Source organism: Lampris incognitus, chromosome 7 (assembly GCF_029633865.1).
Source record: "Lampris incognitus isolate fLamInc1 chromosome 7, fLamInc1.hap2, whole genome shotgun sequence".
In the NCBI taxonomy this organism is placed as follows: domain Eukaryota; kingdom Metazoa; phylum Chordata; class Actinopteri; order Lampriformes; family Lampridae; genus Lampris; species Lampris incognitus.
The window spans coordinates 5,553,645-5,625,733 of NC_079217.1; the positions used below are offsets into that span (position 1 = coordinate 5,553,645).

Sequence of the window (72,089 nt, forward strand, 5' to 3'; positions counted from 1 at the left end):
CAGCACTGGCGTCTGGGCAGGCGGGCTTAAGTAATCTGGGAACACAGTTTTATATATATACTAGAAGAACCCCCGCTACAATGTAGCGGTTTGGTGATCCACCCGTCTAAATCTCGCTCCTCTTCATCCTGCCAGCTAACCGCCTTCCCCCTGCCCCTAAACCTCCCCCCCCCCACTCCAACTCCCTCCCCCCAAATGCTCAGAATCATCTGAAATGCCGAGAAAAGTGGTTTTTAGCCATTTTTAGAAAAATGCATATTTATGCATAATTATGCATAATTTTGTCTGGGATTTTCCCCGTACTCTCTGAGACAATACCTACCACCTCCAACAAGAATTAGGATCATAAATGCTTTAGTTTTCGGTCCCGCTATCTACACTAACACCACACACACACACACACATTACGAAAATATATGAGTATATATATATATATATATATATATATATATATATAAAAAACTTTGTATAAAGAAACACTCAACGGTAGGGAAAGTGCTCAACAAATAAGGAGCAAAATAATCCAGTGAGTCAAGTAAATTCTTTATGAGACAGTACCAGCCTGTTTCATGCCATAAGCAATCACTAGCTGTCAATAAACACACACACACCATATACACAGTGTATGGTGTGTGTGTGTGTGTGTGCGTGTGCACGTGTATCAGCACTTATTGTGCCCTCTGTGTTGGTTTCCTTTGCTGTCATTGTTGTTTGCCGTCAGCCGCAGGTGGACTTCCTTAACAAATACATCCAGTGCGTCACTTCGCCGACATCCTGCATGCCCTCCTGAGTCACGTGTCGCCGTCTCTCCCTGGCTGCACCTCTAAGCCACCACTGGCCACCGAGCCTGAGAAACTCCCCCGCTTAGAGGGCCCTGCCGTTCATTGCCCACATATGTTTCGTCCAGTGCGGCAGGGCTGAAATCAAATATGAAGCTCGAACACGCGGACCGGTGTCATTCACCGCAAACAGGATCAGATGGCCGCAACGAATGAAAGGGATACATATGGTGAACCCATTACCATCTAGCTTATTTTACAACTCCCACCCAGCAAATGACCTACTTGGTCAACATAGGGGCCATGTGCGCCACTTCTCAGTCACGCGACTACCTGGAGAACTGAACTTACTCTGGGAGGAACAGACATGTGGCGTGTGTGTGTGTGTTTATTTGGTGCTTGATAACAGTTTTTCATGGTCAACGTCTATCGCACCATGTGTTGTCTTGACTCAGAAGATTTATACTCTCCGTCGGTTACCCGTGGATTTTACAGTCAGGAAAAAAAAAAATAATGCGAAGAGTGTTTATGAAGCCCAGTCCTGTTCATACAATCTTTTTTCACTTTCAATTTCTAGCAAGTACAATTCTTCCCTTTCCTCTTACCTTGTATTTCTTGAACTCTCTGTTAATGTCCCATGCACGTCAATATTTCAGATGCAGAAGCCGGTAGAAAAGTTCCACATTTTTCAATTAAACATTGTCCCCCACCCCCCCTAACTGCTACACTGTCATACAAATCAATGCAATTAATCTCTGTTACTCATGACAACGTTCATTCCCCCCATGACGGCCATCTTCGGAGCGTTATGGAAAACCGGTCCCTGTCGGCTGTGCGCTTAGGGGCCTTTAAACAGCTCTGGCCAGCTGCCACAGGTTAGATAGGCCTGATTAAAACATCTCTATCTGATCAGGCTGAAACATCCAGACCCAACAAGCAGACAACTAAATCAGATAATCTGTGCAGCATCGCCGGACCCGTGAGAGTTGGGGCGTAATTTGAAGCGCCGGTTGCCAACAACGCAGACGGCAAAGCGGAGCCCTCGTCAGAGGCTCAGCTGGGACGTGATCCTGACCGAGTAATGTTTTCAAAAGCCATAAGCCTCCTTTTTTATTTTGTTTTTGCTCCACTCCCTAAGAGCGCCCACAATCGGGCGAATTACTGAATATCGAGGTGAAACATACGCAGGACCGTGTGTTTGTACTGTTTGTATTAATTAGTGCTCTGAAGATTTTAGTCAGGAACATTTCATTTCAGTGGGAGCACATCAGCAAGCATGTGCAACACTGCTGGGCTGCTCGACCTGGAAGACTTCTGCAGAAGTCTTTGAGAAGGTCTTTTGTTGAGACAAAAGCCCTGGAAAAAATTCCCAGCTGAGATGGGGAAACGACAGGACGACTCTTCGTTTATGTCTGTAACCAAATCCTCATATATATATATATATATATATATATATATATATATATATATATATATATATATATATATATATATATATATATATAGTGGTGTGAAAAAGTGTTTGCCCCCTTCCTGATTTCTTATTTTTTTTTGCATGTTTGTCACACTTAAATGTTTCAGATCATCAAACAAATTGAAATATTAGACAAAGATAACACAAGTAAACACAAAATGCAGTTTTTTAATGAAGGTTTTTATTATTCAGGGAAAAGAAAAATCCAAACCCACATGGCCCTGTGTGAAAAAGTGATTGCCTCCCCCCCCCCCCCGTTAAAACATAAATTAAGTGTGGTTTATCACATCTTTGGAAAGCTGAGTTCAATTTCTCTCGCCGTACCCAGGCCTTATTACTGCCACACCTCTTCTCAATCAAGAAATCACTTAAATAGGACCTGCCTGACAAAGTGAAGTAGACCAAAAGAGCCTCAAAAGCTAGACCTCATGCTGCGATCCAAAGAAATTCAGGAACAAAGTAATTGAGCTCTATCAGTCTGGGAAAAGGTTATAAAGCCATTTCTAAAGCTTTGGGACTCCAGCGAACCACAGTGAGAGCCATTATCCACAAATGGCGAAAACATCGAACAGTGGTGAACCTACCCAGGAGTGGTCGGCCGACCAATTTACCCCAAGAGCGCAGCGACGACTCATCCAAGAGGTCACAAAAGACCCCACAACAACATCCAAAGACCTGCAGGCCTCACTTGCCTTAGTTAAGGTCAGTGTCCATGACTCCACCATACATAAGAAAGAGACTGGGCAAAAATGGCCTGCATGGCAGAGTTCCAAGACGAAAACCACTGCTGAGCAACAAGAACATAAAGGCTCGTCTCAGTTTTACCAGAAAACACCTTGATCATTCCCAAGACTTTTGGGAAAATACTCTGTGGACCGACGAGACAAAAGCTGAACTTTTTGGAAGGTGTGTGTCCCATTACATCTGGCGTAAAAGTAACACAACATTTCAGAAAAGCAACGTCATACCAACAGTAAAATATGGTGGTGGTAGTGTGATGGTCTGGGGCTGTTTTGCTGCTTCTGGACCTGGAAGACTTGCTGTGGTAAATGGAACCATGAATTCTGCTGTCTACCAAAAAATCCTGAAGGAGAATGTCCGGCCATCTGTTCGTGACCTCAAGCTGAAGCGCACTCGGGTTCTGCAGCAGGACAATGATCCAAAACACACCAGCAAGTCCACCTCTGAATGGCTTAAGAAGAACAAAATGAAGACTTTGGAGTGGCCTAGTCAAAGTCCTGACCTGAATCTGATTGAGATGCCGTGGCATGACCTTAAAAAGGCGGTTCATGCTCAAAAACCCTCCAATGTGGCTGAATTACAACAATTCTGCAAAGATGAGTGGGCCAAAATTCCTCCAAAGTGCTGTAAAAGACTCATTGCCAGTTATCGCAAACGCTTGATTGCAGTTATTGCTGCTAAGGGTGGCCCAAGCAGTTATTAGGTTTAGGGGGCAATCACTTTTTCACACAGGACCATGTAGCTTTGGATTTTTTTCCCCCTTAATAATAAAAACCTTCATTTAAAAACTGCATTTTGTGTTTACTTGTGTTATCTTTGTCTAATATTTAAATTTGTTTGATGATCTGAAACATTTAAGTGTGACAAACATGCAAAAAAATAAGAAATCAGGAAGGGGGCAAACACTTTTTCATACCGCTGTGTGTATATATATATATATATATATATATATATATATATATATATTGGGTTTTTTTCTGAAACCGTCAATGGTGTTGTGAGTGCTCAACTAATGAGGAGCGGAATATCAACATGGATACAGGAAAAAAGACTTTAATACATTGCAGTACAGGCCTGTTTCATGCGTCTTGCGTTCTTTGTTGAAACACATTAGCAGCTAATGAGTGTGAGATGCAAGACACAGGCCTGTACTGCAATGTATTAAAATCTTTTTTCCTGTATCCGTGTTGATATATATATATATATATATATATATATATATATATATATATATATATAATCCAGTGAGTCAAATAAATTCTTTATGAGACAGTACAAGCCTGTTTCATGTCTCATAAAGAATTTACTTGACTCACTGGATTATTTTGCTCCTTATTTGTTGAGCACTTTCCCTACTGTTGAGTGTTTCTTTTAACAAAGGTGTATTTATATATATAGATAACAGATTTCAAACACAAAATAAGCACTCATTTATCACCATGACCTTGTCAAGGATATCAACTCTAAACAAATAGTGCCTATTTTTTACTTTCATTAACACTCTTCCTGTATCGGCATTTCTCCTTGGCTGCGTATGAATGAAACACCAAGGATAGATAACGAATAATGGAACACCTATTGTGCAGAGATATGATAAAAACCTTGTTAATTAATATGATAGTCCATGAGTCTAAAAGAATAGAAGATATAGTGTTGACAGGTAATGCTTGGAATTGATAGAAAAAAGCAACAATTCAAAAAAAAAATTTTTTTTTAAATAGGTTTAAAAGTGATCATGTGTACAGTAAACTTGTGATGTGAAAATACAGTAACAGAAAACAGCCTTTGACACCATTGATCACTGTGTACTATGAGACAGAATAAATTGTAATTTTGGTGTCCCTGGCTTAGCTCTGACTTAAGTCCTACTTTTCTGGAAGAACACATTGTGTCTGCTATAATATTACATCAAAATTGTCTGATGTTAAATATGGTGTACCTCGTGGCTCAGTTCTAGGCCCTCTACTTTTCTCTCTTTATATTTCACCTCTTGGCCAAACTATATGCAGTCATTGAATAATTTTCCATTGCTATGCAGATGATACTCAGCTGTATGTGCATATACACTCACTGGCCACTTTATTAGGTACACCTTGCTAGTACCGGGTTGGACCCCCTTTTGCCTTCAGAACTGCCTTAATCCTTCGTGGAATAGATTCAACAAGGTACTGGAAACATTCCTCAGAGAGTTTGGTCCATATTGACATGATAGCATCACGCAGTTGCTGCAGATTTGTCAGCTGCACATCCATGATGCGAATCTCCCGGTCCACCACATCCCAAAGGTCCTCTATTGGATTGAGATCTGGTGACTGTGGAGGCCATTTGAGTACAGTGAACTCATTGTCATGTTCAAGAAACCAGTCTGAGATGATTCGAGCTTTATGACATGGCGCGTTATCCTGCTGGAAGTAGCCATCAGAAGATGGGAACACTGTGGTCATAAAGGGATGGACATGGTCAGCAACAATACTCAGGTAGGCTGTGGTGTTGACACGATGCTCAATTGGTACTAAGGGGCCCAAAGTGTGCCAAGAAAATATCCCCCACACCATTACACCACCACCACCAGCCTGAACCGTTGATACAAGGCAGGATGGATCCATGCTTTCATGTTGTTGACGCCAAATTCTGACCCTACCATCCGAATGTCGCAGCAGAAATCGAGACTCATCAGACCCGGCAACGTTTTTCCAATCTTCTATTGTCCAATTTTGGTGAGCCTGTGCAAATTGCAGCCTCAGTTTCCTGTTCTTAGCTGACAGGAGTGGCACCCGGTGTGGTTTTCTGCTGCTGTAGCCCATCTGCCTCAAGGTTCGACGTGTTGTGCGTTCAAAGATGCTCTTCTGCATACCTCGGTTGTAATGAGTGGTTATTTGAGTTACTGTTGCCTTTCTATCAGCTCGAACCAGTCTGGCCATTCTCCTCTGACCTCTGGCATCAAAAAGGCATTTTCGCCCACAGAACTGCCACTCACTGGATATTTTCTCTTTTTCGGACCATTCTCTGTAAACCCTAGAGATGGTTGTGCATGAAAATCCCAGTAGATCAGCAGTTTCTGAAATACTCAGACCAGCCCGTCTGGCACCAACAACCATGCCACGTTCAAAGTCACTTAAATCACCTTTCTTCCCCATTCTGATGCTCGGTTTGAACTGCAGCAGATCGTCTTGACCAAGTCTACATGCCTAAATGCATTGAGTTGCTGCCATGTGATTGGCTGATTAGAAATTTGCGTTAACGAGCAGTTGGACGGGTGTGCCTAATAAAGTGGCTGGTGAGTGTAAGTGCTGATGATCATACTCAAATGATTAATTTAGAGATCTGCTTGGCTGCTGTGAAAATTTTGATGTCACTAAATTTCCTGCTTTTAAATTCAGGTAAAACCAAGATGCTGGTCGCTGACCCCGCTAGACACAGACACCAATTTCATCAAGTAACAGTAACACTTGAGAACTCTGTGATTTCACCAAGTGTGGCAGCCAAAAATCTTGTCGTTATGTTTGAGCCCAGCCTTTCCTTTGATAAGCACATTGAAGAAATCACCAAGACTGCTTTTTTTTCCACTTACGTAAGCTGGGTAAATTCGGTCTTTCCTCTCCATGGCTGACACAAAGACTCTAATACATGCATTTGTTTCATCCAGACTTGATTATTGTAATGTTGTGTTTTCACGTCTGCCACATGCTAGTACTAAAAGCCTTCAGATGGTTCAAAATGCTGCAGCTAGAATCCCAACTAAATCTAGGAAATTTGACCATATTACACCAATTCTTTCCTCCCTTCATTGGCTTCCTATCCACATTACAGCCGACTTCAAGGTGCTTCTGCTGACTTATAAAATCCTAAATGGGCTTGCCCCATCATACCTGTCTGATCTCCTTAAACCCGAAATTCTATCTCGAGCGCTCCGCTCTCAAAACACAGGGCGCCAGTGTGTACCTAAAGTCAGCTGGTGGCAGGGCCTTTTCCTATCGGGCCCTGTTCTTGTGGAATAACCTGCCTGCTGCCGTCAGGCAATTAGATTCTGCTGAGTCCTTTAAATCCAAACTTAAAACTCGTCTTTTTGCCTTAACCTACAATTAGTTGCCTTTAAATTGAGTACTTCACAACCTGTTTCAAGGAATTTACCAAGCACTGTTCTGCCGACAAGATTATAAATTATTGACTATTGCAGACGGTTCTGTTCTCCCTCACATGTCTTTTCGCTCTCTCTGGATGATGTCTTTCTCTTCTCCTGTGTGTATATGAATGGTGGTATCTGAGTCTCCCCCTTGTGCGTGTGTAGTCTATCCTCCTCCCAGGTCTCCATGGTGATGGTCACCACCTGGACATTGCTTGGCATCCTCCCCATCCCATGTTTTATATATCTTATGAATCCATATAATTTTGTTATCTTGTTTCAATGTTGTATCCTTCTCTCACTCCGATGTGTGACTAACCTTTTCTCCTTGTCTCTCCTGTGTATGTGAATGGTGTGATGCGAGTCTCGCCGGTGTGCTCGTGTAGGCCTGTCGGGTCTACATGATGATAGTGGTCAAGTGGCTCAGGTCCTAGGCTGTTCTGGTTGCATCTGGACACTGCTTGGCATCCTCCTCATCATATTCTTCATATATCTTATAATTCCATTATAATTCTGTTATCCCGTTTCAATGTTGTAGTCTGTAAAATGTCTTTTATTCTGTACACACGACATCCATTGCACGTCTGTCCATCTTGGGAGGGTGATCCCTCCTCTGTTGCTCTCCCTGAGGTTTCTTCCCGTCTTTTCTCCCTGTTAAAGGCTTATTCTTAGGAAGTTGTCCCTCATCCGATGCGAGGGTCTAAGGACAGGATGTTGTATTGTTGTGAAGCCCACCGAGGCAAATTTGTAATTTGTGATACAAATGAAACTGACTTGCCTTGACAACAGTAGACCTTTAAAGAAAAGAGGTGGGAGGGGCGTCCGAGTAGCGTGGTGGTCTACTCCAGTTGCCCACCAACTCCGGCTTGGTCGGGCGTCCCTACAGACACAATCGACTCTGCGCATGACTGTAGTCCTCGGACTTCCGGTTTCTACTGCAGCGGTCATACCAGTTTCCTGTTTGTTGGCGCGTGCTATTGACAATGGCATATTTTTCGCGACGCCTGCAGAATCTACCATGGATAAATGTCAACGACACGCACAGACAAACTGTCACCTGCACCCACCAGCAAACCGGTGAAAAGTTTCAAGTTGTGAACTTAAGAAACAATATTTCACGTTTAAAGTTCAAAACACCGCATAGAATTCCCTGATTTGGACAACAACAACAAAAAAAAAGTCTAAAATATTGATTTATCACTGAAAATCTCCTTGAAGTCGAAAGAAAAACCCATCGTTTATTGACAGAAGACACTGCGGGTTGGTCCCTACCATGATTTTTTTTTAATTGTCAAATTTTCCATTTTAGCACCGACAAACACAGGACCGGGAGAGGCCTTCTGGGCCAAAGTAAAGCATGTTCTGCAAAATGTTACCTTTGGCCGCTGGTTTATAGAATAAAACTGTTAAGAAACTGTCAAAGTTTCCATGTCAGCAATGGCGAACATGATACCGGGAGATGCGTTCTAAGCCGAAGGGCGTGTCCCCAGAAGGGGGCGTGTCCCCAGACACCCTCGTTTTCATACCGCCCCCCCCCCCCCCACTAAATTACCCTGGCCACGCCGCTGGGGAGGGGGGTAGCGTGATCCTCCCACGCGCTACGTCCCCCTGGTGAAACTCCTCACTGTCAGGTGAAAAGAAGCGGCTGGGGACTCCACATGTATGGGAGGAGGCATGTGGTAGTCTGCAGCCCTCCCCGGATCGGCAGAGGGGGTGGAGCAGCGACCGGGACGGCTCGGAAGAGTGGGATAATTGGCCAAGTGCAATTGGGGAGAAAAAGGGGGGGAAAGAAACTGCTAAAAAGGAGTACACAGACTATTCACGAATTCCACAGTCAGATTAAACTGGATTTCTACAAGAGGCGTTTCGCCAAAGCTGAGGTTGACGCTTCTGAATGAGTGGTACGTCACAGGAAGGTTTCATGTCAACATATTGGCTCTGTGCTGCCCCCTTGTGCTGTCTATGCCTTAACACACCGCAATGTATTTGTGCAGAGAGTGACTGTTTCCAATGGAACTCACTGCACATTAAAGGCAACGCGTTTAAACATTCATCCGTCAAGTCGACAACGCCTGAAAGCCTCGCAGCTCGGGTAGTTAGAAAAAAAGAGGGGAATGGCCCTTTAGAGCAACACTTGTCCTAATACGTCACCCGTGGTGTCTCGTTTGGTTTCACTTACTTTAATTGGAGGTTGGATCTATTCAGTAAAGTTTTTTTTCATCTTACCTTGAAGACTTGCCTTGGGGCTAAACCTGCAGGCTAGCATACAGGTGCATCCATTAATTGATTGATTCATTTTTCATTTCAAATGAAAGAAAAATTAGTAGAAAGCTGGAATAATTCTCTCTCTCTCTGCAGAAAAAAAAGTGCAATAAATTGTCAAGTATTTATAGAGGAATGAGAGCAGGATAAGCGGTTCGGATAATGACTGGACGAATTGGATGATCATTTTATGTTGCACTATTTTTTTCATTTTATTTTATTTTTATTTTTTTTGCGTTAAGACTGAGAAACCTCATATTAGGCCTAACTGAGGCAGCTTTTCACTTTTTCCACTGGGGAAAAGGACGTTGGTAAACTGCAGATCGGTAGTAGCCTTCTTAAGGGCATAGTACAGGTGCTAAACTTTAGCATAGACTCACGGTCTTCAGCATATACTCCACACCCTCCTGGTGAGGGCCACGTTCCACTTAGAGAACATGTGCAATTTCACATTTTCATTGTACAAGACGTTTTCCTATTTCAATCAAATCCAGTATTTTGACATGTTTGGACACTAGCTAGATAGACAAAAGCAAAATATTTTCCCAGAAAAATAACACACCTACTTTACTATGACGCCTACACTTAATGTGTATGTGTGTGTATGTGTGTGTGTGTGGGGGGGGCAGAAGTAAAACAATTACAAACAATGTACAAACGGCCATGTTCCACTTAGAGAACATGTACAAGTTCACATTTTCATTGTACAAGACATTTTCCTATTTCAATCAAATCGAGTATTTTGACATGTTTGGACACTAGCTAGATAGACAAAAGCAAAATATTTTTTCCAGAAAAATAACACACCTACTTTACTATGACGCCTACACCTAATGTGTATGTGTGTCTGTATGTGTGTGTGTGTGGGGGGGGGTGCAGAAGTAAAACAATTACAATGTACAAACAGTGCAACCCGCCTACTTGTCTAGGCAGGTTAATTAACCCGAGTTTAATTGTCACCTTCATCGCATTAATACACGCTATTGTCTTTTTGGTTCTGTTCTTCCAAACCATCACGGCTTTCACCAGCCGGCCGGTGGTCAGCTGTACACACCCGCGCGCCGCAGCGCCGCGGAGAGTCGACGCCGTCAAATCCGATCCCTGATCTGCGTGAGGGCGCGTGACGTCACGCCGCACTCCCGAAACGCTTCCGGTGGGGGCGGGGCTTATGTGGTGGGCGGTGCTTGTGTTTGTGTGGGGGGGGGGCGAGCGCAGGCAGGCCCGCCATTTCCCTGACGCGCCTGTAGTCCTTTAAAGCCAGCAGGAGCGGCGCCCGGCGAGACGGACGGACGGACAGACCCGGACCCGGAGCGCCAGAACCGGGCTGAGAGATTCGCGGAGAGGCGGGTTGAAATGAGTCAGCTCAGTGGACGTTCGCGCCGCGCGCCTTGACGTCACGTCTTTGTGACATTTCGCTGTAATTCCGGGCGGACTCCCGAGTTAAGCGTCCGCGGCGAGGCCGGCCGAGATTAGCGACAACAGGAGCCGCTGTCTGTTGTTTGTTTTGGGGGGGTTCTCTTGGTTACATTTCGGGGCTCTCCGCGGCGCCGTTCTCCGCTCTGGTTTCCGCGGAAGGGGAGAAAGTCGGGGGAAGGGGAGCTCCGGCTCGCGCGGCGTCGTTACACCCTCGCCTCGTTTGGGGGGTGGAGGAGGTGGAGGAGGAGATCGGCTGAAGAGAAAACGTCCCGAATTTCTTTTGTTACTCCGATACAGAGGAGAAGATGTCGGGGCAGAGCATCACGGACAGGATAACGGCAGCCCAGCACAGCGTGACCGGGTCCGCCGTGTCCAAAACCGTATGCAAGGCCACCACGCACGAAATCATGGGCCCGAAAAAGAAACACTTGGATTGTGAGTATCTCTTATGTCGTCATGACCCACCCGCCCACCGACCCACCGCCCGTCGGAGGTGTCGGCGACGCCGTCGCCGCGTACTCGCCGAGTCGGGGCGACGGTTGTCGCAAGGCCTCGAAGCCTCGGGATATGCTAGGCTATGCTAAGCTATGCTAGGCTAGGCTACGGTACCCAGTGGTACTCAACCTTTTTGGGGTCCTGGACCCCCCTGCGTATTTTTGATCTACCCTGAGGACCCCTCCACCTGATCTTGGGGGAGGGGGGTTGCAGTTTGATAGAAACAGTAGAAACCGCATTTTAAATTGCATTATAGCATTTATTCACTCTTTGGGGCAAAAATAAGACCTTTCAGTTGTAACTTAGATATAGTTAAGAAAACAGAATTCTTATGCAGTAACTTTCAGATATATGTAACAAAACAGAATATGTATTCAGTAACTTTCAGATATATGTAACAAAACAGAATATGTATTCAGTAACTTTCAGATATATGTAACAACAGAATTTCTGTGCACTAACTTTTAACAATGCAAACGGGAGCGAGATCTCTTATTAAAATACAATAAATTACACTTGTGCAACAGATGTAATTAGAGGAAAAAGTCCCGTTACCCTTTATAGTTTAGGTAGATAAAGGTCTCAGTCACATGTGAGTAAAATAATCCTATTTCTATAAATGTCACAGGATCTTTTTTTTTAAGATATTTTATTTTCACGGACCCCTTGCAATTACACCACGGACCACTAGGGGTCCGCGGACCCCCGCCGGTTGAGAAACACTGCGCTATGCTAGGCTAGGCTAGGCTACGACAGGGTCCTCTCAAATAAACCCCGTTTCGCTCAGTGGCGGGCGGGCGGGCGCTTGTGGTAAAATGGCAGGGACGGGATCAGAGATGGGGAAAGACGGGCAAATATAACGCCACAGCGTAGCTTCCCCGCGGTTTATCCACTCGGCGTTAGCTTTCACCGCCTTCTCAAACACTGATCTATTGATTGGCTTCCTTTTGTTTATAATAATGACTCGTGTGTCTGTCCTCCATCGCCGCCTGTGAGCCGTTAGCTGCTGGAGTGTTTACCCAGCATAAATGGGGGACGGCTCTTGACAGCGTGGAGCTCAACAAGCAGGGTTAGCTGCTGGGGGACCCCCCCCCGGGACCTCCCCCCCTTTTATAGGCCTCGATTAAAAGTTTCGAGACGCTTGCAGCCCTTCTGTTTGGGTTTCTAAATGCGCCTCTTAACGGGCGTCATTGATTCAGTGACCCCCCCCCCCCCCCCGTGCCAGGAGCTTTTAAACCCAGATGTGAAACGTGATATGCCCACAGCTCGCCCACTTCCATGATGCCCTGAGACGATACAGCGGTGTAGCCGGGGGGCGACACAATGAGCTGTGCAGAACATACGGTGTATTTGGACATGCAAGAGGTCGTTAAGGTAGCTTGGCCATTTCCGGTGGAGTAAGACGCCTTGGGTTGGAAGTTTCTTCCTCTACGGACGTCAAGTAGGCTCCTATGTATACCTTGACTGTAGGGCCGAGCAGGCATTTGGTATTATCGTTTATCGCCCTTCGGTGGTGTTGTGTCACGGTTTGAACACTGTCGTATCATGATACACAGGTTTGCCATCCAAATTGACGTTGATAATTTGGAATCTGTGATCTAAATTTCCCACAAAAGGAGGCCTGAAATATTTGGGGGAGTATTATTTGAATAGTTTTGAATGGCTAAGCAGCTGAGTGTGAATGACCACAGCTGGATTCCTAAACATGGTATTTTTGCATATAGAAGCAGCTATACCGTGATGTCTACCATGTGATATTATTCCCCATGATTGCTGTAGGGATATTGTAGCAGTATTTTCCATATCACCCAGAACTTCCTTTATTTATGCATAAAACTTTTTTTTTTTTACTCGTGCGGTCATAGTAAGATGCTTTCGTAATGGAAACAAGTCTGGTCACTCTACTTAAATTGTACCCAGTTTCCCCTCAGGGATGTATAAAGTATTCTGATTCTGATTACACTTGTGCAACAGTAAATTTCCAACTGGGTAGCCTAAATTAGTCAACATTTATTTCTTAATGAGGACCAAACATCAGAGCTTCTTAGTTGTAATAGTAGCACTGCAAAATGGCCATAGTGTTGCTCCAAAGAATCAAGATGGTTATTGGCTACTATTTTACGTGTCAGACCCACAGCAGTGGCCTCTGGGCCTTTGTGCTTTCCAGATATTAATATTGAAAGAGAAATATTGCAGTAAATGGATTTCTTTGTTGACAGTCTTATTACATGAGGTGAATGTTTTGGTCTACATGAAGATTGGCCCTTTCTTAATCCACACCTGTTGTGCTGCCCAGGTGTACCCTCCTGAGACGAGATGAGTGCGCCATGAGTGAGATTCACCCCCTCTCATCTCTCGCAGTAAAGAAAGTCATGATGAAATATTATCCCCTTGTTCTTGCTTAAGTATGAAGTAGGCTTTTTGATGTCAACATCATGTGGGTGTAGGCCATGGAAGTGAGTTGGTGAAGTTTAGGTGGATCCTTTTTTTCTTTCTTTTTTCCACTCAACATTTTTGAACAGATTTCCTCTGACAAATTCAACAGGCTAGAAAGAATTATTGGTATACTGTTAACAAAATACTTTGTACTCCTTTTTGGTGGAAGAAGTGTGGAAAACAGAGCAGGCCCAGTTCTTGACACTGCTCTAATTCTGAACCGTGTTATTGCAAAATATCAACTTGCGGTGATATCAAGCAACACCATGGATAAACTGGTGCACAATGCAATACATTAATAAACCTGTGCACCATGAATAAATTGCCGTCAGTAAATTGTATTGCAAACTGTTGTAAATAGTTGGTGTAATTCTTGCAACATAACATGATAATGCGGTTAGGGCTTCCCCCTCCCCCATATGTCTCTTCCTCCCTTCATCTCTTCTCCATATCTTCTCTTGGTAATTCAGCCAGCCATGATAACTGCTGTTTCTTTGGAAGGTTATCCTGTCCTACTTAGCACCCCCCCTTTTTTTTTCTTTTTTTGAAAACAGTCAAATATAGGGCAGAAAGGGAGGCCAAATTACACTGTCAGCTGGGTTATTGCTGTGAATGGCAGGGATTTTAGCACCCCTGGCCTGGCTGTTCCGGCTAGCATCACTTAAGGATGATGAATGTGTGTCTCAGCTATAGAAAGAGCCTTGATCTGAGACACATTATGTATGGTTGATATCTTATTGCATATCACTGTATGTCGGTCTATTGCAGCCATGGTTCACCAGTATTTGACAGTATACATTGATACTGTCTAAGTATTTTGTCTCACAGAGACTAGATTATACTGTAGATCCCTGATTACACTGAATGTAAGTTGATGGTTCTGGGTTATATGACTGTAACACAAAAAGGTTTTGGAAATGACTATTTAAATATTACATTAACTTATTTTAGTTTATTGTGACTGGATTAATCAGTGTGTCTTGGCTGTTATTAATAGTACTACATTTTTCAGTATTATCCATTACACTGTACAGTGGCACTGAGAGTGTATAGTTATTGTATAGTGAGGTGGCGTTGTTTATTAAATCAGCCTTTTCTGTTTTGTTAGGGTTTAGAAAAATCTTTGATTCGGGGTTTTGAATTTTCAGTGGATTTATTGAATGCAACTGTGAACCCATCCTGGGGGGAAAAGGAAAGAGAATCCGTATGGCATAGCAGCTTTATTAAGTTCAGGCAGTCGGATCCTAAATGAAGTCCTGTTTGAATGCAAATGGTCTTTATCACTCACCATAACCATTCTGTAGATTTATTGCTACTGCTGACAGTTTAACGAATACCATGTAATGTTCTATGGCAAACAAAAGCATGAGTCCAAATACTGGATTTTTAGTTTGGGTCTTTAAGTCTTGGGGACGTTTTGAATGCCCCCCCACTGTTCATCAAAGGTAGTTCTGAGGATGTGAACTGGCTACTTCCTGTATTTGTAAAAGAAAATATTAAAAGGATATAAAGTAAGTACTGTAACAGTTTAAGTATTGTGCTCACTGAAGACACAGAGACCAAACTATAGCAAAATAGTTTATTAGTGATGTCTATTTAATAATCAATATTTCTATTCAATAATCTGTATTCTAGCCATGTTTTTACCATGTGTGGTGCTGAATCCCTTCACAGTAGTTAAAAAGATATGTAAGAATGAATAGGGTTTAAACCTTGTGACTGTGGTGTGCTATGTTGTAGACAACTTGAGTGGTGTAGTCACACCAGAACAGCACCAAACTATACATTCACAGCATGTATTGAATATAAGTAGTAGCCTGGTACAAATGTACTATCTATTTCATAGGTGGGTCATGCTGTCTTCGGTGATGCTATATTTTTCTCTTTGTCAACATTGGGCCTCATTCATCAATCATTTATATGGACGTGCGTACAAATTTGTTCTTCCACACCCATGGAATTTTTTAGATCTCAAGATTGTCTGACGGTCCGAAGCAGATTTCAGAATGTCCTTGACTGATTGACTAGAGTGATCATGGGGTGACTGACTGAGTATCAGTTTGACATGATTGGGCTGCTGGATCCAGTGACCGATGGTTCCAGCTAGCGGCGACCAACGACGTCACTGAAGTTACACGGTTGGTTAGCCAACTCACGACGTCGATGGTAAACACGGAAGAGGGAGTGTCCCTGTTGGCCGTGAATTGGCGCAGCGGTTCTCGTGCTAACGAACATACTATATTGCTGCTTGTGGAGACTACTGAAGCGCCTCATTGCAAAAAAAGTCCAATTCACAAACACCGGCGCTAATAGCCACACGCCGTTTAGAGTGAAAATTATTGGTGTCTTCCGAGAGTTGGTGGTAAATGAAGTGCATTTATAAGGAGTGTCACGCCCAGACTTTCCAGTGATCATTTCAGCAGTGACTGTAGCCAGGTAATTATTTCATATAAAAAACAAATTGGCACTATTTAATTATAAATAATCAGGGTTTGAAAACTGCTGTCCTGTACAGCTGCTGTCAGAACAGCCACTTTTTAAAAATAATTCAGAAAAAACAGCCACTTTGTAAATGTAGTCCCGGTCCAGCCGTATACTCGGGTTTTAACCTAGTAGTGAACATCCTCTTTTCTATTTTTTTTTTTTTTGTGGCTTTCTCTCCCCCCCTCCCTCCCCTTTTTGTTTTTCTTTTTTCTCCCCAAGTTTACTTGGCCAATTACCCCACTCTTCTGAGTTGTCCTGGTCATTGTTCGACCCCCCTCTGCCGACCTGGGGAGGGCTGCAGACTACCACGTCTCCTCCGATACATGTGGAGTCGCCAGCCGCTTCTTTTCACCTGACAGTGAGGAGTTTCACCAGGGGGACGTAGCGCATGGGAGGATCACGCTATCCCCCCCAGTTCCCCCTCCCCCTGAACAGGTGCCCCGACTGACCAGAGGAGGCGCTAGTGCAGCGACCAGGACACATGCCCACATCCAGCTTCCCACCTGCCGACACAGCCATTTCGGTCTGTAGAGACGCCCGACCAAGCTGGAGGTAACACGGGTGAACATCCTTTTTAAGTAAAAACAAACCAAGACCAGATGACTCTCGCAAACACCCAGCAGTTAAGCACAATTACAACTTGCTGTCTTACACCCAACAAAACCACCTCCATCGTCACACTGGGCTCCGGCGGGACTATCTGGATCCCATGCCTGATGGACGGAGGTAGGGACTTGGGGAATGCCATTCCTTCGCAAAAACGGCAGGACAGTCACTAATCGGCCAACGAACAGAAGAAACACTTGCCTAATTGTGCAGAAAAGACAAGGAAAAAAAGAGGATAAACATCTTCGGAGTTAGACATGGAGTACAGTCCAAACTCTGCGCTGATTACCAGCTCTGTCAGCAGCAGATGCGCGAGTGTAAAAGGTTTACAGCACATAAACTCACGATTATCCCAATAGTTGAAATTTGTGACCGTCAGCTTTTCGTGAGTGTTTTTATTATTATTATTATCTTATATCGTTCCATCCCTAGTCCTAAATGAATCCAGCTGTGGCTCCATTTGAGGGCATGTCAAACTCAAAACAAAAATTCAATTGTTTTCAGTATAGCTTTATAAGTACAAGCATTTTCATGTGTCAGATCAGATTTGTCTCGCCCTTAAAATTTGAATGTGTGTACATGATGCTATTTTGACAGGCAAAGCATTGCCTGCTGCTGTAGCTGTGAGTGCACGTGATCTTACTGGCACATCGTCCACAGTGAAACCAGTCATGAGTACATGTTCAGGTTTGCTTATTTCAATTGATCTATCCAGTAATTGGACTTGAACAGACTCCTCCCCTTCATACACAATCATAACTGGATGGTGCTGGGTATGATACCATCAATATTACTGTCACTAAAGATTGCTTCCTACTTTCTTCACTATTTCAGTGTTACTGCCACCCCCCTTTTTTTTCCTCTTCACCCCTCCCCCTTTTCTCCCCAATTGCACTTAGTCAATTACCCCACTCTTCCAAGCCGTCCCGGTTGCCACCCCCTCTGCTGATCCGGGGAGGGCTGCAGACTACCACATGCCTCCTCCGATACATGTGGAGTCGCCAGCTGCTTCTTGTCACCTGACAGTGAGGAGTTTCATCAGGGGGATGTAGCGCGTGAGAGGATCACGCTATTCCACCCCAGTCCCCCCTCCTCCCGAACAGGCGCCCCAACTGAGCAGAGGAGGTGATAGTGCAGCGACTAGGACACATACCCACATCCGGCTTCCCACCCGCAGACATGGCCGATTGTGTCTGTAGGGATGCCCGACCAAGCCGGAGGCAACATGGGGATTCGAACCAGCAGCCCCGTGTTGGTAGGGAACGGAATACACTGCTACACTACCCGGATGCCCCCGTTACTGCCACCCTTAATAAAATTGTAGGTTAAAACGGTTCCTCCTCCGTGTTGTAAATATTGTGTACTGCCTCATGGGAAAATCTTGGGGCTCTGTGCTTCCTGCACCATGCAGTAACATGTTCAGTTGCTTTTTACAAGACTGCATGCTTTGAGTAACTTAATAGGAGTTGAGGTCTCTAGCTCTGTTAAAAGCAATACCACTATAAACAGATTAGTATCAAAATAATCTTTTATGACAGTATTGATTTTTTTTTTTGTAACGATTTTTCTTTCCAACTCGCTGGATGTCAAAGCGGCTTAGTGTGTGGCACAGTGAGAGGGTCTTTAGTTTGAACCCAGTTATTCTTTTGTGACGTTTATATGTTCTTTCCATCTTTGTGCATTGATTTGCTCCAGTTTCCCTTCACGGTCCAAAGACATGCATGTTGTTATGAATAGGAAATTGCCCAAAGGTATGGATGGTTTGAGTGGGCCCTGTGATAAACTGGCAACTTGTCCAGGATATCTTCCCGCCTTTTGCCCAATGTTTGTTGGGGACGCCTCCAGCAACTCTTGCGACTATGAATATTATGTGGATAGAGAATGAATAACTGAATTCCATTGCATTACTATAACATCTACCATCTTACAATGTGATCGATGTTACTTATGACATTACTAATGCTTCCCCCTCCAGATTTGATCCATTGCACCAATGAGATGAACGTGAACATTCCCCAACTGGCTGACTCACTGTTCGAGAGGACCACCAACACCAGCTGGGTGGTGGTCTTTAAGTCACTTATCACCACACACCACCTTATGGTCTATGGAAATGAGGTGAGCTTTTTCAGTATGTAATCTCCTATATCTCGTGCTGTGTAATGGATATACCCTGTAAGAAATGATAAAACTCGACTTCAGATTAGCTGGAATATTTACATAACCAGCTGCACTGCTCATTTGTAAATACAAGTGCAACAAACAATTAGTGTTGTGAAGTCCTTTGGTTAAAAAAACTTTCCTCTCCATACAGCGTTTTGTGCAGTACTTGGCTTCAAGGAATACACTTTTCAACCTCAGTAACTTTTTGGATAAAAGTGGCTTACAAGGTAAAATGTCACTTTTGCTTACTGTTGACTTTGACCCCAAGTTTTTCTCGGCTCATGCGTTTTTAATGAATAAAATATTGTGTTCTGGTGGATTTGTGTACATTGCTGTTACCCCTGCCCTTCTTTCCCAGGTTATGACATGTCTACATTCATTCGGCGATATAGCCGATATCTGAATGAGAAAGCCGTTTCATACAGACAAGTTGCCTTTGACTTCACTAAAGTAAAGAGAGGGTAAGGACGTTATAAGTCTAATTTGTAATATTAACATTATACCTCCAGTGTGTATATATGTATATATATTTTTTTTTTTCTCCCAAATTTAATTTCTCCATCCACCACTCGGCTTTAATTTGTACACTGCTGAACCACAGAATATCTGCTGAAAAAGCTGAGATATTCATAGAAAATGAAATGAAACGTCTGTCAGTTTGAATGCTCGAGTGCCTTTGACTCCAGTCGTAGAGTAAAATGAGCTGTACAATGGAAGTCACAAGAGCCTGTTTCTTAACATGCTTAATGAGCAGCACTGATTCGTCCTCTCTCTCTCTCTCTCTCTCTCTCTCTCTCTCAATCTACCTTCTCCCTCTGTCCCCCTCTGACACGCCGTGTGTGTCCATACAGAGTGGACGGTGTGATGAGGACCATGAATACAGAGAAGCTGCTGAAGACCATCCCCATTATTCAGAACCAGATGGACGCCCTCCTCGATTTCAATGTGAGTTTAAGGTCGAGCCACCCGTAGCTTGGCTGCTTGGGTGATGTACACGAGCTCGTCTGGAGTCTGCAGATTATATTCAGGCTTAGTCTGCCTATGACCCTTCTTTTTTTTATTTCAGTAGCAGCATGGCTATGGAAGAAAAAAAAACAATTATGAAGAGAAATAAAAGTACTTGAAGTAGATTAACGCTTGGCCTTTAGGTAAACTTTGCAAATGTCTTCTTTCAGGTTAATGCCAATGAGCTCACTAATGGAGTCATCAATGCTGCCTTCATGCTGCTCTTCAAGGACTCCATCAGGCTCTTTGCTGCTTACAATGAAGGCATTATCAACCTGCTCGGTAACTACCTCGATCTTTTTCACTACTCGTCCTCAGTAGCCTTGTAGTTTGTGTCTCATAGGGCCTTCCTAGTGTTTTTGCTCTTTTTTGCCCATTTACTACAAATAATGTATACTTTTACATTTCTGCTAGCCATTGCCCAAAGCAACTGCATGCTTGGGTTTTAGAATGTTTTTCCTACCTTCTGGGCCATTGGTTTCCCTTCATGTCAGTATGTTAGAGACTTGAAACTTGCTTGTTTGTATTTATCGTCTTATTTTTTTGTTAAAGTTATCATTGCGTGATAAAAAGTTGAAGGTGTGGATTGATTTGAGAGGCTGTCCAGTGTGTCACACCACGTTTGAAGACAATCGGACAGCAGATCGTATGTCTCTGCCCGAAAATAGGTCCCTGGAAAACGGATTGTTTCTGCAAATGAAATTCAAACATCAGTGACATCTTCATGGTGATAGAAATGTTAGCCAGAGAATTTTAAGGAGCATTTATCACCTCAATGTTTAAATGAAAGAAAATGGGGAAATCAAATAATTATTCAAAAACGTAAAGTATTGCATTCTTTTGAAAACACTTTGGGAGTAATGTACAGTGCATCCAGAAAGTATTCACACCCCTTCACTTTCCCCGTATTTTGTTATGTTACAGCCTTATTCCAAAATGGATTAAATTCCTTTTTTTTCTCATCAATCTACATGCAATACCCCATAATGATAAAGCGAAAAAGGTTTTGTAGAAATTTATTAAAAATAAAAAACTTAAATATTGCATGTACATAAGTATTCACACCCTTTACTCAGTACTTGGTTGAGGCACCCTTGGCAGTGATTACAGCCTCAAGTCTTCTTGGGTATGAAGCTACAAGCTTGGCACACCTATATTTGGGGTATTTCTCCCATTCTCTGCAGATCCTCTCGAGCTCTGTAAGGTTAGATGGGGAGCGTCGCTGCACAGCTATTTTCAGGTCTTTCCAGAGATGTTCAATGGGGTTCAAGTCTGGGCTCTGGCTGGGCCACTCAAGGACATTCACAGACTTGTCCCGAAGCCACTCCTTCGTTGTCTTGGCTGTGTGCTTAGGGTCGTTGTCATGTTGAAAGGTAAACCTTTGCCCCAGTCTGAGGTCCTGAGCACTCTGGAGCAGGTTTTCATCAAGGATCTCTGTACTTTGCTCCATTCATCTTTCCCTCAATCCTGACTAGTCTCCCAGTTCCTGCCGCTGAATAACATCCCCACAGCATGATGCTGCCACCACCATGCTTCACTGTAGGGATGGTATTAGCAAGGTGATGAGAGGTGCCTGGTTTCCTCCAGATGTGACATTTGGCATTCAGGCCAAAGAGTTCAATCTTGGTTTCATCAGACCAGAGAATCTTGTTTCTCATGGTCTGAGAGTCCTTTAGGTGCTTTCTGGCAAACTCCAAGCAGGCTGTCATGTGCCTTTTACTGAGCAGAGGCTTCCGTCTGGCCACTCTACCATAAAGGCCTGATTGGTGGAGTGCTGCAGAGATGGTTGTCCTTCTGGAAGGTTCTCCCATCTCCACAGAGGAACGCTGGAGCTCTGTCAGAGTGACCATCGGGTTCTTGGTCACCTCCCTGACCAAGGCCCTTCTCCCCCGATTGCTCAGTTTGGCTGGGCGGCCAGCTCTAGGAAGAGTCCTGGTGGATCCAAACTTCTTCCATTTACGAATGATGGAGACCACTGTGCTCTTCGGGACCTTCAAAGCTGTAGAAATTTTTTTGTACCTTTCCCCAGATCTGTGTCTCAATACAATCCTGTCTCGGAGGTCCACAGACAATTCCTTTGACTTCATGGCTTGGTTTCTGCTCTGACATGCACTGTCAACAGTGGGACCTTATATAGACAGGTGTGTGCCTTTCCAAATCATGTCCAATCCATTGAATTTACTAGATGTGGACACCAATCAAGATGTAGAAACATCTCAAGGATGATCAGTGGAAACAGGATGAACCTGAGCTCAATTTTGAGCGTCATAGCAAAGGGTGTGAATGTTTATGTACATCCAATATTTCAGTTTTTTATTTTTAATAAATTTGCAAACATTTCTACAAACCTTTTTCACTTTGTCATTATGGGGTATTGTGTGTAGATTGATGAGGAAAAAAAGGAATTTAATCCATTTTGGAATAAGGCTGTAACATAACAAAATGTGGGGAAAGTGAAGGGATGTGAATACTTTTTGGATGGACTGTATGTACACAGTTTGTAGTAAATGGGCTAAAACCATAGAGTAGCTGAACCATGTAAAAACACCAGCACAGCCTCATTTTAATGGCAAATGTGAAATGTAGATTACATATCCACTATGAATGTTCTCTGGGTTTATCTCATAAGCTCTTTACCAAAATATATCCATCATCCTTTCACAACAATATATTTCCATCCAACCACAGAGAAATACTTTGACATGAAAAAGACTCAGTGTAAAGAAGGCTTGGACATCTACAAGAAGTTTCTCACTCGAATGACCCGGATATCAGAGTTCCTCAAAGTAGCAGAGGTAATTTTCCACTTGATGCTCTCCTTGCCTTTCAGACTTGCAACAACTAGTATGTACAGTAACTCTAAGGCTAGCTAATGCAGTAAGATATGCATAAACTGCATGGCTAGGTATGCTGCTTTAACTTGGGTTCTCGTTCCATTTTGACAGCAAGTGGGAATTGATCGAGGAGACATCCCAGACCTCTCACAGGTAAGCGCTGATGCTATCGAGCTCAGATTGAGAAGGGTGGTCTGGAAGGACACTTGGCAAAAATCAAGCTCTCTGCACAAAGAAAGTGTACACCCTCTTATTTTTGTCTCCTCAATAAAAGGAAGAATGGCCATTACACCACACTCTCTCTCACTCTTACTTTGTCTTTTGCCTTGTCGCTTTTCTATTCAGGGTCTAACACCTCTTTTTTTTTTTTTCAAATCAGCTTTGTCACCCTGTCCAACAATATATATTCCACCCTGCACAGATGTTCTTTGAGATAAGACGCTGCATGATGTCGTTCTAGCGCATGTTCCCAAGACAGGCCTTCTTTTCCTTCTCCTTCTTTGTCTTCTGCCATAGCTTTCTCTTCTATTTCTTCTTCCTGTCTTTTTTCGCTTTCTAATTCTTTTCCCTCTCCTACTTGACCTTCTTTCTACAGCAAATAAAGGTGTTAAGTCCGAAGATTACATGGCCAGCTGTGATCGCAGTCCAGTCACAGCATATATTAAGAACCTTCCCTAACTTGCCCTAATAAGTTTTTGAATGTGCACAAACTGTTGTGCAGTGGGGGATATGGGTTAAAATGAAGTTGATAACATTCCCCTCTGTCACCACCTTTATATTCTGTATTCTCCCTTATCTTCCCCACTTTAGTTCACAGTTTGTGTAAGTACTATCATCTCACTCTTCTTTCCGTGTCTGTGACTTGCTCTAGTATTGTCTTTTGCATGCTTCTGCTCTGACTCTTGTCTCCTACATCGTGGTGAAAACAGTTGAAGGAAAAAACTCTCTCTGTGGTAAATGACGTTCACTTTGTCACATGAGGTGTAAATCTGTGTAGCTCATCCAAAATGGCTGCCCTGTTGTGCTTTAGATATGGTCAGTTCAACAATGCCACACGGGTTGTTGAAAGTGCTGTGGTGTGTCATCTCACACAGGTGTTACTCGCACTCATCTGAGATAGCTTGTCAGCTGGAATGCAGTCATCAATCAGTGGCGGGCAACTTGTAGTGCAGTGCTGTCCATCCTATTGCAAATCACATTTACTATTATGCACAAATTTGTAATGGCAGGAGCAAAATTTAAATCCAGTCCTCCTAAAAAAGAAAAAAAATGATACGAGTAGGATGGCTACATGTAGGCTAAGATAGGGTGTTAAGTGTGGTGCCAAGTGTTCTCTTCTAGAAGGCCTGTTTGCCCACCACTGACTTAGATGCTCTTGATGTCCATGCAGATTAAAGCTTTATTGTATATCAGCCATGTGCTGACTCTGTGTCTTATGTCATGACAGGCTCCCAGTAGCCTCCTAGAAGCTCTGGAGCAGCATTTGGCCTCATTAGAGGGCAAGAAGGTAAAAGACTCCACTGCTGCCAGCCGGTAGGTTCACCTTCAAGATGTTCATTAGCTTGTTTTCTGTCTAGTCAGTAATATCATTGCCAGATGATCCTTATTCCTTGATTTTAGGACCCCTCTTTTCTACATCCTTATAAAAATTTAAATGTTTAACAGTTAATAGTGCTGCCTACGCTGCATTGTGAATTAATTTATTTACGTGCATTACCTTCAGGGCCAGTACTCTGTCAAATGCAGTCTCGTCACTTGCAAGCACAGGAATGTCTTTCACTAAAGTAGATGAGCGGGAAAAACAGGCAGCTCTTGAAGAGGAGCAAGCCCGTCTCAAAACTCTGAAGGTAGAAATGCTTTTTTTTGAGGGGGGGGGGGTTTGGAGAAAAAAGGAGGGGGGGAAAAATCCTTCCATACCACAATGAATATTTTCTCCTCTCACGTTTCCTGTAGCGCCTATGTCTTCTATTTGACTTTTTCTACCCAGGAACAAAGGCTGAAGGAGCTCTCAAAGCGACCCTCTTTTGCCACTACGGACACATCACCGATCTCCACCACTGGGGGCACTATCAGCACAGCACCAGCAATAGACCTCTTCTCCACGCCCAGCTGCTCTAATGGGTACTGCTCAATTTTCTGAGAACAGTTTTGTGTTTGTTGTTATAGAGCAGTTTTGTAGTTATGCCTTCATTGTCTATACTGCATGCTTAATCGTGCAGATACTTGTAAAATGTACTATATTTGACCCCATAATAGCAAACTAGGGGTTTCTTTCTGGCTACTTGACCTCACATTTCTCTCTAACAGCATATCTTATGCCATAGGTGAGTCACACACAAAACACAGGCCCCTCATCGTGACGCTGTAGCCACTGAGACACACACACACACACACACACACACACACACACAAACAACTAAAAACCAGAGTAAACGATGAATACCATAAAGGGGGGGCAGGGGGTGATTACCTTAACTTGGGTAGACAGCTATATAACCCATTTCATAAACAACCATCTGAATTACCACTATGACCGACAAAAACAGTTTGTTGGATTCAGTGACGGTCTGAATTCCTGAGCAAGCCTGAGACTACGGACAGCAAGTTGGATATCATGCCTCTGTCTTGTTTACGTCAGGTCTTAAAGTCATCAGGGCATTCACCCATCTTCCAATTATTTAACTCTTAAAGGAGTATATTTAGGTTAATGTGTTCGTTCAAAGTGCTATTTCAGTGACTTTGTCAAAATAATAGTCCAGCTTCGTGTATACATGTTTTACAAACAACGTTCACTCATGCATAGTCAAACAAATCATCCCACGTTGAGTTTTCTGTGTTCTGGGAGACATTGTAAACACATTGATTCTAATGGCCAGTCCTTGAGAGTTGGGAATCCTAGCCCAGACTCGCACACGTTTTCACGTTTTAATGGATATGCTTGGCATCTGGACTTTAAGAATCTGATATTTAAAAGCCCCAGGCACTCGCTTGCAGCTGGAGCCTGCCATCAACGCTAAAGACTTCAACTCCATTTAGGAAAAAGTTTGAATGACAACTAAATGACTGCAGCTTAATCCCTTTACTATTTCCAGTGTTAAGATGGACACTACTATGGGCGTCCGTGTAGTGTAGTGGTCTATTCCGTTGCCTACCAACACGGGGAAGGCGGTTCGAATCCCCATGTTACCACCGGCTTGGTCAGGCATCCCTACAGACAAAATTGGCCATGTCTGCAGGTAGAAGTCAGATGTGGGTATGTATCCTGGTTGCTGCACTAGCGCCTCCTCTGGTCAGTCAGGGCGCCTGTGCAGGGGGGATGGGGAACTAGGGGGAATAGCGTGATCCTCCCACACTATGTCCCCCTGGTGAAACTCCTCACTGTCAGGTGAAAAGAAGCAGCTGGTGACTCCACATGTATGGGAGGAGGCATGTGGTAGTCTGCTGCCCTCCCCGGATCGGCAGAGGGGGTGGAGCAGCGACCTGGACGGCTCGGAAGAACTGGGTAATTGGCCAAGTACAATTGGGGAGAAATTTAAGTGTCCTTGCATAAGTGAAATGCACATCATACACATGAGTACAATGGAACATTTTTTCTTCGTGTGTATGTGTGTGCGTGCGAACAATTTTGTGTTTACCTCGGATTCCCTCCACATTCGCCTGTCAATCTTGACACTGTATACTTTCTTGAAATTCAATGTCTGATATTGATGTCAATATTGGCCTTCTGTTTGCAGTGCTCTGAAGATGGAGAGTGACCTGTTTGACCTGCAATCTACTTTCCAGCCCTCCATGCAGTCTGGGTCATCAGGACTTCCTGTGGCAACAGCCTGGGCAGGTGAGGGGGCATCTTGATACCAAGACCTCTGGAATTAACCGATGTCTAGTACTTTCAAGACCTGTTCTGCATGCTGTTCTTCTCTTAACATTTGTCTGATTCTGTTGTCTGCCTTCTTCCTCTTTCTGTCTGTCTGTCTGTCTCTTTCTTTTCCCCTGCCTGCCTAGATCCTTTCACCTCTGCTGAAGCTGGAGATGATTCCATGCCAAACCTTAACCCTTTCCTCTCAAAACTCGTTGTCGATGCCGCTCACTTACCTGTTGTGTCCTCAGACGGTGTTAGCTTTTCCTCTAGGACATCCGGTCATGAAATGTTTGGTGGTAATGATTCATTTTTGTATCTCCTCAAATGTCTCGTCTCACTGTCTCATGCATCTGTAATCGCCGGTTCACAAAACATGTCTAGCTTGTATGCGTCTGTCACATTTTCTGTAGTTTTACCGTTAATAAGCCGTCTCTCAAAAGGCTGGATGCCAGCCATTATCCTCTGTCTTTACAATATACAGTATTGCAGTTCATGCAAATCTGGATTGGCCCAAAGTTTTTTTTCTTCTTCTTTCGTTTAGTCAAAAGAACGATTCTACATTTCCCCAATGTTAGAGGCTAGACAGGCCATTGCTCATTCGCTGTCTTGAGGGCATCCGCACATCTGCTTTACATTTCTTCTTTCCTACATTCCATCTTACTACTTATGCTAACAATTTGGTGCTGTGTTGTACTGTAATAGAGAAAGTGCTATAGAGGTATAAGTTGAAACCTGTTTTCCTTTTACCAACACTACTTTTTGATCCTCCAGATCGTTACAATCCCTTTATTGACACAAACGCGTCTGTTTCAACCAATTACAAACGCACAGTGCGGATAGAACACTCCATCTCAGGTACTTTGATGGCTCACCATCTCAGCCTATGTTTCCTGAGTCCCGGCAAACATAGGCTCCTGACCCTGTTCAATCCCACCGCTGTCTTGAGATTGACGTTACCTTTAAATCTAAGGGTCACCACTATCCCATTCTACAGTATTTTAGCATTCTGACTTTTTAACTTTCTTTTTTTTAAAATCAATTGAATTCTACGCAGTAATTGATTTGATTATAAATGATTTACAGTATATGGTGACTTTCCTTTTCCTACCTGTATTGCTATTATGTCTATGTCTCCTGCCTGTCTCTCTGGCCCTGCCATGAAATGCTTTTCCTTTGGTATTTTTCTCTTTTCTTCTTCCTGCTTCCTGTGGCGTGTCAGACTCCTTCTGTGGCCCAGTGTCCATTGCTCAGCACCTCTCACATCAGGCTCCCTTCCCTACCGAGCCCTCTACTGTAGCAGGTCTATTCAGAGGTAGTGTACTAGAGGCTCTCTGTCATTTGTGTTCTCCGTGGTAGGGGAAGGGCCTGCCAGAGGTTAGTCTGTGCTGGGCACTTTTCCCATGGTGTACAGTGTGAGAACAACACCGGTGGTATTAACTCAACACGAGAATAATGGCGCCCTATACCTCAATGTTTGGTCACTAAATTGAATTGATAAACAAGTAAAACAACACGTTTGACATGACAATCACTTCTCAACAGCAGACACTTGCTGGTATCCAATTACAACTTAAGCTTTGGTCATGTACTCACATTTTCAGGCCTGACTGTGGCGGATTTTTAATATCCATCAAGGACAGTCAACAGCCCCCTCTAAGGGTGTAAGGCAGTAATGCGGTTAATGATCATATCAACAGACACCAGCTGACACCAACAGTAGTGTAAAATTGGTTCCACCATGACAAGGCAACCCTGTAGAGACGGTTGTGGTGTTCGCCTCTTCTTATATTGTTGTATTGTTTTATTTGCTGAACCACCGAAAAGTTTAACTGTAATTTCAGCCTACTTTTAGGACTGCTAATTCTGATGTGAATTAATATGGTACCATTGTGCTATGTGCTAATATAACAGAGGCAGTAGCGAATCCATTACCCGCTAACATCCACCTTTGGTGGTCAATATTACATTGACCAAAAGTGGATGTTGGTGGGGTTTTTTTGGCCAGTGTCAAAGGGGTTCAAATGTCATCATGGTGCAAGTGGTACTTCATATTTTTTGTAATCTCATTCTTTGTAACTGTCTAGCTGTATTAAGGTATTTTAATTAATCTTTCGGCTAATTTCTTTCTGAAGGATACTCAACACCACAGGCACCTCCCCAACAGTCATCAGGGGGACTCCAGGTGGACTTTGAGTCAGTTTTCGGAGCCAAAGCCACAGGCAGTAACAGCCTCAACTCCGATGGTGAGGACATCAAGCTTGAGATTTTTACAAACTCTCTTAAATTTGTCTATCTACGACTTTGCCTATACATAAAGCGGAAGTGCTTAATTTGGTTTTACACAAAGGATCACAGCCAATCTTATGTTAAAGCACTTTACCAGTATCGGCACAAAAGTAAGTCAAATGAAAAGTCGCACAACCTAGCCAACAAAATAGTCACGCTAGACACAAGCTAAATTTAAAAGAAATTTAAAAAAGATTTGTGGGGTATGAAGTACTCATTAGTGATTTAACAACTTGGATGAGATTGTCACAGACGTCCACCATCAGCTTTCAATTGGTGACCAGGTGAACATAAAAAAAAATGTCACAGAGATGACCCACATGACATTTTTGGTCCAAATTTAATATTGGTGTAAACTAACTTCAGTTGCTCAAACAGCTGCAGCTACATGTCTTATCTTGCAATCTCTGCTGGACACTGGTATATTAAGAACAGGCTGCAGTGTACCTTCCAGTATTTTTGCCATATGGCATTAATAAATGAAGCTTCCCACCAGAGCAGAATGTTGTTTTTCTCATCTGTGACCAAAGATAATGTGGAAACTGGTCCGTGTACATTTCGTTCATTTGATTTTTCTTTTCAGAATCAGGAACTGAAAAATAAAGAAATTGTTACTTGAATTTTCATTTCCTAATCCAATATTGAAAATCTCAAACAGGTAATTTTTTCATTTTCTGTGAGAGAAACTGAAAAATAAGATGGCGAGAAAACGATAACAAAAAATGCCTTATTTTTTTATATTATACATCTGAAGCTCTGTTGTGCTTTTTTTCCCCCCACATGCCAGCTCTCTGCCAAATACAATCCCCTTCATGTGAACAGCCACATTTAGCGAAGGTAGTAGCCCCAATCTGGTAACCACACCTCCGGCTCAAACAGTACACCCTTGAGTGCAATTGCGGTTACACAGCAGTTACCAACCAAATAAAATATATAATTAAAATATATGGAGTGTTCATATTTTGGAGCAATTCGCTCTTAAATGAAAGCCTTTTTACTAGCGCTATCCCTGTTTCCCTGGAAACACCTGGTCTGTCTATCTGGAATGTCAATACAAATAACCGGTGAATGGAATCACATCGCCAAGGACAAACACAAATAATAGCCTACACTTGACAATCCATGAGTGAGCCTTTTGTAATCACCTTTTCATGAACTCGTACATCAATATTTCATTTGCGATGAGAGCGCTTGTATTTGTGCTACATTTACTCACGTTTGTTTTAGATGTATGCCTGCTAGAACATGTTTACATCGGCTATTAGGCAATATCATCGCCCAAATTCCAATAATAGCCTACCGATTGATTGAAGAGCAGGACTAGAAATATTCCCTGATCAAGTTTGGCTGTCCTCGTGTGCAAGAAGTGCCACCTAGCGACCATCTCGTGTCTTGCTGCCTGTCTAGAGACACAACGGTCAGTTGACTGATAAAGAGGAAGACATACTGACGTTACATGTCCGAGCAGAGTTGTATAGTTATAGTGATGGATGGTAGGCTAGACTTCTGGCTATACTTCTGAATAACATTGTGCTGTAGTCTCTTTTCCTACATCATTGTCCATCTTTATGCTTCTCACTGAGAGCTAGTTCCCATGCCTGCACTTGCTTGAGATGGTCGCTAGATGGCACTTGCACACAGGGACGATTGCTCGACCATTGGAGTCAGTACACCTACCTACCTACCGCCAATCTCACCCGTGTTGATGATCAGGGGTAATTTCACTTGATCATTTCTAGTCCAGCACTTCAGTCAGCCGGTAGACTATTGTTGGACTGTGGGTGATGATATTGCCCAAGTAAAAGTGTTCTTGAAGGCGTGCATCTAGAAGTCTAGAACAAACTTGAGTAAACGTGGCATAAATGCAAGCTGTCATCATGAATGATACATACAGTAGACATACGAGCTCATGAAAAAGTGATTACAGAAGGCTCACTCATGGATTGTCAAGCGTAGGCTATTATTTGTGTTTGTCCTTGGAGGTGTAAGTCCAGTCACCGGTTATTTGTATTGATGTTCGTGATGGTCAGACCAGGTGTTTCCAGGGAAACTGAGACGGTGCTAGCAAAAAGGCTTTGATTTAAGAGCAAATTGCTCAAAATACGAATGAACACGCCATATATTTATGTTGTTGGTAACCGCTGTGTGATCGCAATGTTACACTCAAGGCCGGCTATGAGATTACCACCTTGACTAAATGTGTGTGTTCAAGTTAATGGGAGTGGGTTTGGTAGGGAGCCAGCATGTGGGGGAAAACTGTCAGGGAATAATATAAAAAAATAAGGCATTATCTTATCGTTTTCTTGCTATTTTCAGTTTCTGTCACAGAAAATGGGGGAAAAAATGACCTGTTTTTCAGTTCCCGTTTATACATGGACCGAAACGACCTTCTACCATTGCGCATTTTGTCCCTGAGATTACAAAATATAAAATAAATAGAATAGTCTTGTTTTTCATCTCAGGGCTTCATAAACTATTTAATATCTCCTGGTACTGACGCCCTTGTCTTTCCACCCCCCACCCCCCCAGATATTACTGGAGGTATTCTGAAACCAACTCTAGCTGGCTCCAGCCAGGGTCTGCCCTCCAGTCAGCAGCCAGAGAAGCTGGTGTCGGATGACCTTGACTCCTCCCTGGCCAACCTAGTGGGCAGTAAGTGTTATGCTTTGTTTCCTGTAATGTTTAGCGCTACTTGAGGATATACATAGAAAAGGGGGGGAAAAAAACATGTTTTTAGTTTGAAATATTACAAAACTGCTATGCACTACTGAATTTGACTCAAAACACGCATGTTTGTGTATATACATGTAGTAACTGCCCTAAAAATGTCATTTTGTTTTAGATCTTGGCATTGGAAATGGCACAGCAAAAAAGTAAGTGACCAACCCTCACCTCCATCCATACTGTATGTAGTAGCTGCATTACAACACAGTGGCGACCACAGCACTGCGGCCATGCTTTCAGAGGCAGTAATAAGGCAGTGCTAATATGAAGTGTGTTAATCTTCAGTGACATCCACTGGAGCCAGCCTGGGGAGAAGAGACTGACCGGAGGAACCAACTGGCAGCCCAAGGCGGCGCCAACCACAACATGGAATCCTGTCTCAATGGTGATGTCTTTTTACTGCAGTGGTCATGTCTCTCTATGATGGGATATACATTTTTTATGCTTTTTTTTTAACTCCTAGATTTAATTACTGTCACAATGTAAGGCTGCCTGTTTTAATTTTAGTTAAGATCATTTCTGTTGTAGAAAGGACTAACTGGCCTATTTGTTTCTCTGCAGCCTCCCTCAGTCATGGCCTACCCTGCCACCACACCCACGGGCATGATGGGATATGGCATGGTTAGTACTGTGACTGTTTTTTTCTGTATGGGTACTACTCACATGTTGCCCCCCCTCCCCTATTTAGAATTTAATCAATCATAAATCCACACAGTCACCAACACTATCAAACTATACTGAATTGTAATTTGGAAGGCGTGTTATGTGCTGTATCACTGAACTGATCCCCATATTCTGTTGTAGCCTCAACAGATGGGTTCTATGGGGATGATGAACCCACCCACCATGATGTACACCCAGCCTGTGATGAGGCCACCCAACCCCTTCGGCTCTGTGTCCAGTGCGCAGGTGGGTGCATGCATGGCTGTCTGACAACTGTGCCTAACCCAAGCATGATAATGTCTGTTGCTACTCTCTGGTGCCGTATCAGTTTTAGATGTAGTGTGTCCGTTGACTTGTGTTGTTAACCTCAATTATTTATTATCGAAGCCCTATTGTCAGTGTGGGCGCCGACCCAATGATGACTGTTTAAAACTGACCTCTCGACCATCTGGAGCAGAAAGCGTCAAATATGTCATTCATCCTTCTCCTTGCGTTTCCTTGGGTCCCCCCCCCCCCGACTCTGTTTTGTTTTTTGTTTTACCCGCCATTTGTCACATCTATCCCCCGCCCCCCCCCCCCCCCAACACTAATCTCTTCATCCCTCTTTGTACTGACTTTCTCTGACTTCTCCTCTGGTACTCTGTCTCCTTCTGTTTCTTCCTGTCGTCCTCCTAAAATAGCCCTCTGCAGCCTCTAGTCCTTCCAGCCAGAGTCCTCTCCGAGCCCCTGGACAGGACCCATTTGCACAGCTCTCTCTCAAGGATTTCTTGTAGAGCGTCTCTTTAGGTACAGCATGCTCTTTGCTTGCGGCTGCACCTGCATGCGCCGCATGCCCGATGGCTAATCTTCTTCTTCTTCTCTCTCTCTTTTTTAAAATATCTTCCATATCCAAACATGCTGTCTTCACAATGGTTTAATGATGCCTTATTTTGTTCCTTCTTGCTTAAGCTGTATATCTTTGTTGCTTTTGTGTTGTCTCTTCCAAAGGCTTTATGTACCTTTTTTTGCTGCCAAGCTACTCGATTTTTTTTTTTTTGCTGAAATCTATTTTTAAACATATGTATTCCACACACCATGGCCTGTTTTCTTGAATCATTTAGCACACGCAGCTGGCGGGCGGTGCTGAATTCAATTGATTTGACTTTTGGATGTTTTAGACTTGAAGAAATTATAGGTTGCTCACTGCCTCCAGCCTGCTGTTTCAGCTCCTTCAGTCACTGGTCAACCGCATTCCAACATCAGATGCTCTCTGTTGCCTCCCCCACAGATGCAGTTCATGTAAAATGAAGGAAGGTGTCTCTCAGAAGATGAAGCACTTAGAAGCAAAGCTTTGTCCTCGTTGCAGTCTAACTCTTCAGAGAAACGTTCACACAACCTCCCCCCTCCCCCCCAAACCAGAGGCAAGTCATGAACACAATGGTGCAATGACTGTCTCATCGTAACCGTGTCCAAAGGACGTTTGGAGATGACTCACACCCATTAATCTGTAATTTGTCAAAGACGTCGAGTGATGCTGCTGTCTAACCCCACCCCCTTGTTCCCATAAGGATTCCTCAACCATTTTACAGTGTGATCTGTAAAGATAAGTCTTGGGTGCTGAGAAACTTGGTATTATGATTTTTGGAAATACTGTGGTGGGATGTAAGGTTTGGTGTTCTCCTGGCAGGGGAGATTGGGGGGAGGGGCGGGGGAAGAGGCGAGGAGTCCTTCCCTTTCTTGATTCAGTCATCCATTACCCACAGTTATTTAACTGTCACTAAGTAGTGATGCTAATAACGTTTACACCCATTTAGTTTGTCTTTTTTTACCGTGTTTACAGTAGACATTCCTTGTGTGTTGTTTGTATTTATTTATGATTATTGGTTTAAGATTGGGGGGAAAAATTGTTGTAAAATCTACAGTACATTGAACACCTGTGGGAGTGCTTCAGCATTTAATATGGATCTCAGACTGTATCATTGAGAGGTAGAGTTAAAAAAAAGCTATTATATAAATTTACACCTATTAAGCGGAATGATAGAGCACTAAATATTCTCCGAGTTTTGTGTTAAGAACAGTTTTTACTAGATGAAAGATTTGTCGATCTCCACTGTACTTAAAGTGCAGTGGTTAGAAGTATGAGTCAGTTATTTACAATATATAGTCGATTCTGTGCCTAGGGTTTTTTGCAATGGAACAATTTTCTGTCTAGTTGGGGGGGGTGGGGGGGACATTTCATCCACGATTCTGAAGCATCACACTGGGGGTGGGCTCCATTTTGCTTTAAGCTTGGCATGCCATTGACTCACGGACTGTATTCATGGCTGCCCTTACTCTGAATGTGAAAGAGTTGTCTTCATGTTGCACACATCTTTCTACACTAGCTGCCCCTCCCCATTTCCTCGCCAGAGTGGGCCGAGAGGACAGCGAGTCTGGTTGTTGGCTGTTGCTGATGGGAGGGAGAAAGGGTCACAGATTTGATGTAAATTAATTGTATAAAGATCCAGAGAACCGGGGCGGAGTGGGGGCACTGTTGATCGGTGCACTGTGTATATAAAAACTGACTGTTCATTGGGAGTGAATTGAAAGATGTATGAAATATGAAAGCAATTCAATCAGATTTGACTCTACCTAAGTTTAATTCAGGATAATTTCTGCGTTTGTGTCGCGCAGATATTTTTCTTTATGTAATTATGACGTGTAGCAGACAAGGACTGAGGTCTTTTCTTTCTTTTTCAAATAAAGAGCAGCTTCCACACGGTATGGTTTGTTCATTTTTATTCATAAAAGTAAATTTTTAGCTTTGTCATAGACACTTTTTCTTTACTAAGGCACTGACACGTCAGAAACCGAGCCAACTTGGTGACATAAATCTTCATCTAGACTGGGGCATCGTATGAAAACTTGTTGTAAATCTGAATAAACAATAACACCTTTTATAATTTAGTTTCCATATGTTTCGTAACATAAATTAATAGTTTAATAGGTTTAAAACACTTTTTTGTGTGAAGCACCTTGGAAAAAAAAACGTAAAAATGACCTATCCCTCAGGATTTTTCTGATTTGACTAGTTATTTAGGCCTAAAAAAGTTAAACTATCATAAAAACTTGACACTTAACATACATTTACTTCACTACTCATGAATGGGTTTTATTCTTAATGTGTAAAATGCTGAAAAGGGGGGAAACAAAACAATTTAGTCGGGTCCCCATGTTTATGTCAACCCAGTTACTACTTTTAATGAAAACACCCCCTCAAAGGTAATGGCTGTTCCAAAAGTTGCATCATTTCTAGAAAGAGAAGTCCTCTTCCTTTTATGAAATTGATGGCGGAAAGACAAGTGTTCTCTTCTTTTAATGAGTTTTCTTTGAGCTTTGTAATCCCTGACGGGGACAAGCTCATTGTGTCAGCTCTGTTACCACAATACTGCTACTACTTTCAGCTGCTCCCATTAGGGGGCGCCACAGCGGATCATCCGTTTCCATCTCTTCCTGTCCTCTGCATCTTCCCCTGTCACACCAGCCACCTGCATGTCCTCCCTCACCACATCCATAAACCTCCTCTTTGGCCTTCCTCTTCCCTGGCAGCTCCATATTCAGCATCCTTCTCCCAATATACCCAGCATCTCTCCTCCACACATGTCCAAACCATCTCAATCTTGTCTCTCTTGCTTTGTCTCCAAACCGTCCAACCTGAGCTGTCCCTCTAATATACTCGTTCCTAATCCTGTCCTTCGTCACTCCCAATGAAAATCTTAGCATCTTCAGCTCCACCTCCTGTCTTCATCAGTGCCACTGTCTCCAAAACATCTTGTAAACCTTCCCTTTAACTCTTGCTGCTAACCATTATCCTGCTCTCAGGGTCGCAAGGATGTTGGAGCCTATCCCAGCTGTCATTGGGCGGCAGGCAGAGACACCCTGGACTGTCTGTCGCAAACCACTCCTGACACTCTTCTCCACTCACTCCACCCTGCCTGCACTCTCTTCTTCACCTCTTTTCTGCACTCCCCGTTACTTTGGACAGTTGACCCCAACTATTTAAACTCATATGCCTTTGTCACCTCCTTGCATCCTCACCATTCCACTGTCCTCCCTCTTACTCACGCATAGAGTATTCCCTACTGACATTTATTCCTCTTCTCTCCAGTGCATACTTCCACCTCTCGAGGCTCTCCTCAACCTGCACCCTTCTCTCGCTACAGATCACAATGTCATCCGCAAACATCATCGTCCATGGAGACTCCTGCCTGATCTCGTCTGTCAACCTGTCCATCACCATTACAAACAAGAAAGGGCTCAGAGCTGATCCTTGATGTAATCCCACCTCCACCTTGAACCCATCCGTCATTCCAACTGCACACCTCACCACAGTCACACTTCCCTCATACATATCCTGCACCACTCCTACATACTTCTCTGCAACTCACGACTTCCTCATACAATACCACACCTCATCTCCTTTCTCTAAATCCACAAAGATGCAATGTAACTCCTTCTGACCTTCTCTATACTTCTAAATCAACATTCTCATAGCAAACATCACATCTGTGGTGCTCTTTCGTGGCATGAAATCATACTGCTGCTCGCTGATCATCACCTCTCTTAACCTAGCTTCTATTACTCTTACCCATATCTTCATACTGTGGCTGATCAACTTTACACCTCTGTAGTTGCTGCAGTTCTGCACATCACCCTTGTTCTTGAAAATCTGTACCAGTATGCTTCTTCTCCACTCCTCAAGCATCCTCTCGCTTTCCAAGATTGTGTTAAAAGAACCCACTTAAAAACTCCACTGCCATCCCTCCTAAACATCTCCGTGCCTCCACAGGTATGTCATCAGGACCAACTGCCTTTCCACTCTTCATAGTTGCCCTCACTTCCTCCTTGCTAATCCACCGCACTTCCTGATTCACTATCCCTACATCATCCAACCTTCTCTCTCATTTTATTTATTCATCAGCCCCTCAAACTACTCCGTCCACCTTCTCAGCACGCTTCCATCTCTATCCTTGATCGCCCTAACCTGCTACACATCCTTCCCAGCTCGGTCCCTCTGTCTAGCCAATCAGTACAAGTCCTTTTCTCCTTCCTTAGTGTCTAACCTCTCATAAAACTCACCATACGCCTTTTCCTTTGCCACCTCTCTCTTGGCTTTACGCTGCATCTCCTTGTACTCCTGTCTACTTTCTTCATCTCTCTTACCATCCCACTTCTTCTTAGCCAACCTCTTCCACTGTACACTTTGCTGTACTTCCTCACTCCACCACCAAGTGGCCCCGTCTTTCTTCCTCTGTCCTGATGACACACCAAGTACCTTCCTAGCTGTCTCCCTCACTATTTCTGCAGTGCTTGCCCAGCCATCTGGCAACTCTTCATTACCACCCAGTGTCCACCTGAACTCCTCCCTGAACTCCACACGACAGTCTTCCTTCTTCAACCTCCACCATTTGATCCTTGGCTCTGCCTTCACTCTCTTCCTCTTGGTCTCCAAAGTCATCGTACAGACCACCATCCGATGCTGCCTAGCTACATTCTCCCGTCACCACCTTGCAGTCTCCATCCCTTTCAGATCACACCTCCTGCATAAAATATCACCCACCTGTGTGCACTTTCCTCCACTCTTGTATGTCACCCTGTGTTCCTGCCTCTCTTTGAAAGTTATCACAAAAGCATACGTTAAAAAGTTATTTGGTTGAAATTTTTTATATACATATATAACAACAGTTACACCTGTCATGAATGCACACCATGTGGTGTCATGACATTTACCACATGGCTACTAATGGCTGCCAATAATATTTTTGTCAACCCTGGTATCATTCTATGGCAACAGGGTTGACGAAAGTATATGCTTTGGTATGTGCATGACAATATTATTTTCTTACCAGTAATATTTACATAATATACACATTTTTGCAGGTATCATCCCTAAATATCATGGTATTCTCTTTATTCTACTGATAGGTAGGCTACAATGTGTTGAGGTTACTGATCTATACAACTACTACTACTACTTCCGGCTGCCTACACCTCCTTTCTCGGCACCCCATCATATGCTTTCTCTATATCCACAAAGTCACAATGTAACTCCTTCTGAAATTCTCTATACTTCACAATCAACATTCTCAAAGCAAACATTGCAACTGTAGTGCTCTTTCCTGGCATGAAAACATACTGCTGCTCGCCAATCATCACCTCTCCTCTTAACCTAGCTTCTATTACTCTTTCCCATATCTTCATGCTGTGGCTGATCAACTTTATACCTCTGCAGTTACTACAGCTCTGTACATCACCCTTATTCTTTAAAATCGGTACCAGTATGCTTCTTCTCCACTCCTCAGGCATCCTCTCACTTTCCAAGACTGTTTTAAACAATCTAGTTAAAAATTCCACTGCCATCTCCATGCCTCCACAGGTATGTCATCAGGACCAACTGCCTTTCCACTCTTCATAGCTGCCTTAACTTCCTCCTTGGTAATCCCCCGCACTTCCTGATTCACTATCCCCACATCATCCAACCTTCTCTCTCATTTTCTTCATCAGCCCCTCAGAGTACTCCCTCGACCTTCTTAACACACTCTCCTCACTTGTCAGCACATTTCCATTTCTATTCCTCATCACCCTAACCCGCTGTACATCCTTCCCATCTCGGTCCCTGTCTAGCCAATCGGTAAAAGTCCTTTTCTCCTTCCTTAGTGTCCAACCTCTCATACAACTCACCATACGCCTTTTCCTTTGCTTACACCACATCTCCTTGTACTCCTGTCTACTTTTTCATCTCTCTGACTATCCCACTTCTTCTTTGCCAACCTCTTCCACTGTATACTTTGTTGTACTTCCTCACTCCACCACCAAGTGGCCCCGTCTTTCTTCCTCTGTCCTGATGACACACCAAGTACCTTCCTAGCTGTCTCCCTCACTATTTCTGCAGTGCTTGCCCAGCCATCTGGCAACTCTTCATTACCACCCAGTGTCCACCTTAACTCCTCCCTGAACTCCACACGACAGTCTTCCTTCTTCAACCTCCACCATTTGATCCTTGGCTCTGCCTTCACTCTCTTCCTCTTGGTCTCCAAAGTCAACGTACAGACCACCATCCGATGCTGCCTAGCTACATTCTCCCGTCACCACCTTGCAGTCTCCATCCCTTTCAGATCACACCTCCTGCATAAAATATCACCCACCTGTGTGCACTTTCCTCCACTCTTGTATGTCACCCTGTGTTCCTGCCTCTCTTTGAAAGTTATCACAAAAGCATACGTTAAAAAGTTATTTGGTTGAAATTTTTTATATACATATATAACAACAGTTACACCTGTCATGAATGCACACCATGTGGTGTCATGACATTTACCACATGGCTACTAATGGCTGCCAATAATATTTTTGTCAACCCTGTTATTATTCTATGGCAACAGGGTTGACGAAAGTATATGCTTTGGTATGTGCATGACAATTTTATTTTCTTACCAGTAATATTTACATAATATACACATTTTTGCAGGTATCATCCCTAAATATCATGGTATTCTCTTTATTCTGCTGATAGGTAGGCTACAATGTGTTGAGGTTACTGATCTATACTACTACTTCCGGCTGCCTGCACCTCCTTTCTCGGCACCCCATCATATGCTTTCTCTATATCCACAAAGTCACAATGTAACTCCTGAAATTCTCTATACTTCACAATCAACATTCTCAAAGCAAACATTGCAACTGTAGTGCTCTTTCCTGGCATGAAACTATACTGCTGCTCGCCAATCATCACCTCTCCTCTTAACCTAGCTTCTATTACTCTTTCCCATATCTTCATGCGGTGGCTGAACAACTTTATACCTCTGCAGTTACTACAGCTCTGTACATCACCCTTATTCTTTAAAATCGGTACCAGTATGCTTCTTCTCCACTCCTCAGGCATCCTCTCACTTTCCAAGACTGTGTTAAACAATCTAGTTAAAAATTCCACTGCCATCTCTCAAACATCTCCATGCCTCCACAGGTATGTCATCAGGACCAACTGCCTTTCCACTCTTCATAGCTGCCTTAACTTCCTCCTTGGTAATCCCCCGCACTTCCTGATTCACTATCCCCACATCATCCAACCTTCTCTCTCATTTTCTTCATCAGCCCCTCAGAGTACTCCCTCGACCTTCTTAACACACTCTCCTCACTTGTCAGCACATTTCCATTTCTATTCCTCATCACCCTAACCCGCTGTACATCCTTCCCATCTCGGTCCCTGTCTAGCCAATCGGTAAAAGTCCTTTTCTCCTTCCTTAGTGTCCAACCTCTCATACAACTCACCATACGCCTTTTCCTTTGCTTACACCACATCTCCTTGTACTCCTGTCTACTTTTTCATCTCTCTGACTATCCCACTTCTTCTTTGCCAACCTCTTCCACTGTATACGTTGTTGTACTTCCTCATTCCACCACCAAGTCTCCTTGTCTTCCTTCCTCGGTCCGGATGACACACCAAGTACCTTCTTAGCTGTCTCCCTCACTATTTCTGAAGTGGTTGTCCAGCCATCCGGCAACTCTTCACTACCACCCAGTGCTTGTCTTAACTCCTCTCTGAACTCCACACAACAGTTTTCCTTCTTCAACTTCCACCATTTGATCCTTGGCTCTTCCTTCACTTTTCCTCTTTGATCTCCGAAGTCATCCTACAGACCACCATTTGATGCTGCCTAGCTACATTCTCCCCTGTCACCACCTTGCAGTCTCCAATCCCTTTCAGATCGCATCTCCTACATAAGACAGTCCACCCGTGTGCACTTTTCTCCCCTCTTATATGTCACTGTGTTCCTCCCTCTTCTTGAAATATGTATTCACTACAGCCATTTCCATCCTTCTCCCAAAATTCACCACCATCTGTCCTTCCACATTCTTCTCCTTGACACCATATCTGTCTATCACCTCCTCATCACATCTGTTCCCTTCAACGTGCCCACTGAAGTCTGCTGCAATCACCACTCTCCTCCTTGGGTACTCTCCACCACTTCATCCAACTCACACCAGAATTCTTCTTTCTCTTCCATCTCACACTTGTGGGGCATATGCACTGATAACATTCATCATCACACCTTTGATTTCCAGCTTCATACTCATCACTGTCCGACACTCTCTTCACCTCTAGCGCACTCTTGATATACTCTTCCTTCAGAATTTCTCTTACCCCATTTCTCCTCCCATTCGCACCATGGTAGAAGAGTTTGAACCCATCTCCGACGCGCCTCTTATTCCCCTTCCACCTGGTCTCTTGCACACACAATATATCTACCTTCCTTCTCTCCATCATAGCAGCCAGCTTTCTCCCTTTACCAGCCAACATTCCAAGTTCCGATTCTCACCTCCACTCTTACTTCCTCCTTTCTTGCTGCTCCTGGACTTGCCTTTCCCTCTCCTTCTCCTCCTCCCAACGGTAGCATAGTTTCCACCAGCACCCTGCTGGCAAACAGTACTGGTGATGGTTGTTCGTAACCCAGGAAATCTGATTTATGATCTGGCAAAGGTTTTACGCTGGATGCCCTTCCTGACACAACCCTCCCCATTTATCTGGGCTTGGGACCGGCGCTAAGAATGCGCTGGCTTGTGCATCCTCAGTGGCTGGTTTCCAGACTTGATTACTGTAATGTTCTGTTTTCAGGTCTGCCACATGCTCGTACTAAAAGTCTTCAGATGGTTCAAAATGCTGCAGCTAGAATCCTAACAAAAACTAGAAAATTTGATCATAATACACCAATTCTTGCCTCCCTTCACTGGCTTCTTATTTTAGATCAGACTTCAAGGAACTTCTGCTGACTTGGGTTTGCCCCATCATACCTGTCCGATCTCCTTAAACTGTATATTCCATCTAGAGCTCCCCACTCTCAAAATACAGGGCTCCTGTGTGTACTCAAAGTTAAAAAGAAGTGAGCTGGTGGCAGGGCCTTTTCTTATCAGGCCCCGTGTTTGTGGAATAACCTGCCTGGTGGGTTCGGATAATCAGAGTCTGAATCCTTTAAATCCAAACATAAAACTCAACTTTTTGCATTAACCTACAATTAGTTGCCTTTAAATTGAGTACTCGATGACCTGTACTGCATGGTGGGTCGGTTTCTGTCTCAATGAATTTACCAAACACTGTCCTGCCAATGAGATTATAGTCTATAGATTTACTATTGCAACTATTTTCTTCTCTCACATCTTTTCTCTCTCTTAATGATGTCTTCTCCTTTCTCTTCTTACCTGTATGGGAATGGTGTGATGTGAGTCTCCCCAGTGTGCATGCACGTATAGTCTGTCCTCCTTCCAGGTCTCCATGGTGATTGTGGTCACCACCTGGATGCTGCTTGGCATCCTCATCACGTTCTTTATGTATCATTCAGGGTTGCTCTTTCTCAGAGGGACTTGTAGAAAAGGGGGAGAAGGATCATGCCACCTCAATAGACTCTCGCATCCAGCCCAAGGTCTGCCTTGCTCTCTCCTCAGTACATCAGACCAGGCTGTCTCGAGAATAAGACGAAGTTTAATCTGTGGATCAAAAATTACAATGTAATACTAATCATTCTAACTTTATAATTTTCATTTGGTTTTGTTTCATTTTTAAATTGTCAAGCTAAGAGGCAAGCAAGGATACAGTGTGGAAGTGGCATGTGGAGGAGAAAGTGTAACATTTGAGGATGCGCCATCTTTTATGTTATGCCGATGACACCCAGCTGATCTTGTCCTTTCCGCCCTCTGACACACATTGCTGCGTGCTTGACTGACATCTCGGAGTGGATGGCAACACACCACCTGAAGTTCAGTCTGGACAAGACAGAGGTGATGCTCATCCCGGGGAAAGGTTGCCCACACCGAGACCTGGCCATCACCATTGACAACACCGTGGTGACACCAAATTGGACTGTGAGGAATGTGGGTGTGATCCTGGACGACCAACTGTCGTTTGCCTAAAACGTTGCATCGGTTCCTCGCTCCTGCAGATTTCTCCTCTATAACATCAGGAGGATTCTCCCATTCCTCACCGACGAGACGGCACAGGTGCTCATCCAGGCTCTGGTCATCTCCCGGCTGGACTACGGCAACTTCCTCCTTGCTGGCGGCCCGGCGTCGGCCATCAGACCTCTGGAGCTTGTTCAGAAAGCTGCAGCTCGTCTGGTGTTCAACCGCCCTGAGTTCTCCCACACAACTCCCCTTCTCATGTCCCTACGCTGGCTCCCAGTAGCTGCTCGCATCCAGTTTAAGACTCTGGTGCTAACCTACAGGGCAGTGAAAGGAACAGCTCCTTCCTATCTCCAGGCCATGGTCAAGCCCTACACCCCCGCCCGACCACTTCACTCTGCTGCCCCGTCGCTCAGAGGGCCTTGCTGCCGATCGACCCGGTCACGGCTCTTCTCTGTCCTGGCCGCACAGTGGTGGAATGAACTCCCCACTGATGTCAGGACAGCGGAGTCACTGCCCGTCTTTCAGCGCAGGTTGAAAACTCACCTCTTTAAGAACTACGACCCTGTTACTTGTTCTTAGCACTTATTGTATTCACACATTAAAAAATGTAAAAAAAAAAATCTCTTTCTTGCACTTTTACTTTAGCACTGGTTTTGCTCTTGGATGCTTGTTTAGATGCACTTATGACCTCTGATGACTAGTAGTTCTCCTGATTTCCTACGTTAAATGCACTTACTGTAAGTCGCTAAAAGCGTCAGCTAAATGAGTGTAATGTAATCTTTTAAGTAAGCTGTGTGGGAACATTTTGGATTCAGCGTTGACTACAACAGCAAGGGAGTGAAGTTGTCGATTAAAAAAAGAGAGACCGTCCGTAAGCACTGCTTAACACGTGTCAAGTATGCTAATGCTAATATGTATAACATGATGGGGCATCTAAGCCCCAAACACCCCTGGCTGGAATGAGGAAAGAGTCGGACTGGATCGGAAAGAAACAACTCTCCTTACTGCTGCCTTTCAGAAAAACACAAAGAAATAACCAAAGCTATTGGGGTGTTCATAGCTTAAGATGTAAAGCCATTTCCAGTTGTTAGTGATGCAGGATTTCGCCTCTTTGTGAAAAAGCTTGAGCGGAGTTCTACTCTGCCCTCCCACATGCACTTCACTAACAAAGTAATCCCTGAGCTCTATGAACAGACACGTGAGGGAATTGAGAACCAACTGGGCAAAAACCCCAACACAGCTCTCGCCAGTGATGGCCGACCTCCAGGGCGAATGAGAGTTCGCTGACCGAGCAGTGGGCAGCTGCAACGCCTGGGGACCAACTCCAGTTCTTCTTTCCATTGCCTTGCTCAGGGGCACAGGCAGGAGTGATAGTCATATGCAAGCTGTGTAAGCTTACCGTCAACCTCAAGTTAACCTGAGGGCACATGAGCATGGCCTGATGTCTGGAGCTCCACCCAAACAGCCACGTCTCAATTCATATTTTAAACTGCCCACCACAAGCATGCTATCTGCAGCACGACAAGAGGCTTGCATGAGGAAACGTACTTCGTTCATATGCAAGGACACGAGGCCGATCAGTATAGTTGATGGGCTGGGCTTTAGAGAGTTCTGTCAAGAATTGGAACCAAGGTACCATATCCCTAGCCGTGGAACAATCGCCAATCGAAAGCTTCAAATAGCTTTTGATTCTTTTTTTTTTTCAATTTAATTTCAAATAACCACACCATAAATAAAATGTTCAACTGTGTTTAGTATCTATCTGGTTATGGTTACAGTTCAATTCTTAAAATACACAAATCATGCCTATATGGAGTGTGTCAGTAATGCCTTTTTTTGTGTGGCCACCAAATTAAAATGGCCTTGGATGGGCATAACACATGTCAATGTGTCAAACTAGAGGGTAAAAAGATAAATATCTGTTACAGCAATGTCTGCTTTATGTCTGGTTTTCTCCATCTATTACAGTGGAGGGAAGCGCTCATGTTGAGATGTTGCATGTCAGTACATAATGCCATGGAGAATATTTGGATATATATGTCATGGAGAATATTTCAAGCATTTATATTCATTAAACATGTAAATAGCTTTAGTCAATTATTTGTATGAAGTCAATCATGTCAAAGGGGAGTTCCACTCTGGGTCTCTCGTATTTGAAGAAAGGGTGTTTCTCTGTACATATTGTCAGACCAGATATATAGCCCTAAAGTACTGCACATGCTCCAGCTTTAAACCAGGACTAATTTGTTATGCCTCAATCAGGTAAATGACTTTAACGTTGCTTTGCAATCGAATTTCCCTTTAAGGCTACTAGTCACATGAAGCACTTACTTGCATGTGGTGTGGTCATTGCTAGAAAACCTCTCTCTATAGAGCAGAGCCCTATTCACACGTCATATAGACTGCCCAAGCCTGATAAAGTAAAAACTTATTGTAAGTATGTGAAGCTAATACTAGAAAGAAAAAAGTAACTTGCAGCTGACAGGTGTCATTGTTCCGGGTCTCCAGGCTTCTTGGTTAAATCAGCTTCCTCCCAAGATGGAAGTGGCTCATCATCCGCCTCCTCTTTTGGATATTGCCCCTCCAGGTTTTTGGATTAGGCCACATTCTAGGCCGGCCTGCCCCACTTTCTTCAAAAAACGAGATAATTATTAGTATTATTAACACTCATTATCAATGAGTGTGAGTACAGTGCGTGTAGCCTGTCCTTACCTTATCTTACCTTACCTTAAGTCATTTGCAAGTCTTCTGGTGTGACAGGACGGACTCGTGCCACGGGAGGGCTGAGAGATGGAGGACGGATAACGGGGTCGGCGAAACCCCGTTTACACTTGGTTGAAAAATGCGCTTTTTGCGATCGGCTCACAAGTGGACCAGCGCTAAACACAAGTGTAAACGACCACCAAAACGTTTTGTTGAACCGGTTTCTCGAACCACTTGCCGAGGTGGTCCAGGACGCATTTGACCACATCTTTTGCAGCGCAAACGCTGATGCGTCCCCGCCAAGGACGTAACAGGAAACTACGTCATCAATACCGGATGTGGTGGTTGTTTCGGTAACAGCGCGCCAAAGTTCGAAAAAATGGAGAGGAGAGTGGGCGTGGTTGGAGGACAAGTGAAACGAGATGCCTGGCCTCCATTTGGGCAGAAGAATCAGTCCCGTCAAGCTCAGCAGCTGGAACAGTCCGGACATGTACTATATTGGTGCTTGGACATCTTCAAACATTAGCTACTGTTCTCACAGCTAGTCGGCCAATCTGGCGCTTGACTGAGGCCCTTTGACCTTGTAGCGGAAGTGACGTAGACAGTAAAATCTTCGGATTAACGAAACGTGGTCAGCGGGACGCATTTGGGGACGCACGATAGGCACGGGCGTAAAGGGCGACGTGTCTCTTGTGATCCGGCCCTCAAAACGCGTTTTAAAACCGGGTGTAAACCGGGCGGTAGGCTCTCATTTGCGCATTACATTTCTCCCGGTTCACTCACTATGCGTTTTGCACGTTGCACCGCCCGGTGCTCTGCAGTGCTGGAGAATCACTTCCGGTCTAGTGGGGGGGGGGGACAACGCAACCGCAGGAAGTGCCGCGGCCGGGAAGCGAACCCGTGTCGCCCGCACCCCAGGGGACATCGCTAACCGCTCGACCAAAGGGTCAGACCCGCCGGCCAGCGGCCAGCGTGTCTTCTTATCCATGCACGTTCAGTTCACGCACTGTCCGTTTTGCACGTTGCACTGCAGTGCTGGAGAATCACTTCCGGTCTAGAGACTTCTTTCCCTCCATCTCGCCTGTGGCTTGTCATGCGCGTCAAGTCAGTCGGACCCGGCTTCACTGCAGAATATAGACAGGCCCTTAGTCAGGCACACCCGAGGCTGATCAATCAACCGCTGTCGCGCTCCCCCGACACACTCCCCCTCTCCCCGCTCTCGGCCGGGGCTAAACCACCACACACCACCACACCACACCACCACACAGACCTGGTAACATGTATGTCTTTACACTGGCTTCATCACAATCTGTTCTGGTGTCAGTCTCTAGGTCGGGGCCATTACCTTGACTTCTCACAGGACGCACTAAGCAAGGCACACAACTCATGGCTGCTACTGTGAAAGCTGTTGTACACCTATGTCAATGCTCATTCAGCAGGGATACGTCAACAGCTGAACAGCGACCACAAAAAGCCTTTCAGCTGGAGGACGTTTTGTGACACAGACACGACACAAGGAAGGAAGCTAGCTTGACATTCTTTACATCTGGACTTCTGTGGTTGTGCGTCATCGCGGATCCAAGCAGTAGGCCGACGCACTGCCCGTTCCCAAGGCGGAGCTCAGATACCGTCTACTCGTCGTGTTCGCTAAGTTGCGGCTCTGGGTGAATTGTTACAATAAATACAGTGTGAATAAAAACTTCTTCATGGAATAAAGTACATTATATATATATATATTTTAAAAAAAAGTAATGAGGATATGCTCCTCCATTCAGGACCCCGAGCAGATATGGCAAAAACTACGGCCCGTCACTTCTGTTCAGTTTTAACAGCGGTTGGCATTCAAAAATGTTGCTTTACCGCCACCTGCTGGACACTGCTCGCTCCTCCCTGCGTTTGTGGATTTTGTGACAACGGCGCGGTGGAACAATATCAGAAGAATCAACGCGGAAAGGTGAAGATTCAAAAATATATATTTTCCATTGAAAAATGCTAAGTTGACATACAAACGATTATGTACGAGTTACGCATTAGAGGCACAGATCAGGTTTACGAGTTACGCATTAGAGGCAGAGAGATACGGCGCAGATTTACGCATTAGAGGCAGAGATACAGATCAGCTTTACGCATTAGAGGCAGAGATACAGATCAGTTTTACGCATTAGAGGCAGAGATACAGATCAGCTTTACGAGTTTTACGCATTAGAGGCAGAGATACGGAGCAGTTTTACGCATTAGAGGCAGAGATACGGAGCAGTTTTACGCATTAGAGGCAGAGATACGGAGCAGTTTTACGCATTAGAGGCAGAGATACGGAGCAGTTTTACGCATTAGAGGCAGAGATACGGATCAGTTTTACGCATTAGAGGCAGAGATACGGAGCAGTTTTACGCATTAGAGGCAGAGATACAGATCAGTTTTACGCATTAGAGGCAGAGATACGGATCAGTTTTACGCATTAGAGGCAGAGATACGGATCAGCTTTACGCATTAGAGGCAGAGATACGGATCAGCTTTACGCATTAGAGGCAGAGATACAGATCAGCATTACGCATTAGAGGCAGAGCTACAGATCAGCCTTACGCAGTAGAGGCAGAGATACGGATCAGCTTTACGCATTAGAGGCAGAGATACGGATCAGTTTTACGCATTAGAGGCAGAGATACAGATCAGTTTTACGAGTTTTACGCATTAGAGGCAGAGATACAGATTAGTTTTACGAGTTTTACGCATTAGAGGCAGAGATACAGATCAGCATTACGCATTAGAGGCAGAGATACAGATCAGTTTTACGAGTTTTACGCATTAGAGGCAGAGATACAGATCAGCATTACGCATTAGAGGCAGAGATACAGATCAGTTTTACGAGTTTTACGCATTAGAGGCACAGGCACAGACCAGCTGCACGAGTTACGAATCACAGGCACAGGTCAGTTTTACGAGGTACGAACTGATAGGAGACTTGTGTTAACGCCACTTTTCCTCCCTCATCCGGATTGAGATTACAAGGGGGTGTCATACATTGGCAGCTCTTCCACTTTTATCTGTTGAAGACTGCAAATTGATCCTAGGACCTTCTGGGACAAAGTAATGATGTAGGGCTATACAAATAAAATTTGACATGACAACGGAAATGAATCGATTTCTGATTAAAAAAATAAAAATAAAGGGCCATTTTCCCCTTCTTTTCATAGGTCAATCCAATTTACCTTAAATAGAAAACATGAGAAGAGTTGTGTGTGTATGTGTGTGTGTGTGATTGGTTGGTTGCACATGCGTTTGCTCTCGAGTCCTCCCTTTGGCCATGATGTCAAGTTAAATCATTCCCACCCACTTCACAAACAGTCTGCACCTTGATCCTCAACCCTGAACTCCTCACATGGAGGAGCACCGTGCTGGCCAGAAACGCTGCGAGGAACAAAAAAAAACACGGACTGAGAATCCCGAGGCTCATGCGCAATATATACATGCTCAACATATTCAGACAGTACATTATCTCCTCACGTTGCAATTCAAATTCCAGCATTTGATCCCGATCTGAACCTCTGTTGTGGGGACGCCTGCTGGACAGTAACGAGAAGTGCAGCGTTTGGGGTTCTTTTGAGGTTTGGTTTTCTCGTCTCGCCATCGAACCGGTGTTGCATCAAAATGTGCGACCGTCGAAAATTGTGACCACGGTTATGCTAGCAATAAGCGGAACAGTCCGAGTGAGTCTGTCAGCTGACTGTCAATCAACCCCCACCTCCACAACACACACACACGCGCCTCCTGGTTAAGTTGGGATATAGTTCGGATGCGGTTACATTTCGGTATGGGTCAAACGTGGTTAAGTTTGGGTATAAGGCGTTGTTAATGGCGCGGGTTAGGAGGGCGGTCGTCTCTTAGCAACGACCGTCAGGCGTCGCTTTCTGTGCGCTCGGGACAAACGTGGTCATTTTCGACGGTCGCAGATTTTAGCGCGACACCTGTTGTCGTACTGTAGTACTCTACTTTCGTACACGTTGTTTTGCCAAAAAGGGGGGGGGATCGTGCTTTGAAACAGTAAAACAACCCTTTAAAAAAACAGTGTGTGTGTGTGGGGTGGGGGTGGGGGTGGGGGGGGGTGCTGAGCATGCCCATCCTTACAGATGTAGTGCGCCTCAGCTGACTGATCCGCAGTCGTGCATCCTCCAGACGAGGTTGTGCCGTCAGTTGTGCTCTGCACGGCGTGAACCCCAGTGTTTCTCAGCGGCGTCTGGACCAAGCAAAGACCTCTCCTGCCCTGCACTTTCCTCCACTGTCCCCTCCACACGGAGGTCGCGGAGCACGTGTTATGCACCCTGCAGACGTCACACACTCCTTTTAAACCCCTGCTGCGGTATCTGAGGGAAGGAAGGCTGCAGCGGCTCCGTTTGGACTCCTTCAAGCGGTGACAGCGGAGGCTGTGAGCGTGCACTGTAAACTACAAGCGGGGGACTTGCACGTACCGGTAAGTAGCCCAAAGTTGCGTTTCTTCAGTTTGGCCACGTTTTCCAAACGTCTGCGTGGCTCCTGTTTTCACTTTGCCGTTTCTGCTGGAAAACCGGTGTAGCCACAACCTGAAAATCGAGCAGGTCACATTCAAATGTTCGGCAAGCAATGCAAAAGTCTGTTAGGTGTTTTGGGAGTCTAATGAGTCTCGAGAGCTGTCTCAAGATCTCCTGCTTCAGGCTCAGAAATAGGGTAGGACATGTTTGAAAGTGAACTGAGGGGGGGGGGGGGGAGAAGAAGAAAAAGTCATGAACTCTGAAGTCAAACTTAATCTGGGCAACAAAAATAACTTGACATGATAATAAAGGTATCTAATAAGGTTATCGACTCAATCTACGCCTGGTCAAATAAAGTGAGGACTCGTGCCTAAAATCAGCAATTCGACAGCTGACATGTTTTGTATTGTGCTCAGGGTTAAAATCAAATGCTTAGCGCGTGCACTTTGTCTGCCGGAGTTTCTTAAGTCATACCGGGGACCTGACGTTATACCAGCTTTTATGTGCAGGACAGCTGTGTCAACTTTGGATTACCTCAAGTAAATGTACAAAAGGAGTGCACTAGACAACCTGCACTACCAATACTGCAGTACTGCATACTGACAATAATCCCATTGTGCTTCACAACCATTATTTGGTGGGACTTGTTGCCATCACGCATATACTTTCGTAATGTGTGTGTGTGTGGTGTTAGTGTAGATAGCGGGACCGAAAACTAAAGCACTTATGATCCCAATTCTTGTTGGAGGTGGTAGGTATTGTCTCAGAGAGTAAGGGGATAATCCCAGAAAATTAAAATTATGCACAATTATGCAAAATATGCATTTTTCTAAAAATGGCTAGAAACCACCTTTCTCGGCATTTCGGATGATTCTGAGCATTTTTGATTTTTTCACCTATATAAAAAAAAATTCTGGGACTTAGAAATGTTTTGGCATTATGCAAAATATATGCATTTTTGCAAAAATGCACTTATGATCCTCATTTTTTTTTGGGAGGTGGTAGGTATTGTTCCAGAGAGGACCAGAAAAATAGCAGAAAATTAAAATAATTATGCATAATTATGCAAAATATGCATTTTCTAAAAATGGCTAAAAACCACTTTTCTCGGCATTTCAGATGATTCTGAGCATTTGGGGGGAGGGAGTTGGAGTGGGGGGGGGAAGGCGGTTAGCTGGCAGGATGAAGAGGAGGGAGATTTAGACGGGTGGATAACCAAACCGCTACATTGTAGCGGGGTTCTTCTAGTTACTTCAATATTACAAAAGTTCCTGAATAAATTGGATAATTAATGGGTGCCTCTCATCATCAAAAGTTCATTAAAGCCCCGCAGGGCAATGTACGAAAACATAATTAAGTGAAAATTATTTACACGCTATTTGTTAAGGACATGAAACAACAAGGTTGTTCAGAGGTCAACACAAGAGCAAAATCTGTTACTACAAAAGTGAGCTAAAGAGACGTTACTGTGAACCGCTGGTGCTGGAGATTCATTCACCAGTCCAGCTTCCTACACGTAGTGTGATGGGAGTGTCGACGTTTAAACTGCTCCTACTTCCTTTAATGCATGGTGATCATGTTGTTTTTAATATTTTACTGTGCCAGCATTCACAGAGTACACATTTCTTGGTTGGCTTTTGGATCTGATAATGAGCTGAGCAAATTCAGACCAAGTGCCCAGCCAACGAACATCCCAAAGACATTTCAAGGTTGCCAAAAAAAGAAAAGGTAAAATTCAAAGAATATTGCCACGGTTTTTCTCAGCACTTAAAACTAAAACACAGGGCAAAGGAAGTAGAGATGATGGGTCTTAACGATCAAAATTTTATCTGTCACCACGCAGTCTTTCCAGCCCCCAGTGGGTGGTTTTGTCCGGGGCTCGAGCTTTTTCCTCAACTGCCGGATAAAGAGAGAAGAGGAGGAATCATGATTGACCTCAGCCACCTGACGGAGGAGGAGCAGGAGATGATAATGATGGTGCTGAAGAGAGACGCTGAGCTAAAGAAGGCTGAAGAGGCGAGAATCAGGTAGGCCCTACACAAGTCTCATGTTTTCTGCATCATCAGTGCGCGAATTTCTTCTCCTGGATCTCCACCTTGCTGTGGTGGAGAAGCTTGCGTGTATCAATGATCCCAAGAGCTATGCCGTCCAGAGCTTGGCTCCTGGTAGGGTCACCCAAGGCGGATAGGTCAAGGGGGAGGTTCCAGAGGAAGAGCAATCCAGCCAAGACATCAACAGTGGAACTGGTGGAAGATGTCTCCAGGTCACAACGGCAGTGGAAGCAGATGAAGGCTGCAACAGAGGGAGGTCCCCAGTCATCTTGGTTCGCCATGCCATTGGACTCTGGCCACCCCCTGCCAAGGACCGTGTGATGGCTGCAGGCGTATCAGCCACTCCATGTAAAAACTTGTCACGCACAGGTGTCCTCCCATCATGCGGCTCCAGGATTGGCCTCTACACCCATCTGAGGACCGAGAGGAACCCAGAGGGAGGATGGTCATATTTGACCCCGAGTTACCGCCGATGATGATGATGAGTGTGCTAATCCCAATTTTCAACTGTATATTTTCAAAGTTGAAGGCTTTGATTTTTTTCCCTTTTTTTGGGGGGGGGGGGTGAGTCCATAAATTTAGTTTGTTTTGATTTCATAAATGTCAGAAGCAGCTGCCTCAAGTTACTATCTTCACATGAGTGAGAACATTTTCATTTGAGCACATCTAATATCATTTTGCCACATGTGGCTATGTGCCCACCCCCCCCTCCCTTGCTCTCCATTCTGTGAGAAGACTTTTATGGAAGAGTAAACAAGCTAGCCAAAATTAATTTGTCTCGCCATAATTAGATAACATAATAACTGTGAGTAATATCTCCTGACGCCAGCTTACATACTATTGTACTTCCAGACTGGGATTCAAGTATTTGGTCGGATGTTGCAGATGTTAACCCTGAATCACTTACATAGTTGGAGTCACTTAACTGGCTAGGGAATGAAGCGGGTCTTCATCTTAACTCAATTTTAACTTAATTTGAACCCAAAAACACCTTTCCGTAAGCTCAAGTTGATGCACTCTATTAAGACTGTGAGAGGGGTTGAAGGGACGGCATGACTGCTCGCATACTGAAAGTCTGATAAGACTAACAAGAGGGATTTTCTCTCCGAATGTCCCAATGTACCAGACCAGGTTGAACCGAATTAGATATTTATCTGCTCTCTACAGACGCCGAAGTTAAAGTACCGGTCAAACGAAACCTCTACCAATGAGAAGAGGAGATGCAGTGTGTTCTGTTTTTAAGAATCTGGTGTTAATAGTCAAGTTTATTTTTTTAGTCCAAATTCACAAGGTAGTCCTGAAGGGCTTTACAATCAGTACAATATACTACTGTATATGACATACGATGCCTTCTGTCCTTGGACCCTAAACCCGAATGAGGAAAAACGCCGCAAGAAAAACCTCATCAGGAAAAAAAATATGGGAAAAACTTCAGGAAGAGCAACAGAGGAAGGATCCCTCTTCCAGGACAGGCAGACATGCAACAGGCATCAAATGCACAAAATACACAAACGTAACAGAATTATAGTGTAACATCATAGATCGCACAGAGCACGGTCTTGTAGAATACATCAATTTAAATGTGCTGGGTAATACATTTGTAAAGAGAGTGCAAGGCAAATTTAGTGAATCTGTGTCCATCCCAAGACAACGTCAGGAACCCCACAGATGCATTCAAGAGCCAGAGGGACCCCGCGCCACAGAACCAGGTCTGCTCAGTGGGACTCTGCAGAGAAATTAGACTTCACATAAACACAAGTGGCGAGGCAGACTTCGACACAGCATTCACACAGAGAGCAAGAAGACGAGAGAGGTCATGAGAGTGACGCAAAAGTTGTCACAGCTAAAACAAATAGTATAAAAGCAATTTTAAACGAGAACGGCGCAAACAACAGCATACATCTCCAGGAGGGTGGAACTCTGACCAAGGGAAAACAGGAGGCATCACAAACAGGCTCCGGAGTCATCAGGCGGTCGAAAGAGAGAGAGATGATTCTTTGTTTTTGGTTTTGTTTTTTTGTTTTTTTATTTTGAGATACTTTATTGATCCCTGTGGGAAAATTACGCTCTGCATTTAACCCATCCTAGCTGTGTAGCTAGGAGCAGTGGGCAGCTGCCGTGCAGCACCCGGGGACCAACTCCAGTTTGTCTTGCCATGCCTCAGTCAGGGGCACAGACAGCAGTATTAACCCTAACATGCACGTTTTTTTATTATTTCATTTTTTTCGTGGTCATCAGACAGGTCATAAAAGAAAAACTGCCCTGGAAAGCAAGAAAGAGAGAGAGAGAGAGAGAGAGAGAGAGAGAGAGAGAGAGAGAGAGAGAGAAAATGACAGAGGGGGACAGGCGCACAACATGGGCACACATGCTCAGAGATACGAACAGAAGGTTACAATGGTGCAACGCATTCAGAAAGTTTATGAACATTCTCTTTGACAGAACAAAACTAAGAGATTACTGCTAAGTAATAAAAGTTATAATAATAATAATAAGTAATAAAAGTTATAAATACATTGAGACAAACACCCTCCCAAAAGAGGATAGATGTGACAAAGCTCAGAAGGAAGTCAAACTACCAAAGAAATAAGATGACTAGTTGAAAGCTAATGATAACAGATGGGTTTTCGGTTTAGATTTAAAAGAGTCTGCAGAGTCAAGATTCTCTGATGGTGGCTGAGAGACTATTCACAAGAAAGGGGGTATGGTAAGAGAAGGCTCTGTAGCCTGCAGACTTCTTTTTAGCTCTAGGGACAGAGAGGAGGTCTGCACTTTGAGAATGGAGGGCACAAGAAGGTACATAAGGATGTATAAGATCTGATAAATATGAGGGGTAAAGCCCCTAAGTATTTTATAGGTTAAAAGTAGTACTTTAAAGTAAAATCTACCATGAATGGGGAACCAATTAAGGGAGGCTAGAATCAGCATGATATGTTCAAACATTTTTGTTTTAGTTAATATTGTCGCAGCAGCATTTTGATCCAGCTGAAGGTTTTTAGTGCTAGCGCATGGCAGGCCGTAAAAAGGGACATTGCGGTAATCTGGATGAAACAAAAGCATGGATCAGGATCTCAGCATCAGCCATCGACAGAAAAGATCGGATTTTGGCAATCTTTCGTAGGTGGAAAAAGGAGTCTTGTTGATTTCTCTAATGTGAAATCCAAAAGATAGGGATTGATCAAAAATAACACCAAGATTTTTGGCTGTGGAACTTTGGCAGATGATACAATTGTCAAGCGACACCATTTCATGGTCATAAAGGTGACTTTGTCTTGCAGGGCTGATAACCAGCATCTCAGTTTTTTTTTTTCAGAATTAAGGAGTAAGAAGTTAGATGACACCCAATTTTTCGCTGCAGACAAGCATGCCTCTAGATGAGAATGATTGTCTGACTTGACAGGTAGATTCAGCTGAGTATAATCAGCGTAGCAGTGGACATTTATTCCATAGCTCCAAATAGTATGGCCAAAAGGAGAGATGTAAAGGGAGAATAGCAAAGAACCAAGAACTGAGCCCTGGGGTACACCATACTTCACTGCAGAGGAATCAGATGTGTTCGATCAGATAAGTAAGACTTAAGCCAAGACAGAGCCAAACCTGAAACACCTAGGTAATTCTTAAGGCGATTCAAAAGTACACCATGATCAATGGTGTCAAAAGCTGAGCTAAGATAAGGCAACAGTAGCACTGATGTGGATTTGGAATCATTAGCAAGTAAAAGGTCATTCACCACTTTTGTGAGTGCAGTTTCAGTGGAGTGACAGGCTGTAAACGCAAATTGAAATGGTTCAAAGAGATTGTTGCTGGAAAGATAGGCCGAAAGTTGATCAGCTACAACTCTTTCCAAAAATTTTTGCATTTCAAGTTAGGTTGGAGATTGGTCTATAGTTATTGAGAACCCCTGGATCAAGATGTGGTTTCTTTAAGACAGGTGGCAGTTTTAAAACTAGTAGGAACACTGCAAGAGGTAAGAGATGAATTTATAGTATTTCGTATTGGGGGACCCAGGAACCACCAAAGTTCTTTGAAATGTTCAGCAGGGAGGGGGTCAAGAAGGCAAATTTTAGGTTTGGTTGCCAAATCCAGCTTGGACATTGTTTCCAGTATGACAGTCTCAAAATGTGAAAGTATAGGGACAGTCTGACAGTCCTTATAAGAAGCGGAATCATAGGGTCTATAGGTAGATTACTTATTTTGTTTATTTTGATGTTATTTATCATAATGGTGTCATGGAAAATGTTGCTTTTGATTGGTGGTGTAATGGAATTGTCCTGCTGTCTGTCTTTCCATCAGTAGGAGACTGAATGCCTGCTATGTCTGGACAAGGCTCGGCCTTAGCCGGCCTAGCGTAAAAGGATTAAGCCAATAATGTGTAATAATGTGCTACCCTTTCTTCACATGACCACTTTAGTTTTCATTGAAGAGGAGAGATGAGTTGGAATGGCCCTTTCAAGGCACATGATTTTTATTCAACTCTAATTTCTGGGGGAAGCATTGCCAGTTCCTTGTTTTTGACAAATCATGTGCGCTGTTGTAAAAGGAAAACATATATTTCGACTGTGCAATTTAACATCAGGAAAAAAAAAATTGTGCATCTTTTAAATCCAATCAATTAAATAATTAACATTTTAATTAAATCCAGTCCTTACTCAATAAGTCATTTCGTCAGTACATATCCTTTCAATTCTCTAATTATGTAGTATCACTATTGGTTTAAAAATACCAAGTGGTATCACCATTGTGCCTGCTTCTGAGTTAATCTTTATTCCATAATGTGAGAATAGCACCATTCAAAGGACATGAATGAAAGTGGTGTCAGATTCAGTTCAGTGGAAATTGAATGAAGTGGGCCTCCATTTTTTTTTTTTTGACAAAAGTCTTGTTTTTCCACCATAGACATAAAGGTCACATAGTTACTTACAGTAGTTTGTGTCACAGAAATGTACTTTTGATCCATGCACTGGGTGTGAAAGGGAACTCGGTTAGTCTGTTAGTGTGTTGTCAAGAAAAAAACATTTTTATTTTTAATGAATGGTTGTCCCTGTGATCCTGAAATGGTTTAAGTGAGTATAGTTAATTGAGCCATCACAGGGCCATAACTGCTGGGATAGGCTCCAGCAACCTCACGACCCTGAGAGCCAGATAAGCAGTTTGGATAATGGATGGATGGAGTATAGTTAATGTATGGATGAATGGTGGTCAGAAAACAAAATGGCTGGCATTTTCCTTTGACTGATATCCACAATATTCACCTTGTAACATTTTCTCTTCCTTGTTTTTCCTCCAGTAAACTACAGAACGTAAAGAGAAGGGGCTCATGCTCCGATAACAGTCTCAAGTACCTGACAGGGGAGTGGTTTTATGAGGTTAAGTCTCGCCGACATACCGACAAGATCCACGGCTCAGAGATCATACTGGCTTCCATCAAACAGAGGAAATCATCCCTTTTAGGTGTGGTAACCCTATACGAACAACGTGTATTTCTACTAATGGAACATCAAACAAATACAGTGAGACCAAAAGGCCCAACATTTGTATGCAGATTGTGTCTCAGCAAAAAGAGTCCATTCCAAGAATCTGCCCATCATAGTTATGCCAATAAGATAAGATAAGAATAAGATAAGATGATTGCTCTTTATTAAATTTGGTAAGGAATATTTTGGCCATACTGAATGATTTGTAATTGCTGTGTGGACATCACCTTATTTTACATCCACTTTCTGTATCAGATGGGTCTCTTAGACTGGAAAGATCAAAGGCACTCAGTCGAAGAGGTTCTGAGATTGTTGCTCCACCTAAACCTGCCAGACATTTGGAAACAACAAAACCCAAAGAGATGATGAGGTACACTTTCTGTCCTCCTTCCTTCCTGCTTTGACCTTATTCCTTATCCAAAGAGAAATCTCAGGCCTGAATACTGAGTTAAATATTAAGTCTTAGAAATCAAATTTCAGTATTAAATTCCATCTGCATGGATTCAACTGAACTCTGTAGTCTCCCAAACCTAACTGTGGTCTTACTTCAAGGCATGAACCCAGATTCATTTGAAAATAATGCACCCGAATTTGAGAATCAGAATTTGTAATATCTCAGTATAATGAAACAAGAGTAACATGGGTTTTTGCTTTTTTTTCCCCCACACATGAATGGGTTTGGCTCTCCCAAATGGAGAAAAATATTTTTTTTTTAAATCCAGGGACCACAATTTAATGATCTGTGTTTGTACTTCTCAGTAAAATCAATGAATATTTGAATCCTTCTCAAATCGTCATACCCAGAACTGGTACCTTCAACAGAGAAAACATTAGATCCAGTCTCTTCCTGCTCCCTTTACTTCCTGCGAAGTACTCCCTCCTTCTTTGTCGCTCCTCTGTTTCCCACACTATAAAGTTCCTAAAAGGATTTGAAGAGCAGCAATTCAGCATCTCTCAGTAACAGAACAAATATTTGAAATACCTGGAACAGCTCCAGTGTGTGTGTGGCCTCTATACCTGACTCAGCCTGAGTCAACAAGGGTGGTGCTACTGTTGGAGTATGTCTGTTTTACAGCCCAGGTCAGGTGCGGTGCATGCTCACAACAACACAGGGCTCATCAAGGGAGAACTGTAAAGAGAAATATCCATTTACCAAAGTTTATAACCCTCTATAGCTTGTATAATTATTCTGAGGTGAAGGGTACCTTTTAATACGTTTAGAAGTAATACCTATACTCTGTGTTTTCTATTTTGACCCTATTTTAGAAAATGTTAGACTTCAAGTATAGCCCAAGTATATCATTATAAAATATGACAAAACAAATCAAAATTCAACATTATGGGGCGTCCGGGTGACGTGGCGGTCTGTTCCGTTGCCTACCAACACGGGGATCGCCTGTTCGAATCCCAGCGTTACCTCCGGCTTGGTCAGGCGTCCTTACAGACACAATTGACCGTGTCTGCGGGTGGGAAGCTGGATGTGGGTATGTGTCCTGATCGCTGCACTAGCGCCTCCTCTGGTCGGTCGGGGCGCCTGTTCGGGGGGGGGGGTAATGTGATCCACCCACGCGCTACGTCCCCCTGGCGAAACTCCTCACTGTCAGGTGAAAAGAAGCGGCTGGCGACTCCACATGAATCGGAGGAGGCATGTGGTAGTCTGCAGCCCTCCCTGGATCGGGAGAGGGGGTGGAGCAGCGGCCGGGGCAGCTCAGAGAGCGGGGTAATTGGCCAGATACAATTGCAGAGAAAAGGGGGAGGGGTTCATAATTAGGAAAGTAGAATGCCCTGCTGAGATACATTTAAAAGTCTTGTGTGCTTCATTATTAGTTTTGGAAAGGCTTCTGAGCTTTTTGTACCTGTGTGTCTCATGCCAAAATAGCTGATGGCCAAAACTCATCTACAGGTTTTCTGGAATATTGCAGTTCCAGTTTTTCCAATGCAGTCTGTCAGATTTAAGTCATTTTATATGTCTTTTACAAAATAAATAAATAACATTTTAAAAAGTTATTAACACTTATACTATATCAAAAGCTGCACAGAAATTTCACAAGGGGTTGTGGTATCCTATTAGCTTTACTTTTGTTGTTTATTTTCTATTACATAGTTTTAATTACACTTTTTTTCCTCAGTATTTTAAATCTAGAAGATGAGAAGGTGAATTTACCAGAACGTTCTCCTGGAAGGGTGGGTACACAGGTAAAATACAGTACAAAAGGAAAGTTAGACTTTCGTTTTTTGTTTTTTGCTTGCCCTGTTTGTGAATTTTTCTTTTCCTTTAAGCCGAGGCACAACCCCTTCAATAGTGCCTCCCATGTTCTTGTTGAGCCATCTGATAAACCAGAAGATCCGTTATCCAGCGTTGACCGAGAGCTTCTCAAATCATCTGCAACAGGTTAGAGTGAACATGGCAAACAAACAGGAATAATAATTCTATTAATACTGAGAAAATCCAAGAGTTATTTTTCAAAGATACATGGATGTGAAGCACAACTTACAAAATTTTATGTTCTGTTATTAAAGAGTTAAGGCTCTGAAGAGCCTTTCATTACATTTTCCACCTGTTGTGTCATGCGTTTATTCACATCATACCCTGATTCGATGCTTAACATTGCCAGTGTGAAATAGAAGCTTTAGCAGCAGTTCAACAGAGCTAAAACTAGCTCATTTGAATCATGTTTTTAGCTAAGCATCAACCCAGAAAAGCAAGCTGACACTTCAGAAACACTTAAAAACTCTTCTCAAAAGACTGATTTGTTTAAGCATGTTAAAGACGATAGAGCTTACTTGCAACCCTGTCAATGGTGATTCTGTGAAATCCTACTTCAAATGAAACTGCATGGGCAATAAGCGACAGAATACAAGGCAGAGGCTAAGAGAGAACAGTGGTCGGATTGCAGAGAAAAATATATTTTGCCAATTTTCTCACCAATGAGGATTATGTTAATTCAAAAACTAAATCTTTTAACTTCTTGCAGCAGCACATATTCTTAGATGCACTCACTCTCACAAGCATTTTTGGAGGGGAACCCCTTCATCCTGAATCTATGCAGATGGTACAGCTAAATGTGTGCCTAAATATCTGTGATAGAGGAAGTTAGAAGTCAGGTTCATGAGGTGCCTCACATCTAAAAAAAACAAATTTATCATCAAAAAAAGGTGCATGTGCACGTGGCTATCAATGGATCAGATGTATCTTCTCATCTTTTGTTTTGTCCTGTCCTAGAGTTTAAATATCCTGTGAACGATCATGCGTCTGGCCAGATCAGTCGGACCCCTGGAGGCTCCGTTACTTCAGAGGGCTCCTCTGCCGGGTTTAGGCCTGTGCCCAAGAAGCGAACCTTTTTGTCAAGACGTTACAGCAATCAACCAGAAAACGAAAGTCCTGCTCTGGACCCTCAGGCTAGGTCAAATGTCACTGTACCTGCCCTGAGAGTAAGCCTGCATTATGGGTCTAGTGGGAGCTCCAACCACTCCAGCCTGAAAGACATGGGAGAACAATCCCAGAAAAATACAAATGCCATTTCTAATCCTGCTCCTCCTTCTCCTCTTCTACTCAGCCCTCAAAATTACATCTCCCCACAACAACAACAGCAATTGTGGGACATGCCTAAAGTGCCCCCTATTATTGGTCTGGATAGAGATATAAACCTACCCTCTATGACAAGAGAGAGGTTGGTTGATAATCCCTTAGTTAAGACCTCTTCTGTTCCTGCACAAACTGATAAGCTGTTGATCTTCAGAACTGCCACACAGATGAAAACAGACACACCTACATACAATGCCATCCAGCAGAAAAGCAGTGAGAGAGATGATCTGACCCAAAGAGAATATAAAGAACTGTACTCTACCACTCCGTCCACAACCAGGATCCAGGACCTGGATTGGAAAACAAATCAAACGGATTCAGTTATTCGGCAGAAAGCTCTTAGTTTGACTCAAGACAAAGTGGGTAAGTTCAATTTCCAAATGTAAGTGAGGCCAAAGAATGTTAGTATTATAAAATTAATTATTTCAATCAATTCATTGTTAAAATTTTGATGTGTTTTTCATGTTTTTATTTTCAGAACAGCCAATACGTTACAATCTCATCGTTATTGATAGCGCTGAGCAGCATACACCAAAAAAGTCAAATCAGAAACTTGCTTCAAAAAAATCACCCACAACTCCCAATGGGGATGAGGAAGACTCAATAACCAAAGTACTGGAGTGGTTCAGCCGCAGCACAGACAGCAATGAATGGCTAGATACCGAGGAAAACCTTCAAGCCATAATCACCACTGACAGACACGGAGACACCAAAATTGTGAATCTGTCAACAAAGGACAATGACAATATCCTGGAGAACAGAACAAGGGACAGAAAGTGGGAGGCTCCAGAGAAGACAGATCATTTTCATAGAGAGGTATCTGAGGGTAAGAACGATATGAAACAGATTAAGTTAAAAGCAACTAATAAAACAGAGAAAAAAGAAGTGATAGAAATGCAAGAGCTGAGAAAGGGCACCAGATCACCGGCGAGGGCACAGAGAATGAAACAGAATGAAGATGAAAGTCAACTGGCCAAAATCTCTCAACTGAAGTTATTCTGGGAGAAAGGAAATACGGGTCCTAAAATACTCATCAACAGATCCAACACATTCAATGATAAAGAACAGAAACTGGCCCACCTTTCAAAAGAGAAGCAGAGAGAGGATGATGTATATACCTTATATGAAAGAGAGCAAAATAGGCACCTATCTGGTGTCCAACAGAGAGAAATAAAAACTGAAAGTGTAACTTATAAGCAACAGGCAGACTATCAAGCTAAGCGAGATGCCCCTCGTGTCTTCCTGTCAGATCCTCTGACATTGTCAACCTACATGGGAAAACAACAGTCTCCTGGTCCTCAAAAGAAAGCGAATCCAAATATAAATACACACCATTTAACATTACCAGCCAATTCACAAGCGGTTGACCGAAGACATTCAGATGCTGAGATAATATCTCTGACCAGATTTGGTCCCCAGCCAAGAACAAACTTACAGTCTAGACTCAGCCAGGAGTCTGACAGGTTCGCTATATTGAGACTAAGTCCACCATCTGATGGTCCTTCCCAATGTACAGTCCATACTCCAGACCCTGAGAAGGTCTACCAGTCGGGGTACAATACGTATACAGATCAGAGGGCTGGGAATGAAATGCAGTTGACCCCAAGCATGCAAACACAGAAAAGTTCAAGTGAAAATGTTAAGTGGAAGGAGACTGAAGACAGAAGCTTGCACAAAACCAATGCCCCCCATTCACAGAAGCAGGCTTCTCAAGGCCAGGAAAGCACTGCAGAGAGGATAAAGCAGCTCAAGGCATTTTGGGAGCAGGAGAGAAACAAGCCCATGTTTTATTCTAGTAAATCTAAAGGGATAGGGGACAGTAGAGTTACTCATGGCTCAAATTTGGCAAAACTTAATAAAAGATTCACCAAGTCTGAATATGACTTGAGGTCAATTGTCGATGACTCAGGTGGAGACATAGATGACTCCGATGGCAACCAGGATGTTGCTCTGAGTCAGAGGTCAGACAAATGTTCTTCAAGCCTCGCAGCAAATCGTGCACAGTTTAACAATCTCTGTGAGTTCTGGGGCGAGTCCCCAACAAATTGCAGAGCATCCATTTCAAGTGACAAATCCAAAAGCCCAAAAAAGAAAGAGCCAATTGATGCCAAGCCTCCAGTTCTTGAGTTAAAGCAGGGTGCTGACTGCGAGTTGTATCACAAACCCACCATCACCTATGTTGAGAAGAGCCCCTCCAGACTACCTGCCACGAAATCATCTCCACCTTCCCAGAGCCAACTGAAATCATCAGGAGTAGGTACTGACAACAAAGCCAACCTGTGTCCCAACGTCACTATCGATTCAGCCCAGCAGAGAGACTCTAGGAAGAGCTCAAAAGATTCCCCCAGAGAGGAGAGGTCCCCTAAATGGCAAGGCAGCATAGGAAAAGAGACCCGCTCTCCTAAAACCAAGAAAGACGGCTCAGGTAAATTCAGCAGTCGTGGAAATAATTTGCGTCGTGCCACAAGCATGTTTGCTCTGAATGATGCCAAGGGACAAGATCAACCATTTCTTGGGTCACCAAGGAAGAGCCTTGAAGCCAGCCCAATCAAATCTCAGAGCAGGAGACAGAGCACTGACAAATCCCAGAATCGGAAGCAGTGGGCCGATAAAGGAGGCAGTTCTCGGAGATCATCTGAGGATTCAGAAACACTCATCCCACGTGCACGGGCTTTCGTTCCCAGAGACTATCGCCATTACTTGGGCATGACAGAGAAGACCAGTGTCCACACTTCCCTGGCCCCAGCTTTAAAGGAACAAGGGTCAGAGGGGCGGTCTGGTTATGATGGTGACCTGAGTGGGCCAGTGAGAGCCAGCACCTCAGTGGGTTCAGAGGAGCACTACAGCAGGAGGTGCAGCAAGAATGCTTCCCCTCAACGTCTGTGGGTGAACTACAGCAGCTCAGATACTGGGAGGGAGTCATCTGTGAGCAGCACATCGGAAACCTGGTCACCCTCCAGGAACGGCTCCAACCGTAAGCACCAAAGTTTTTAGGTTGTTTTTTTTGGGGTGGGGGGTCACCTTCTTCCATTTCAGCTGCTCCCGTTAGGGGTCACCATAGTGGATCATCAATTTCCATCTCTTCTTGTCCTCTGCATCTTCCCCTGTCAGGCAAACCACCTGCATATCCTCCCTCACAAAACACATAAATCTCCTCTTTGGCCTTCCTCTTTTCCTCTTGCCTGGCAGCTTCATATTCAGCATCCTTCTCCCAATATACCCAGCATGTGTCCTCAGCACATGTCCAAACCATCTCAATCTCGCCTATCTTGCTTTGTCTCCAAACCATCTAGTATGCTCATTCCTAATCGTCCGTCACTCCCAATGACAATCTTAGCATAGTCAACTCTGACACCTCCAGCTCCGCCTCCTGTCTTTTTGTCCGTGCCAGTCTCCAGACCATACAACATAGATGGTCTCACTACCATCTTGTAAACCTTCCCTTTCACTCTTACTGGTACCCTTCTGTTGCAAATCACTCCTGACACTCTTTTCCACCCACTCCACCCTGCATGCACTCTCTTCTCCCCGTTACTTTGAACAGTTGACCCCAAGTATTTAAACTCATCCACCTTCGTCATCTCTACTCCTTGCATCCTCACCATTTCGCTGTCTTCCCTCTCATTGACACATATGTATTCCATCTTGCTCCAACTTACTTTTATTCTGCTTCTCTCCAGTGCATAATGATTTAATAAAAGAAAGAAAGAAAGAAGGAAAAAAAGTAATAAGGTTATTAGGCATTCATTTCTAAATGAACGCAAAATTCTCAAGAGAGATTTGCATTATGTCCAAGATATTCCTACACCTTGGACATATTCATGAACATGAAGCATTGTTTCTAGAGCTTGAAAATTAACTGTTTTGAGGTTTCACACCAAAACGGACTTTAAGCTGTTTAAATAAGAAATAAGGTCCGCGGTGGCGTAGCGGTCTAAGCATCGGCTTGGTGTCGATGCAGTTGCCCACTGGGGACTGGGGTTCGTGCCCCGGTCTCGTCAGATCCGGCTATGGCCAGACTCGATGACGCAGCAATCATTGGCAACGCTGTCTTCGGGAGGGGGGCGGAGTCGGCTTGTGTTCGTCATGTGAATGCGTCTCTGTGTGTGTCGGAAAAACAGTGGTTCGGCTTGGATTCGCCTTGTCACGAAAGTGGGGAGGCGCTTTCCTTCGAGACTGCTGGCCGGAGAGATGCAGTTGGCGAACGCATGCAATACGAGGGTGGGTGTTTGAATTAAAATAGGGATCAATTGGCCACTAAATTGGGAGAAAAAAGGGAAAAATCAGAAATAAATTTAAAAAAAAATAAGAAATAAGAAATAAGGTAAAATCTCCCAGAGTGATGTCACAATGTCTACCATTCACTGTCAATGAGCAAGCACCAAACTGCACATTTTAACAAGTCACAGCCTTGGGTTCAACTCTAAAATCCTTTCCTTTTAATACTTTTCTCTTATTGTAAGATGAAGTGAAAGAATTGCAAATGGTGTGGGATAACGTCACTTTTACCAATGTAATATATCTTTCTATCTTAAAAAAAAAATCTGACATTTTCAATTATTTTTTTCAATCAAGTTTATCAGACAATCATCCTTCAATCGTTCAATAAATCCCTTCCTAATTACAATCTGACTACAAATGTATCTATCTATCTATCTATCTATGTACTTGTGTCTCACCGTCTCTCTCTTAACCTGTTTATCTGCATGTCTTCCCACCTGCCTGCCTCTTATGAAGTAGCTGAAACTTGGCCACACAAACATACACTGTTGATGTTTGATTCATGCCAATATCCCACTTTTAGTGTCCGTATCTACCTATCTGGGGCAAAAGTAAATCCTCTGTAAATACCGCGAATGAAACTGTTCAAGTCTGGCAAGCTGAAGCCACACTGAGACAGGCTTTGTTTTTCGATTATTGTTTTTAAACATCGACATCTCTTTTATTATTTGTTGGTCTTACAGTAATTTTAACAGCTTATATCGCTGGAGCATCACTGTGGATACAGAAAGAGTGTCACTGAAACTTGTATCCATATTTGTCAGATTCGTTTTTTTATTGAATATTTTATATTGGGGGGGGGGGGACAACTACAGAATAAAAGTCTAAGTTGTTGAACATCAGTAGTGACGTTCCAGATGGAGCTTCAAGGTGGAATCAAACATTGATGTCTTTTTCTTTTTTTTAGCTTTTGAAGAGGTCAAAAGGCCCACGTACACAAATCTTGACTAACGTGTCCCAGATCAGGATGTTTGATGTATACGATCGATTTTATTTTTGATGAGAAATTGTGGGTTCTAAGCCCAACAATTTTAGTATGAAAAATTGTACTTAATCAAATGAAGGGGAATATTGCCTGAAGTAGGGTGTTGATGGTTCAATAGGACTTTTACTTGTATTCTTTAAATTCTTCAGGAGAACATGATGAGGAGGACCAAAGCCCTGTAAGGAAAGCTTTGAGACGAGCTGAAGCAAGGCCTAAAAACCTAACGAAGAGTCTGGAGGACATCACAGGATCCCTAACACCACGTGAGCACGTCTTCAACTTTATACAAGTCACATTTTCCAGCAGGGGAAAAAAAAAATTGCTTCAGAATTGACGTTACGATATATTCATGTAATATTTTGCAAATCAGGCCTGTCAGTCATGTTATGGTAAATCACTTACTGGTTGAATTGGTTGCTTATTGATAGAAATTTAAATTTAGGCACATCCATGTTTTGATGACCAGTCTTACTCAAATCTGACAAAACATATAATTCAATCTATATAACAGGGTGGCACGGTGGCCCAGTGGTCAGCACTGTTGCCTGACAGCAAGAATGTCCTGGGTTGGAACTCCAGGCCATCCCAGGTCCTTTCTGTGTGGCGTTTGCATGTTCTCCCCGTGTCTGCGTGGGTTTCCTCCGGGTGCTCCAGTTTCCTCCCACCATCAAAAAGACATGCATGTTCTGGTTAATACTCCCGTCTGTGCCCTTGAGCAAGGCAATGAAAAGAAGAATTGGAGTTGGTCCCTGGGTGCTGCAGCTGCCCACTGCTCCTATACAATAGGATGGGTTAAATGCAGAAGACATATTCGTTGTAAGAATACAATGTAAAAAATAAGGTGTGGTAGCGGTCTGTTCCGTTGCCTACCAACACAGGGATCGCTGGTTCGAATCCCCATGGTCGGGCGTCCCTACAGACACAATTGGCTGTGTCTGCAGGTGGGAAGCTGGATGTGGGTATGTGTCCTGGTTGCTGCACTAGCGCCTCCTCTGGTCAGTCAGGGTGCCTATTCAGGGGGAAGGGGGAATAGTGTGATCCTCCCACGTGCTACGTCCCCCTGGCGAAACTCCTCACTGTCAGGTGAAAAGATGTGGCTAATGACTCCACATGTATCAGAGGAGACATGTGGTAGACTGCAGCCCTACCTGGCTCGGCAGAGGAGGTGGAGCAGCGACCGGGACGGTTCGGAAGAGTGGGTTAATTGACCAGATATAACCGGGGGGAAATTCCATTCATCCATCCATTAGCCAAACTGCTTATCCTGCTCTCAGGGTGTCAGGGATGCTGGAGTCTATCCCAGCAGTCATTGGGCAGCAGGCAGGGAAGACACCCTGGACAGGCCACCAGGCCATCACAGGGCGCACACACACACACATATTCACAGCTAGGGACAATTTAGTACGGCCGATACACCTGACCTACATGTCTTTGGACCGTGGGAGGAAACCGGAGCATCCGGAGGAAACCCACACAGACACGGGGAGAACACGCAAACTCCGCACAGAGGACGACCTGGGACGACCCCCAAGGTTGGGCTACCCCAGGGCTCAAACCCAGGACCTTCCTGCTGTGAGGCGACCACGCCAACCACCGGGCCTCCGTGCCACCCACGTGTGCTGGGGAAAAAAAAATGTCAGAATAAATAAATAAATAAAGTGGCTTTCATTTTAACTTAATTCAATCTGATTTAATGACGTCTTGGACAACTGCTGTATTTCCCCTGTTAAACGCTGGAGTAACAGTTTCTTTGCAGATGAAGCTTCGAAAGATAAGTGAAATTACGAAACTCCTTTTCGTTCTTTAGTATTGTAATACATAACGCAAAAACACACAATTTTTTTTTACAAATTTTTCCTTTTTAATATCATCCAGCTGTATTATGAATATTTAGCTCTCACAGATACGCTATTTATCTCTAACAGGACAAGATCCCATGACTGATCTGAAACGAGGCGGCAACGGTTAGAATGGGCCTCATTATTCCACTCAACGTCACAGACATTTGTCAGACATTGTGGCCAATTTGTGATGAAAGGGTGGCGTCTCATTTCCATTTCATTCAATTGCTCTTTAGTTTCGACCATGCCCTCGCAAACCTCATCCTCATTTTCGGACCCGGCGCACCTGAAGAAGATGAGCAAATCTGTTCCCTCGTTCCTGCAGAAAGAGGTAAAGCCGCCTACGCGCGCTTCCACCCGTCAGGACGAAGCCTGCCTGTTGCCCCTTTTCTGTGGCTGCTTTTTCGTTTCCAGATGGCTGACAGAGACCCTGACCCCACCGCGAAGGACACTAATGTCGGAGGCAGGCGAAAGGCTGGCAGATCTTTGACTAACCTCACCAACTCCTCTGGCATGTCATCTCTGTCCTCTGTATGTTCACACACCAAGCATGCATGTCGCTTATGCACAAAACGCTTTACCTGCACTGACACCGCCCTCTCACCCATCATGATACCTCTTTGAGCTTTTAACATTCGTCCAAGCTTAACCAACATGTTCCAGTTCTATGGCGACAATGCAGTCTCACGCTGGAAAAACAAAAGATAATTTCACACCAAAGTCTCACGCCGGTGAATGGTGTGGTTGTATCTACGGTACTCGCTGTGAACGTATGTAAAGGAATAGGAATATTGTTGAAATATGCGTACAGACAATATCAACATCATGCTATAGCCTAGTGCAAAAACACCAAAGTGTAAAAAATGACATAAAACAAACAAATTTGGTTATCAAACCATCATCAGTGACCTACCAAAGGCTGGGCAAACAACCATATATAGAAAAAGGAGTAGAGTCTCTACAGTGCAGGCAAGAGGCCCATCAAATACTGTTTCTGGAGGGTTGAGTGTCAAATAACTCGCCGATAATTCCCTGGGAGCATCATTATAAAATGCAAAAATGGTGCCTACTTCCAAATGTGCATATGTGTGTGTGTGCGCTCCTAGCTAAGCGGCAGCGTGATGACAATGTACACTGCGGACTTCGTAAACGTGGAGGTTCAAGGAAACATCCAGTTTTCGATCAACTATGTTCAGAAGCTCAGGGAGTTCCACATCTTCGTGGCCCAATGCCGAGACCTGGCCGCAGTGGACCCAAAGAGAGGCCGCTCAGACCCGTGAGTATTGTATTGAGAATCCGCAGGGAGCGTTTACTGCCCTTCCCACCCCCCACCCCCCATTTCCAAGCGAGAGATTCCCTAATGACTGCCTCATGGTGACTGGCCATGAGACAGTCAAAGTAGATTGATGACGTCTGTGGATGCTGGAATGCACTACTCAGTAATCTCGCATACTGTTTACTTTTGTCCCCTTTGTAGGTATGTAAAAAGCTACCTTGTTCCTGACAAAGCTAATTTAGGAAAGAGGAAAACATCTGTGAAGAAGAAAACACAGAATCCAACCTTCAACGAGATCCTCCGAGTAAGAATCCATAGAAATGAAAGGATTGTAAACACACACTTCTGTTTGTAACGTTAATTATTAACACACAGTTTTGACACACAATTGGCCAACAAAAGGAACTTCCTCTTTCCTGTCTGTCTCTAGTATCGGGTTCGCATGGAGTACCTCAGAACCCAGACGCTCATTCTTTCAGTTTGGCATCACGACACCTTTGGCAAGAACAGTTTCCTGGGCGAGGTAGATGTGGACCTTTCCAAATGGGACTTTGACCACACCCAGATGAACTATTTAGCCCTGAAACCCAGGGTAAGAGCACACCACACACACACACACACACACACACACACACACACATACTCTCAAGATGCTTTACCTTGTTTTGCTTTCATCAGATAATAAGTGCTTATTCAAGTATTTAGTCACTCTCATTTTTCTCATAACAATTAAGATCAGTTCCTGTGACAGCAGAATATCACACATAATTGGTTATACCAGAGCTGGTTATGATAAGCCTCTGTCTGTGTTAAAGAAATTTTCGGCTATAAAAAATATTTTAAGCGGTCTATTCCACTGCCTACCAGCACAGGGATCGCAGGTTCAAATCCCTGTGTTACCTCTGGCTTGGTAAGACGTCCCTACAGATGCAATTGGCCATGTCTGTGGTTGGGAAGCCAGACGTGGGCATGTGTCCTGGTCGCTGCCCTAGCGCCTCCTCTGGTCGGTCGGGGCGCCTGTTCGGGGGGGAGGGGGACCGGGGGGGGGGGGCCAGCGCAATCTTCCCACACGCTACGTCCCCCTGGTGAAACTCCTCACTGTCAGGTGAAAAGAAGCAGCTGGTGACTCCACATATATGGGAGGAGGCATGTGGTAGTCTGCAGCACCTCCCCGGATTGGCAGAGGGGGTGGAGCAGAGACCGGGACGGCTCAGAAGAGCGGGGTAATTGGCCAGATACAATTGAGGAGAAAAAAAAAGGGGGGGGGGAATCCACAAAACAAAAAACATTAAATGTATTTATGATGGCGACTTTGTCAATCTCTTCAGACAACACCCGGTGTAGTGCCTTCAGATGACAGAGGAGAGATGAGACTAGCCATACGTTTCCTGCCTCAGATCATCCATAGTGAGGGTCAGTACATCGTCTAAATCTGTTTTGAAAAGGATGTTATAGTTTAATTTCATCTCAGACAATGTGCATGTGTGTTTTGCTGCTTTTTATTTTCACTTTTGTTTGTGCTACAGTTTAGAGAGTCGGTAGAACTTGCCCACTGACTTTTCTGTTTGTCACTTCTACTATCAAGGCGTGGCTAAGGAGGGTCAGGGCACAGGCGAAATTCACATTTGGGTGAAAGAATGCAAAAATTTGCCCCTGATCAGAGCGACCATCGACCCATATGTTAAATGGTATGCACAACACACACCTCATAGTGAACATCACTACTTAAAAAAGTCTGGTGTAAACAACAGACACGTCTGCATTTTTCCCTTCTGTAAAGCTTTGTGCTGCCAGATACCAGCAAGAAAAGTCGTCAGAAGACACGTGTTCTGAGGAGAACAATGGATCCAGTATTCAACCACACGATGGTGTACGACGGCATCAGACAGCAGGACCTGACTGAGGTCTGCGTGGAGCTGACGGTGTGGGACCGAGACAGACTGGCCAGCAACCTGCTGGGGGGCTTGAGACTTGGGCCTGGCACAGGTACATGTGAGGTTGATGCAACAACCGCATGCACAAACCCACAAAGAACCAGAAAATTAAAGCTGAAATTCATGATTTCCCTGATTTGTCTCTCCCTCTGACAATGAGAACTACAAACAAGGTGTAGCAAGATGTTGTAACATATA

At 43.9% G+C, this 72,089-nt stretch overlaps 1 protein-coding gene across 3 annotated transcripts; it reads left to right on the top strand.

Moving 5' to 3' along the window:
* Positions 1-10,584: 10,584 nt before the first annotated feature.
* Positions 10,585-35,090, top strand: picalmb (phosphatidylinositol binding clathrin assembly protein b). 3 transcript variants are annotated; one of them, XM_056283026.1, is made up of 22 exons: positions 10,585-11,230; positions 18,792-18,934; positions 19,131-19,206; positions 19,338-19,440; positions 19,831-19,924; positions 20,155-20,266; positions 22,673-22,779; positions 22,930-22,971; positions 24,266-24,351; positions 24,542-24,665; positions 24,806-24,939; positions 26,553-26,653; positions 26,821-26,973; positions 27,449-27,532; positions 27,897-27,989; positions 28,810-28,920; positions 31,493-31,615; positions 31,806-31,836; positions 31,973-32,072; positions 32,249-32,308; positions 32,492-32,596; positions 33,031-33,292. In XM_056283026.1, the coding sequence occupies exons 1-22, from the start codon at positions 11,101-11,103 to the stop codon at positions 33,121-33,123; spliced, it is 2,205 nt and encodes a 734-aa protein (XP_056139001.1). In that variant the 5' UTR covers positions 10,585-11,100; the 3' UTR covers positions 33,124-33,292. The 3 variants fall into 3 exon arrangements, with proteins under 3 accessions (XP_056139001.1, XP_056139000.1, XP_056138999.1); XM_056283025.1 differs by lacking the exons at positions 26,821-26,973; positions 27,449-27,532; positions 27,897-27,989; positions 33,031-33,292 and adding an exon at positions 33,618-35,090; XM_056283024.1 differs by lacking the exons at positions 26,821-26,973; positions 27,449-27,532; positions 27,897-27,989 and having other exon boundaries at positions 33,031-33,289.
* The last annotated feature ends 36,999 nt before the right edge of the window (positions 35,091-72,089 follow it).

Excerpts from the sequence above, each read along its gene's own strand:
- picalmb (XM_056283026.1), top strand. The coding sequence starts at position 11,101 with ATGTCGGGGCAGAGCATCACGGACAGGATAACGGCAGCCCAGCACAGC. Across the intron at positions 19,441-19,830 it reads TTCACTAAAGTAAAGAGAGG|AGTGGACGGTGTGATGAGGA; the intron begins GTAAGGACGTTA and ends GTGTCCATACAG. Across the intron at positions 28,921-31,492 it reads TAACAGCCTCAACTCCGATG|ATATTACTGGAGGTATTCTG; the intron begins GTGAGGACATCA and ends CCACCCCCCCAG.